The sequence below is a fragment of the Mixophyes fleayi genome, chromosome 6 (genome assembly GCF_038048845.1).
Source record: "Mixophyes fleayi isolate aMixFle1 chromosome 6, aMixFle1.hap1, whole genome shotgun sequence".
Lineage (NCBI taxonomy): Eukaryota > Metazoa > Chordata > Amphibia > Anura > Limnodynastidae > Mixophyes > Mixophyes fleayi.
Window position 1 is genome coordinate 200,373,352 of NC_134407.1, and position 60,638 is coordinate 200,433,989.

Sequence of the window (60,638 nt, forward strand, 5' to 3'; positions counted from 1 at the left end):
GTTTTAAATGTAACACCGACTGTATATAAGCTGAGTTCTGGGACCATCATACAGTCTTCTTGACCGCAGACTTCAGGACTGAATGACTGTATGCTGGATCCAGGGCGCCTGCGCATGTAATCGACTGTACTTATTTTATTGAATTGTTACTCTGTTACATTTTGCTATTAAATCGCATTGTGCGTTGGAACCACACTATTCGAAGTGGACAATTTTCATTGAATAGCGAATAGACGAACATAACAAAACTCATATGAGCTTCAAGGATGGAATGGTTTACAGAATTAGGATTAGACCAAGTCCAAGCAAAGCTGCAAACTGTTGTTCCTGAATTCAGCCATTTATTTTTAAAGCCTGATAGTTTCAATCAGTAACTTATACAGAATGTTGTCTTCTGTAACAGAAGGACCCGAGACATGTTCCAATGACTGGTAAATACCTACAACAAGTTCAGAAATTTGCATGATGTAAATACCCTTCATAGATCAGTGGGTAAATGTATCAAGCTGAGAGTTTTCCGGCGGCTTTGAAAAGTGGAGATGTTGCCTATAACAACCAATCAGAATCTAGCTATCGTTTTGTAGAATGTTCTAAATAAATGACAGCTAGAATCTGATTGGTTTTTCAAACCCGCCGGAAAACTCTCAGCTTGATACATTTACCCCCAGGTGTGGATGCAAGATAAATACCCCAAAAAGATCAGGTGATTGGTGTTTATATAAGTAAATGCCCCTCTCAGATCCAAGGAAGGGTGGGGGTGTACGTGAGGTACATACACAAATCAGCAGGCAAGTGAGGTGGTGGGCTGATGGCACAAATTCCTGGGCTTTGTGGTGCCTTGGGAACCCAGCAGTGGTGGATTATAAGGTGGCAGATAGGACGACGGTACTGAGGGGCCCATGGCCCTGCAGCGGTGTCCAGAGCCAGACTATAGTGTGGGGAGCCAAAGCACAAGGCCCAAATTTCCTATCAACAGCCTGGAGTATGTTTGTGAGGTAAATACCTATAACAGAGCAGGTGACTGGAGTTTATATGTGGTTAGTACCCCTCTTAGATCCAGTGACACAGGGTTGCCACATGAGGGGTGTATGAGGTAAATTGTCCATCAGTAATCAGCTGTCTTGAGTATAACTGAGAGCAATAAACCATGAAGATCAGATGACGGGATCTGTACAATATTGCCAACCACCCGTAAACTAACGGCCGTCAGTAGAAAATCACATGTTCCGGTCAGTAACAATAATGACCAGCTCTGACAGTACTGATCTGCACGTAGCGTTCAATAAACCAGCGCCTGTGGCCATGAATAGGGTTATAAGTCTCTATTTTTAGTCCCTGGACCCTTTCCCTCCCCCCTTCTTTAGCAGCTACTATTTTTACTTTTGATACGTTTCGAATTACATAAATAATGTGGCATGTTTTATAAACTGCATGTTATAAAATGCCCACCGGGGATCGGGTGACATAGGTGTGATAATAAATTAATAAACCAAGTGTCAGGTGCGTATGTCAAATCCGCTTCATACAGCAGGTGACATTACCACACTATTCTCACACTCAAATAACAACAATCAACTCTGTTTCTTCATTCTTATATTTAAGGTTACAGACATTTGTGCTTATACAAAGCCACAATAATTTAAATGCCACCCAATATATACTATCACAAATCACTTCTAAATTCTTGTAACTGAACAACGCGTTTCTCCATTAAAAAACAAACAAAAAAAACAAAACTTTTTTTTTATTTTTTTACATCACTTTATGCATCAATGATGTGTCTGCATTCTGCATTACTCTTGTCATTTACAGAATCATGATCTTTGGAAAAATGTTTATATTGTGCCTTAGGTTTTCAGGGAGTTACTTCCATGAGTGAGACACAGCATAGAAACTATTGACTTTTTAATGGAGCAGGTATGACAGAACAGCCAGACAGAGGTTACGATAAGAACCAGGTCAGTTTTAGTGTCACTTATTTGAAAGTATTTGGCACAAATATGGCAGAATGACACGAAATAGGCAATAGAATTGTCCATCGCTTCTTTTATTAATATGTATGATTGGCACTATATAAATAAACGTTGATGCTGATGATATATTTGTGTTGGATCATGAACAGGAAGCCGTCTGCTAATGAAGATGTTGAAATAGTAGTCATTATATCATGTGATCACCCAGAGCCAATCAGGACTGTGTAGGAAAAATGGCAGCGTATGCTTGAGACTTCATGCAGTTCCATGCTGTCATAAAAGCCTTGTCAGTAGCACAGTGAGCATGTCTGTCTGTACATAGGAGGGGCACACATAGTGACATTTGAAACCTGGAAAAAAGATGGCTCCTGTCATTGAGCCTGTATGCAAGCATGTAAAACATGAATATAGAGGGATCTGTACAGTTTTATTATAAACAGTAAATGTAAACCATATTTATTTATAGACTGTCCATGCAAATATGTTTCCCAGTGTGTAGGTGAGGGTTCCATTTTAAGAATCTTGTGCTTGTTCAGACTGTAAAGGGGGAAGGGGGGATTATTTCATCACTTACAAGGAGATACCCCTGGGGGGAATTTGTCAGGAGAGGCCTGAGGATCAGGTTGTCTAATCTATTTAAAGGTAATGAAATAATCATTTAAATACGACGACTCTGTAACTGTCAGTCTGTGTATATACTGAAACTCTGTAGTGTGAGGGGATTCTAGGGTCGTTGAGAGGTTTACGTGTGAGGGTGAATTGTGCAGTTACATCTGCACAGGTTACACAGTGAATGCTAGTGGTGTCACTGTCTATATAAGCCTCCGTCAGCTATATACAGTACAAAAAAAAATTGCTTCTTCCTCCAAATGAGCAGGATATGGAGATAACATCTTTAACAAAAGCATATGTGAGAAATATGACAAGCTGCAGTCTTTGGTGGTCTTGTAACCATTATCTTTGCATCCAAACCCATCTTAACCCTTCCCCCACCATCTCTCTTCATTGCTTCAGCTGTAATCCAATCTAGGGTCTCTCTAGTTTTCGGGTTCTTCTGCGTCCATACAAGACTCCCACGGGTTCCTGGGCATCCGGGGTAACGAGATGAGCACCAGTGCAATCCCACAGATAAAGAGCAGGACGAAAGCTGAGCACGCACAGGCGAAAGACCAGGAGTAATAGTACTCGATCCAGACTGTCTCCTTGCTGTCAATCATCCGGTGCACAGACTGTCTAATGACCTCAGCAGAGATGATCATACACAGACCTGAAACACACAAGTCACATGTCATGGTTTAGATCAGGATCCACTGTTCTCTAGACAGGCCAGTAAATGAATTATCTGCAGAAATGATCAATGTGTCTCTGAGAGGAAGTGAATGGAACACATATATGTTCTGTACAGAGGTCAGTAGTCTAATAATCTGCAGAATATATACATTTGTATCTGTCAGGGTTTAGAAGGTACAGAGCAGATCTGTAGAGGTCATTAATTAATAATCTACAGAATATATCACTATATATATGTCAGGGGGTTAGAAAGATCTGAGCAATGTTCTGTAGATCTCCTGAGATATCAGTAACATAATAATCTGTAGAATATATCAATAAGTATCTGTCATCATCAACATTTATTTATATAGCGCCAGCAGAGCCAAGAGCTCTATCTGTGCAAGAACTAAGGAGAACTCATATAAACTACTATATAGATGGTATTTGGTCCCCACCCGTCTAAAAGCCATATATCCTGATTCCTCCACTCTATGCAGGTCCTGTGGACAAGAGGGCTCGTTCCATCAAACTTGGTGGTCCTGCCCCAAGATCGTGAGATTCTAGCAGATGGTACATAATACATAATCTAATCTATAGAGTCACCTCATTACAACTCCCCCCCTTCCCCCCGTCCTTTCTATTCTTTCCTACACAGACCGGTACCTGATATTCACAAGTAAACGATAGCGCTTGTGGGCCATATACTTAATGGCGCCAAATGTGCAATAGCAGCCTGAACCCCCAGCGCTACCTGAAGTGATTAATAGAATATGGTAGAATTACCGCTGTGAACATATCACAAGCATCATTAATGACTGCCCCAACAAATTACGAAACATCTGGAACCCCTGGCTTACCTCTTATGGAGCAGACCAACCAAGACCACTTCATTGGAGGGATTTGCTGCACAACCCGCCCACAAGAAAAAAAACCAATACACCAATCACAAAATGGTGACAGAGGGAAAAAAAAAACAAAAAACGATTATGCAGCCTGAGGACTTGGAAAACGTGTCCAAGCCCAAAAAGAAGCTACCCGCGGCAGTGAAAAAAACCTGCAACTTCACAAAAAAAGAAGCCCAAATCCGCTTGTTATAAGCGGAATTGGCAACTATGCAGAGGAGCTTCCTGCTCAGGCAGGAGCTCCTCACTGTCTCCCATCACCCCCTCTGCTATGATCTGATTGGCTGACACAGTCACTCAGCCAATCAGAGCAGACACGCCCCCTGCCCACACTGTCATGGAGGAAGCAACGCAGGAAAGGTGAGATGTGTGTCTGTGTGTATGATAAATGTATTTGTGTGTGTGTATGTGTGTATATATGAGAGAGAATGTGTGTATGAGAAATGTGTGTGTGATAAATGTATTAGTGTGTGTATGAGAGAGAATGTGTGTCAGTGTGTATGATAAATATATTAGTGTGTGTCTGTATGAATGAGAGAGAATGTGTGTATGAGAGAGAATGTGTGTCAGTGTGTATGATAAATTTATTAGTGTGTGTCTGTATGTATGAGAGAGAATGTGTGTATGAGAAATGTGTGTGTGATAAATGTATTAGTGTGTGTATGAGAGAGAATGTGTGTCAGTGTGTATGATAAATATATTAGTGTGTGTCTGTATGTATGAGAGAGAATGTGTGTATGAGAGAGAATGTGTGTCAGTGTGTATGATAAATTTATTAGTGTGTGTGTGTCTGTGTGTATAAGAGAGAATGTGTGTCTGTGTGTATGAAAGAGAATGTGTGTCTGTGTGTATGAGAGAAATTGTGTGTCTGTATGTATGAGAGAGAATGTCTGCCTGTGTGTATGAGAGAGAATGTGTGTATGTGTGCTATGGTAATGTGTGTGTGGGCAATGGGCAATTGTGGCAATATAATGGGGGGTGAGAACAGGGGGGGCTGTTAGAAGTGAAATGGGGGTGAGGGCAGGGGGGGCTTGTGGTAATATAATGTGGGTGGGAAGTAGGTGGTGGCTAATGTGTGCAATTTTATTTGTGGGGTGATGGTGGGACTATTTAATTTAATAGTGGGGCCTATTAATTTAAGATAAGGTGGCGGGACCTTTAATGCTTGGGTGGGTTGGGGCTATTAATTGAATATTGGGTTAAGTTTGGGCAGGAGGGCTATTTATTAAATGTGAATTATGTAATGTCAGGGATGGTTGTGGGAAATGATTATATTTATTAAACTTTAATGCTATTTATTGCTAGGCCTGTTTGGAGGTAGGGAAATAGGTTAATTTATTAAATCTGGATACTATTAATTTAATGTCAGGGCTGGTTGGAGGGAAATAGATCTATTTATCAATAGTGAATACTATTATTTTAATGTTGGGCTGGAGGGAGGCCTAATCATTAAACGTGATTTAACGCTGGGGCTGGTTGGAGTTTTCTAAATGTCATGTACCCATTTTTTTTTCCAGATAGGACTCCCAACATTGCAGGATCCAGACAAGCAGCAACTAAGCTAAAGACACCAGCAGCCACAGGTCAGGAAAGCGACAAAAAAAGGACACACAAACTCAGGTACATACAGTAGGCACACACACATACTGGGCCCAACCTAACATTTATTTGGCTCTGTCTACATGATGCCACTTTCAGGCTTTTTTTCCAGTGCCACTTTAAGTTCCCAATCTGCTCCTGCCCTTTCCTATATAGGTGGGGCCCACCCAATTCCAAAATTTGCAAAGTGCAAGTCACCTGCACTTTTAAGAGTCGCACATGTCATGACGTTGACCCTGCCCAGCCAACCACAGAGAGGAGATTTTATTGTAAATTTTTTTTTTTTTGCTTTTTTTTTTTCAATCTTGACAATGTTACCTTTTTACCTGGGAGGGTAGCCTGTTCTTGGCATAATATGAATTGGGGGCAGTACTCTGTGGCATAATATTGTTCAGGGCACTACTCTGTGGCATAATATGGTTTGGAAACATTATTGTTTGGCATAATATGATTTGTGGCATACATTGAACTGGGGCACTACTGTGTGGCATAATATGATTTGGGGGCAGTACTGTGTGGCATAATATGATTTGGGGGCATTACTGTGTGGCATAATATGATTTGGGGGCATTACTCTGTGGCATAATATGATTTGGGGGCATTACTGTGTGGCATAATATGATTTGTGGCATAAATTGAACAATGTGGCATAAATTGGGGCACTACTGTGTGGCATAATATGAACGTTTTTTGTTGGTTCCATTATTAATATATATATATATATATATATATATATATATATATATATATATATATATATAATATCTCTCTATCTAAATGCACAATTGTCACACCTGGACTTGACTAGATTTTAGCCAACCCCTGATCTGCAGCAAAGGTAATTCCCATGGAGCCATGGTTGGGGGTGGCACTGTATATTCTCACTAAGGGTAGTAATAATATGCGGATACACAGGTTAATTGTAACTATTCTGAGACAAGGTGCCCCTCTGCTTGTATGTGTGTTTTGTGTGTGTTTTCAATTTTTGTCTTTCTTTCAAACATTATTTTTTCATATTTGTCTGTTTGACCATCCTGATGAGTAGCAGATTCAATCCACTGGGAGAGGTCAAGTGAGGAGGTTAGAGAGAGCAGTGTTGAAGCAGCATTGGAACGTGGATTAGAAATAGGGATGTTGAAATCACCCACGATGATGGTGGGGATGTCTGAGGATCAGAAGTGAGGGAGCCATGCAGAGAAGTGTTCAAGAAATTGTTGGTGTGCTCCAGGGGGGCGATAGATGACAGCAACACGCATAGAGAATGGGTTAAAAATCCTAACAGTATGCACTTCAAAAGATGTGAACGTGAGTGATGGGACACTTGGTAGAACTGTGAACGTGCACTGTGGGGAGAGAAGTAGTCCAACCCCACCTCCTTGTCTGCCTCCCGGTCTGGGGGTGTGGGTGAGATGGAGACCACCATGTGAGAGGGCTGCAGGTGAGGCAGTGTCTGATTGCACGAGCCATGTTTCTGTTATTGCCATAAGGTTGAGGTTGCTTGAGAGGAAGAGGTCACGAAACGTCATCATCAGCTATTTATACATGTATGGAGGTAAGTTTGTTACAAACAGAGCGTGCATTCCAAAGGGCCCATTTAAAGGACTGTCAGGAAGTAGAAGGTACAGAGCAGATCCGTAGAGGTCAGTAATTAATAATCTTCACTATACATGTGTCAGGGGAAGATGGAGCAGAGCAATGTTCTGCAGACATCTGTGACTAATAATCTGTCGTAGACAACAATCTGTCAGCGGGTAGATGGAATAGAGCAATATGTGCTCGACAGAGGTCAGGAAACAAATCTCCAAATTAATAGTATAAAACATTCTGAAAAATTTCTATTTTTTTCTTAGGTTGGCGAAATAGTAGATGGGCCTCAATTTGTCATGTTATATATTATATTGCCAAGATACAGAATAATACATTTATTTATGTTGCCATGCAGATCATGTTGGTAATGCTGTAATGATCTGCGAGCAGAAGTTTCATCTGAAACATGCATCATATTACCCTTGTCTAGCTTGTATGTGAGAGCACCTGGGTCCAAATGAGATTAATCTGCACATTTTTAGTATATATAACAGAAAAAGTCACACTGCTGTACTACATTTGTAGGCAGGTGCCTATGAGGTTGGGGTAAATCACTGCACAATGAAAAAGACAACAATCTCTGAGGTACACATCATAGGCAAACCGAGGGGTAGTTTCCTAGTGCCTGGAAACCCCCCTCCAAGCCTCGGGCACAGTATAATTGAGGTGGCTGGACCCTGCTCCCGCTTCACACGGCTATGCTTGAAAAGGGAGAGCTGCGTGCACCTAACAGTAGTGCACGCAGCATTGCCCATGTATATTACAGGGATAGGAAGAGTTGGAGAGCAGCCAAGCACTGTCTAATATTATAGCCACGCCCCCATGCATGCTGGTCACGCCCACTGGTGGCGTGGTGGGGAAACACCCCTCTACAAATCCTGCGTTTGCCCCTGCTCACTGGCCAAAAATGACCTACACATACCAGGCAGATCTGACCGATATTTAATAGTTAAGCTAGTTGCAATGTGCAGGTATTACCAGAGGCCAAAGAAAATACACAGCAGAAATGTTGCCCCTCCTTCTGTGTCTGGTGCCCTCGGACATTTTAACTGATGGTGGAGGCCAGTCTGTGGGCTGAAGAACCTCGCTCATGCTCAATAGATTGCAGGGAGGATGACACAGGTAAGGGGGAAGTCTTACAGCTTGGGCAGATGTCTATTGATGGTTGCTGTTACTAAAAAAAAAGTTCTTAGGGGGCTCAATCATGAATGCTGTACTCTTTATATAAGTTGCAGTATAACAAACACTGGAATACACACTAACATAAAATACAGTTTTACAGTCACTCCTGATTGCAAACACATTATAGCATGCAAACACATGTTATAGCATGCATACGAGAGTGTCGTCACTACTGATCAGTACTTAGACTAGCCCTGTAGCTGGAGCAAGAGATACGGCAGAAAGACAAGTAACTTTGCCATGCCCAGAGCTGGATAGGACGTGGCTGTGTGCGCTTGTTTGACACGCCACTACTGTAACTTGACTATGACCAAGCGCCCCTTCCCTGCCATGTTCATTCCACGAAATTGTAAGTTGTAGTAAGTGTCCAAAATAGGCAGATACGTGCCTTGGTGAATCAGGCCCTGCGTGTCTAACCATACCAGTGATGCTACATTTACCCGCTGCAGGTTGGAGCTTGGTAATACTTTTTGCTCAGAATAAGTTGTAGATAAAGTTGTACTGACCTGCAAACACATAGAAGAGTCCAGCCGGTTTCAGGAGATAGTCCAGTTTTTGCTTGAAGGACAGCAAAGTACATACTGTGCCCATCGTCATGAAGCCAACCCCAATTATGGCAATAGCAGCTGCAGAAATGCTGTACTCTGTCCAGACAAAACATAACTGTGAGCAGGACATCCTCACTGCCTGACCACAAGGGGGCAGTAATTTAAACATTCCTGGCAGCCTGGAGAAGTCTAAAAAGCAGAGCAGCTGCAGTAGATGAGAGGTATGAGAGATATTCTGCTTTCTTCAGGGATGTTACATCCTTGTCTGATTACAATGGGGGAAATCTTGGAGAGTCCACAGCTGCAGAATGTTGGGTGGACTGAGGGAAGTTTAAAAAACAAAAAGTGGCAAAATAAAATCTAGGGTTTATTTAATAACATGGTAACACACGTCAACAGCTGAAATCTAAAGGAATCACATTTAGTTAGGATTTTGCCTATTAACAATACTGAAAGTCTTTTAAATAACGACATAACTCAAATTGAAAAGCCTGTTTTATGGTATGTAAGAAACACAGGGGTATATTTACTAAACTGCGGGTTTGAAAAAGTGGAGATGTTGCCTATAGCAACCAATCAGATTCTAGCTGTCATTTTGTACAATGCACTTAGTAAATGAAAGCCGTAATCTGATTGGTTGCTATAGGCAACATCTCCACTTTTTCAAACCCGCAGTTTAGTAAATATACCCCATAGTGGTGTTTTGCATGTATTGGATAAGGGTGTGAAATAAATTTGTTTATGGACTGCGAAGTAATATCGCTATGGATCTGTGAAAATGTGTCACATTCAAACATAAACCCTTACAAAAAAACAAAAACAAAAACAAATAAAACCCCCCAACATATACACTGTACCTTTTTGAGTGGTGACTTGTAGGATCTCTGCGTTTTCTCCAGAAGTAAAGTGTTTGAAATACGAGCAACTAACATCTGAAAGAGAGAGGGGGCGATAAGTGACCTGGCATGCAGCGAGCGGCCAGCAGTTCTGTCATGGGATTAGGGTCTGTGAGCCTTATTAAAGATGCATTACAGAGCGTTTAGTCATCAACCTGATCGCTACATTGGGATCTAGAGTAAAAGTGATGCCCACATGATGTAAGGAGGTCCTACATACTAGAAACTGCGTTTAGTAGATAACATTCTTACTTGTTGAATCAGTGTCAGGCAGGTACTGTGCATAGTTGATTTTGTCCATACAATATTATTGCTTTAAAAGACACACACACACACACACACACACACACACACACACACACACACACACACACACATATATTGTGAAAGTCAAATAATTGTATGAAGTAAATCAAATTGATTGATATTGTTTTACTGTGCGATTGCGATCACTACGCCACGTGTTATGACGCAATTGCACGGATATATAACACACACATAATAATACAATAATGTTAAAACTACTTTGTTAATATCTAAGGTTCAGGATATAGGAAACATATCATGTTTAGTGTCATTCTAACCCACTTCACCATCAGACATCCGCTACTATCGGCTAAACGGTCGCATCTTACGTGTGCAAGTTATGGAGGATAGAGGAATAATGATCAGAATGATATTACGTGTATAATGCAAATAGACCAGTTAAACCAGTTTTTCAAAGGGAAGACATGTATGCAGCTGTTGGAGAGTTGACCCCCACCTATGGAGGGCATTGTTTGAACCGACCTATGACCTGCATTACACAGGACTATCCTGAATCTATGGAAACATGCCGTGACATCACTACTGTTTTTTTATGTATCACTAACTGTATATAAACCAGGCTCTGGGACCACTATATGGTCTATTTGACCACAGACTTCAGGAATGAATGACTGTATGCTGGATCCAGCCTGAATATGTGTCGGCTGTACTTTATTTATTGAATTGTTATTTGTTGTATCTTGCTATCAAATCTCTTTGTGCATTGGTACCACACAAATCGCAGTGGACAATTTTAATTGATAGCGATTAGACGAACATAACAATATATATATATATATATATATATATATATATATATATATACCTTTTCATTTATGGGTAGACATTAAGATATTTATTTAAAACATATACTATCTTAGTGACCTTGCGTAACGGCACACTAATGATTGTTGTATGGCCACAGTTAGTTTAATAGGCAGTTAGAAATACACGTTTTGCCTCTGCACTGCCTGGATAGATTAACACCATTTGTTTGACATAGAAAGTGTTTCAGCCAAATCTATAGATTACTACAACTAACATATCAAGTGGCCAGAGAAATTATATACTGCCAATTGGCCATATATATTATTGCTATTTGATATATATATAGCTTTAATGATAATGCTATATTAAGATATAGGAGGACTAAATAGGATTATCTTTTATTTATCTTTTATTTTTAGACTAGTAATTTATAAATTTAGTCTAAATAATATTCTAGATCATTAATATTGACAGAAAAAATCCCTATAGCACAAATGAAGGTGTCCATGTGAAAGGAGATTCGTGGGATAACAAAGCCATTGCAGCTGATTCTGCATTTAATCACTACACACAGCTAATCACTATATGTTTCCCTTTTGTTTTTATTTCGCAACTTTTTATAAAACCATAACAAATAATATTTTTAATATATACCAATAAAATAGATGTTTTTAATATGAAATAACATCCCGAAGTTCCTCAATATATACTTCTTTGTTTTTTTCCTTTGTAGCATATTTAAGTATTTGGGTGCACACTTCAGAGATATATTAATGACAGAATTCTGGATTAAACTGTATAACCAGTAAATTAAGGGATGATGTTTTATGATTGAATATTAATCAAATAACTTGGTGTGGTTAACTCCTTTACTTATACAACCGACAATGAGCCTTTCCCTAGTGTTCCATCATAATATACTGAGCATTAAGTACATTGTTCATAGGACATTATGCTGCAGGGAGGCTTTGAGAACATGGTTTAAACCCTCTGCTAAAGCAAAGAGTAAGATTTTGTTTGTGCACTACGTAACGCACTGAAAGCAGCCTTGTCAACGTCTCAGGATCAGTCCTGAGCTGAGTGGCTGAGAAGTTGCTCGCCCACAAAGCCACCTCTCCCCTGCTATTGGTCTATACATCAGAGCCAATTAGAAAGGTTATAGCGGGACTTAGGAGGTATTCTGCTGGCAAGTGCAGAACTTCAGCCAAGTTAAATGTTGGTGATTATTTTAATACTTTGCTATTACAGTTTTTAAGTCCCATCTTTTTGTCTCCAATTGTAGGTGTCTATTTATCAAACAAATGTTTTTGTTTTTTCCTTTAGAAAGAAGTGAAGTTGTTAGAGGACAAGTCATTTAGGTTGTTGCAATTTATCTACGTTTCCATAGTGATGTCTATGAAACAAATATATATATATATATATATATATATATATATATATAATCCAAAATATTTTGCAGTAAATTATAAGAAAAACTCTTTGGCAGATGAAGCATTTGATCTGCATTGGGGAGATGTCATTTGAATACACTGCAACATGTTTCATGCTGTTTTTCTTTACAATATTCTGAGCTATTTGCAGTTTGCAAGCATTCTCTGCTTTTATATAAAATATATATTTCTATTCTCCTATGCAACTAACATGATAAAAAATAGTCTTTTATATTATTACACTTTTAAGGTTTAAACAGGGGCGAGCCACGGATTGTGACACTCGCAGCTCCCATAGCTTTCAGCAGCTGTCTGATCCGAACAGTTTTCCTGCAGGTTTCATGCTTCATTACTGCGATTCCCAGACTATAAGCAACAGAAAAAACCGACCTGTCCTTTCACATCATGTCACTGTTTCCTGCTTTCTTCCACTGACTTATTATTTTTTTTCTTCACAATATTTTTAGCTTTTCAAAAAAAAGCACACTGGCCAAGTGAGACATACTGTGACTTCACTTTGAAATGTTTGTAGGTTAAGGGCACCAAGAAGGAGTGAGTGTGTGTGTGTGTGTGTGTATGTATGTGTGTGTGCGCGCGCTTGTGTGTCTGTCAGCTAAGGGAAAGTTCACAAGTCCGTGAGACAGAGGAATTGTCTCCTAGGTCTTCCGTGCAGGGGTGCGCACAGGGGGGGTTTCTGGTTCTCCTCCGCGAAGAACAGTGTCCCTACATAGCGGCACTGTACTATTCAGCAGCCGCGGTGCTGTCAAAGAAGCGTCTGCGGCGGTGCTGTATTGTAGTACAGTACAGCACCGCCGTGGACACTTCTTGGACAGCGCTGCGGCTGCTGTTCAGTGCAGTGCCGCCGAAATGGAGCTGCTGCGCGGCCGCATGCGCAGCAGCTCTCTCTATATGTTTTTTTGGGGGGGGAACTCCGCTTAAAAATCCTGCGTGCGCCCCTGCCGTGTAAAAACCAACACTCAGTGTGCACCTTATTAGGTACACCTTTCTAGCACTGGGTAGTTCCCCATGCCTTGCCCCCAATAAATGCCTGAATTCTTTGCGGCACAAATTCAACAAGGTGCTGGAAGCATTCCTTAGAGATTGTGGCCCATGTTGACAACGTGTGCTTTGTGACGTGGTACGTTATCCTGCTGGAAGTAGCCATTAGAAAATGGGTAGACTGTGGCCATACAGGGATGCACATGGTCAGCGACAACACTAAGGTAGGATGTGGCATTTAAATGATGCTCCTTTGGTATTATGGGGTCTAATGTGTGCCAAAAAAACATTCCACACACCATTACACCACCAGCCTGCCCCATTGACATAAGGCATGAGGAATCTATGGTTCAGGTTGTTTAGGTCAAATTCTGACCCTATGATCTGTAAGTCGCAGCAGAAATCGAGATTCGTCAGACCAGGTGATGTTTCTCCAATATTCGGCTGTACAATTTTAGTGAGCCTGTGCCCACTGTAGTCTCTGTTTCCTGTTCTTTGCCAACAGGTGCGGAACCCGTTGTGGTCTTCTGTTGCTGTAGCCCATCCGGTTCCTCAGATACTCAAACCCCATGTCTGACACCAGCAATCATTCCTCGGTCATAGTCACTTAGATTACATATATCCCCCATTCTGGTGTATGGTCTGAACAACAACTGGATATTTTGCCTTTCTTTTTAAATATTACTTTTTTATTAATGTAGTTTGCAGTAATCTTGATGCACAAAATGTTTTACTTCCAATGTGTCATATAGATATTATTGTTACAGACTTAAACAAGCAAAACATATTTCTATTATAATCCCATTTTGGGGGGTTATTTACTAACAAACTGAAAGTGCAAATTTGTAGCAGCCAATCAAACATTGTCTTCTATTAGTTTCTTATACAAAAGTGCTGATTTAAAAGTAACTCATTCAATCATAAATTAGCTTTGATTATTCTCATGCAAGTCTGGGAATAAAAGCAAATGTCTCACTGGTTGCTGTGGGTTTCTGCACAATTCCATGAAATAAAAAAATTGAGAGATAGGTGGGAAAAAACCTCTCTTTCTAGATATTTTTGGTTTTGTAGACAAAGGGGCAGATTCAATTAGTTTGAGGTGCCACCAAAGAGGGCTCTGTAGGGCTGTGAGGGAAAATGACCAGAGATTTTAGTAAAATCTCCGCTGAGATGTGTCTTCGTGGACTGTTCCTGAGACATATCACAGCATCTTGCGCCGCATTGAATCTGTTCCGTGGTGACAGGTTTGTTTTTAAGACTTGATAATAATGTTCTTACATTATACATATATAACATTATACTGTATAACATTACACTACACAGAAATGTACATATCCAGGGAAACTGATATGTCTTTGGCTATCAGATGTGATCTATAGCAATACATGTGATATCATTGGGGGCAGTGGTGGAGGTTGAAATTTAGAAGAGTCTGTATGGAATGTGTAAGTGAATGGAATGTGATAGTTTTACAATCAAAGCAGTAGTAGAAATGACGGTGTGGCATATCACCATATATATACCCGCACTTTGACCATTGATAGGGGTGTGACTTTAAGATATGACACATCTATGTGATTATATTGGGGGTGTAGATATGAGATATGACACATCTATGTGATTATATTGGGGTGTGGATATGAGATGTGACACATCTATGTGATTATATTGGGGGTGTGGACATGAGATATGAAACATCTATGTGATTATATTGGGCTGTGGATATGAGATATGATATGACACATCTATGTGATTATATTGGGGTGTGTATATCGAGATATAACACATCTATGTGATTATATTGGGCTGTGGATATGAGCTATGACACATCTATGTGATTATATTGTGGTGTGGATATGAGCTATGACACATCTATGTGATTATATTGGGGTGTGGATATGAGATATGACACATCTATGTGATTATATTGGGGTGTGGATATGAGATATGACACATCTATGTGATTATATTGGGCTGTGGATATGAGATATAACACATCTATATGATTATATTGGGGGTGTGGATATGAGATATGACACATCTATGTGATTATATTGGGGGTGTGAATATGAAATATGACACATCTATGTGATTATATGCAATGTTATATGTTGATGTGATATATTTTGGGGTTTGGCTGTGAGATGTTATACATCTTTTATATTACCAGAGCTGTGGCTATAAGATATAATATATTTATTTCATTCTTGTTTGTGCAACAATGAGATGAGACTCGTTTATGGTAATAATTAGTGTATCACCATAGAACACGCAAAGTGTGTTAGTTTCTTCCAGTAGAGAGAAACTGCTGTATACATTAGTTGCACAGTAAAAGCTGAGAGATCTTTATATAAACACACAGCACAGATTTATAACTATCCAACACTGAAATTGGATAATTCCTGTCTTACTTTACTACTAAATCCCCATAATTAACTGCTTGTGACTTTAATGTCTCCCCTGTCAGTAAACGCTGTTGATAAAATGCAGATTGTAGCTATTTGTCATCACATCAAAAGGGCATAACAATAAGGTGATAACATACACAGCTGTTCATCAATGCAACTTGTGGATGTCTGTGGGCTAAAAACACAGCGTAATATTCAGTTATTTCTATTTCACTAAAGCAGAAATGACTTTTATAAGAGCAGAGTACCTGTGGTGCACAGTATACAATGTTTCCTACTTGTCCTGAGGTCACGCTGCAAAACTGCATTCAGAATCGGGTTCTCGTGTTTATAAAACATTGTCAATATAACTATAATCTATCAGATTGTCCATTACATGAATAGAAAGCTCTAAATCGGGGACCTCCAGCTGCTCACTTCTGCTGAGAGGTTATACAGAGAAATGTCCATGTTTTACACAAATACCATTAAGTTATCAACAAATAGCCAATGTCCATTAGCAGAATATTAGATTACACTCGCCTGCTATCCCTGGCATTCCATATTGGGACACCAGCTGTTGGTTGGGCCAATTTGCTACCTTCTTCAGATTAACCCTTGTGAAACCTGAGTGGCCAGTGGCCTAACAACTTAATTATAGGGACTAATATAGACTTCCATAAAGCAAAAAATGTATCCTACTATTCTGCATTCTCTTTGTATAAATGTAATAATTTTATTCCCCCTCCCCCCTCTTCTCTCTGTGGGTGTTACTCTATGGCTTAGTCGGCAATGGGACAGCGCCACCCAGTGGTCAAATAATGATAAAAAGTTCCTTTTGAATGAAGCAGATTCTTTACTGAATAAATTAATCTGATATTTTATTTTACCAGCCAAGGTAGAAACTGTGAATAATGTAAATCGCAGGCTTAAGACGTGACCATGTAAAAAGTAGGGTTTGGGCTCTTACCATTCTGGGTTCAAAATATGAGTTTAGACTGTACATCAAACCATTCACACATATTTTGCACATATTTATAAAGTCTGAGTTTAAGCTAAAGCTTGATGCACCTGCAAAAAGGAAATATCGTGGGGGTGGAGCTGGAGGAATTTTAATGGTTAATCCATTTCTGCTGGCACTGTGGATCCCCCCTTCCCCCCCCACACAATCTACCATTTACATGTGAGTGTTATAAAGTTATGCCGATAAAAGAGGACCTGTCTATTATATCTATACTGGTATTGGAATCATTCAGAGGTTAACCATTTCAATGCCCAGAGATGTTGAATTTGTAGGACGCGCTACCATTTTTTGCATTTTTGATAGGAAAATTGTGTTTTTCTTCTCTACCCAGGTGAATTTTATATTGGTTTCTTTTAGGATATATAGAACAGTGGCGAAGATACCATTGGTGCTGCAGGTGCCGTGCAGCAGGGCCCATGGACATAATGAGGCCCCGCTGCATGGCAGAAGCCGAGGGCCCCGGTCCCTGCCCCAGGGCTCACAGTCTCTAGGTCCACCTCTGATATAGAACTTTCTTTGAATTTCATACCAAGCACCTAGCTTTTACACATTAGGCCCTAGATGAGGGAAAACATGAAACATGTTTTTAAACAAGTACTTTTGTAGTTATTTCTTTTGTTTTTCTTAGAAATTAAAGGAACCAACAAAATTTACCAGTTTTATCTGCAAACAGACCATAACTGTTATTATTAACTTTTATTTATATGTCTTGTTTTTTTTTTCCACTTTTGACTTTGTACACCACGAGTTAATTGCTACACTATAGGCTTGTATTTTATTGACATCCAAGCTCGTGCTGGAGCAGGTAAACACGTGCGCTGTGGGAGAGATGATCTGGGTCGTAACTAGACTCAAAGCCTCTCTCTCTTGCAATAAACGCTGGTGGTCACGTCAACAGGGTCTGCTGTCCTCCCAGGTGGCAGTAATTCTGCACGGGGCACAGAGATCTCTATGTGATCGCTGTCCCTATGTCTCCGTCGCTCATAGTCAACATGGGTACCAAGGCCCCAGCTAAGAACACTGTGTGATTGGATGCCTGCTGCCATGAGAATTATAAGACGGCCATCACCATAAATCCTATCGTAGTGGTCCTCCAATGGTCAAAAGTATATGAAATAAGTTGATAAAAATCAATTAAAAAAATAATTATATGAAAAGAAATGACATGGGGCACTTCTAATATCGCCCTAGTATATGGGCATAGGAGAGGGGCAGGTGGCTCACATGGCAGAGAAGAAAATGCCAAAATCTTCCTACTTCTAACATAACAGGACTGCTCCGTTCCTCGTTCACTGATTTTAGTTTCTTCCCAGATCTGCCTTCCCATGAAGATGAGCTTTTAAAACCCCTCAAACATCCTGCAAGGTCCCCCATCCCACAGCCCCATTGAGGATAATCTATTTATAACGGTCAGCAGACAAATGGCCAAATCAAACAGTCCAAATAAAACCGTATACGTTTGCAGCACGTTTGGGTATGGGCCGCTCGTAAACATTCAGCTGTCCCTGCATTGCTAGGGCCGAGGTCACTCCAATTCACTAGCAAGTCGTACGTGAGTGACAGCGGCAGGCGTGCAGGACTCAGCGTGCAAGGATCTGAGTGACAGCTCCGTGTTACAGCCTGCATCTCATGAGTGTCCTACAGATAATGAGGTGTCCCCATCCCAAAGCCGGAGGGGGCCTCTGATATCCCACGCAGGCATTAAACACCATGTTTATATGGTATACGACAGATATAGACTCGGTCCTGCAGCGTTGTGTTTATAAATACACTTTTACAGGAGACATCTAACATGTTTTACATTCATTCCAAGTCATAACTCTTACAGTGCTACAAAGAGGATCGTTCAAGACATTATGATCAGCACAGGCAGGTGCTGAGCCCCTCTGCTAAATTTCCTATAAAGAATATGGGACTACTTTTCATACCGGTTGCCCTGGAGATGTGGTAGCAAGATATGAAAGGAGATGTGGGCATGACTTGCATCATCAACTGGGAGGAGCAACATGTATGATGTCACTACCTGCGTCAACATGTGTTCACTGAAGTGGGTGTGACCTGAAGGCATATGGTTTGCGTCATCACTGAATGCCCTGCCCACCTTTCAGGCAGGCATGAGTCATTGCGGGAGCATTGCCTGCTCTCTTGGGAGCCTTCGAGGTCTCCCTCTAATTTAGGAGAGAAGGCAGTTATGCTGTAAGCGTAACCTTGCATCTAAACCGTATTTCGTACTGACACTTGTGTAGGCTATACACATATGTGTGTTCTTGTTTCTATTCAAATTGATATATAAAAAAACAATACAAAAAATAAAATAAAACAATGGGATGTATTTTAATTTTAAAGGATAGTGCCACCAAAAATGAAAAATACAACGATGATAAAATAAAAAACCGACAGTGTTACTTATCATCCAGGCTCTGTTAGTTACACTTGGCCCGCAATACTGAAGCCGAGCTGTTATCGGTGCCCCTGCCTGGATCCTGCCATTCACCTAAATAGGAAGTACATGGAGGAGGTGCATCAACACCATGTTGGTTTATTTTAAACAGGCCAAGCAGGAAGAGGAGGCGGGAGTGCAGCTTGAGACTGATAGACACAGAGGGAAACCTTTCCATTCCACTGAGCATGAAAGATTTGCTCTAAATTTTATCTCCTCAAGCTCCTCCCAAAATTAAAATTTGTAGTTTTTGATAATGTTAAAAATGATTTATTTGATACAAATACTTAAAATATTGTATCCAAATTTGGCATCTCTAGGCATCAAAATGGTTAAAACTTTAAATGATTCCAATACCTGTGTAGATATAAATAGACAGGTCCTTTTTTTTTTATCAGTGCAGAAGTGGAAGTTGCTCAATCAACTTATAGGTTCATAGAAGGTGCTTGAAAGGGTGGGGTCATCCATTGAGAACAGATGCAGAGAAACATTCCCCAGCACACTGCTTGAACCAGTAATAGAGCTGCTGTTATGATTATTATTATCGTAGATCTGTAAGGCGTCACAGTGCTCCGCATCGCGGTACAGTTGAGAAATCAGAACATTCACAAAACAGGGACATACAAGGTAGACAGTATAAATGCAGACATGGTATGAAGGACCCTGCTCATTAGAGAGCTTACATTCTAAGTGGAAGAGGGCACAGCTGAAACAAGAGGAACAAGTGTGGCTCTGCTATTTCTACTTGTACATAAAAATGCAGGATTCTTATTTGCACATATTTGCAAATCCCTGCCATGAACCTATACATTGATTGAGCAACTTCCACTTCTGTATTGTTTGTCTGAGAGGCATGCTATGGTGTCAGTAGCTGTTGTGGAGTGCTGGCACCATATTGCCATTTGGAGGAGTTTGGGGTACCTCTTGGTAAGTTAGCTCTCAATTTAAAAGCACATATATGTATGACCCAAAAATAGGGACTCTCATTGTTTAGAGTTACCCTGTTAGCAGAAGCGCCATGACTTGGCAGGGGGCTTACCATATATTTGCGAATGTGTGTAACTGAGATTTCTGCATTTTTTTCCAAACATGGAAAATACATGTTTTTATACACATGTGAAAGGGTTCTTCAATTTTTGCATAGATCAGTGTGTGCCAAATCCAGCCCTCAGGGAGCCCTAATAGTGCAGGTTTTCCAGGTATCACAGTATCACAAATGAATGAATTATTACCACCTGTGTCAGTGAGTAACTAATATACCGGTTGCTTCAACAAGGAGATGTGGAAAACATGCACTGTTAGGGCTCTCTGAGGACTGGATTTGGGAAACACTGATGTAGAGTTTGCATCCTCTCTGGGTATGCGGGTGCCGTTCAAGCTATGCCCGTTGTCACATTGAATAAAACAAAACCTAAAGGAATGATCTTAGTTGTGTTGTTGTGTTGTATCATCCTTGCATGTCAGTCACAACAGCTCTGCTTACATGTTTTACAATGTGGAGCTGGAAATTGATTTGAAACCAGTAATGTCTGTTCTAAACCACTGACTATAAAATGAGAATATTAATTTATCTGTTATCATCCACAGGTGGAGATATTATGTTCTCACATGTGTCCTGGCCCTGCTCCCCCCACCAAATTCATCATATTTGGAGCTGCTTCTACTGCTACACACATACATGGTATAAAGTTAGAAGTGATACAAATAAAAGAGGGAATTTCCCGTTTATGATAGCTGAACTGGTTAAGGCACACAACTGCATAGTTATAATATATAAGTATATGAAACTAGATACTATGGTGGAACTCTAGTACAGGACTAACAACCTGCCGTAATATAATTGTGTATTCATTTTCCAAGTACTCTAATCTAGTTACTAGAATTTCTAAATCAAGCGAATTCTGGCGATGTTTAAATTTTTGCTGATAAATATAGGTATTTACTCTCTAAATATTGGTGCTTCCCATATTTCAATAGTCGGTTTGTGCAGTACATGTAGAAACCCCATTGAAATGAATAGGCCATTGGAATGGGTGTTTAACTGTTTCTGTCAACCGCAGCAACAGAAATTTAAACGTTGGTCCATGCAGATACTAAGCGTGCTATTTTGTAGGATTTTGGCCCATTATTGCCATGTAAATGTCTGCAGCTGTATAAATGTCAATCTCCTACTACTTACCATCACTGTAGAACCCCCCATTTAATGACACTGTGACACCGTAAAATCCTACTCATCTGAGGCTCTTCAATTTTATATTACATTTTAATATTGATTTACATATACTTAATCCCCATTTAAATTGTGCATAGATGGAGCATAAAAGCATAAAATCCCATTCAAAGCAATTACTAAGTTCCAATTACTTCCACATTAGAAGTGGTGTAAAATTCAGTTTTTTCCCCCACTAAAAGGGAAAGCCCCTGGATTGTGTGCTTTCTACCCCTTGAAGATCAATACAATATATCATACAGTGAGTACAATCAATCTCTATAGAATGCCCCCGATCCATCCATGTTTAAAGCTTCTATAAATTAAATGTGGAGGTGTTGCCCATCGCAACCAATCAGATTCTAGCTATTTTCTAGAATGTACTAAATAAATGATAGCTAGAATTTGATTGGTTCCTATGGGCAACACCTCTACTTTTCCATTGTTGTCATACTGAAAAATTATATATCCTTTTTCATGCTGTGATAAGTATATTTTTGTTTTTACATTTTTAATATAAGAGACATACACGTGTTCTGAGGTAATAGCAGTTCTGTGGCACACATATATATATCTAAATTTCAATAAAAAATATAACAGTTCTTAAAAGAAAAGAAAAGGAAAACATTATTCCAGCGTACAGAGTATGTAGAACCAACCGCATCTTACACTTATCTCTCCATACGCTTAGAGACGAGGAACGGAGGAGGGAAGTGGCGAGCTCGCCAGGTACAGAAAAGACGTGTTCACGACTGCTGTCAGAGGTGGAAGCAGCCGCGGATACATCTGTCAGGATGTGCACCTGTTGTGGGTTCTCAACCCCTGGTGCAAAATCTGTGCTGCTGCTGCTAATCAGCATAACCCCTTCCCCCCTCTAAAGCTCTCCCAGCACCAGGCTCATAGCTGGTTGCAGCAAAATAGGACACAACCAACGCTAGGCTAGGGCAACAGGCCGGGCTGGTCACACATTTTATTTATGCAGTATTACTGGACCCAGCATTATAGCAGTGGGACCACACACTGCTGGTTTCCCTGTTATAGTATGATTATCACAGCCATACCCTAATTCAGCTTTTGCCCCCCCTGAAATTGCTGCAAGCAGCCCAGGCTATGAGCGCTGGTGCTTTGGTGACTTTGGGTGGAAGGAGGAGGCGTGGCCGTATTACAAAAAAAAATAAAAAATATTTACATCTTTTTTTTGTGTTCTCTATTTTTAAGCCAGTCATCATCATCATCATCATCCAATTGATGATGACTGGTGTCTCTACCTTATGATGATGTACGTAAATGTATCTTCATGCAGCAGACACATTTATCATACGATGCTTAGTGTACCTTGAGATGCATGCAGCTCATCATACACACTTGCGTCATTTTTACAGACGCGTTTTACATCTGCTGTGCTTGCGTAAAATGCGTCCAACTCTTATGCGGCCAATAATATGCCCGCATGTTCTCACCTGACTATGTAACCCATGGTGTCTGGGACATATGTACGGTTTTATTAGCTCTCTATGCTGGAATTAATTATCTGTTTTCTTCACTTGCTTTGAGAACTGTTATATTTTGTAATTTCTTGCCAGGAAAAGTAAAGCATATTATTACAGTGTAATCCCTGTGACTAACCAAGCAACAAGTCACACATCTAATGTGATAGAACAGCACAAACAAGAGACTTGCGGAAGAAATATATACGTGACGTGCACAGAATGGAAAGCAATAATATTCTTGCATCTACGGTGCCACCTGGCCGGTAAACATGACATAACCATGATCGTAAGACGTTATTACCACCCCACCTTGCTTATACCGGCTCTTCTAAATTTCCACTACCACCACGGACTAGTATACCAAATTCGATGTACTTCTGACTATGTCGCATTTTGCCCCTGGTCTACTGAATCTGACTTTAGGTCGGTACAGGTGGAAGGGGAGTCTACGCATTTTGTACAGGTAATAACTCTTAGAACCTTTTGAGATATATTCTCTTTAGCATGAAATAATCAGCCAAAAAATAGGTTTTCCTGACGCAACTTTAAACCGTTAATTTCTTCGTACTCATCACTTACTGAGTCTGGTTTTGGTGTTGTCAGTACCACCGATAATAAAACATTTCCATATTAAAATTATTATTTATATGGGGTCGTCCATGATTTAATATGTACCTTATCAAATACACAATACATGCTGTGCTGGCTGTACAATTATTTAAAGTAATTTTTATTTAAAAGTGGACGGTTGCTCTGATTGCTTCAGGGGGGAAGCGAAACGCGTGGGTTTAGAACAGTCTATAAAAGATTAGATACATGTGTTCCAGTAAAGCCACTTAATCACTATTATTAAAAAAGCGAGAGACTGACAGGTCTATATTCAAAGTGTGACCAATGTACGATGATGAACATTTATCTACCAGTCATTCTGTAGCATTGCACAGAGCTTGGGAGCATCTTATATTACAGGGTTAATGAGGACAGAATACCAAGGCACATATGGAGCTGAAACACAGTGAGAGGTATTTTCATGGCATGGTACAAAGTATATCTCAACTTATATTTCAGCTAACCTCACTGGCCTAAGTGCTTAGTGGGATTTACCACTTGGCTTCTACATATCCCTTTAAGAAAAGCTCTAGCCCCTAAGGTATCACTTATCTTTCCATAACTAGTAAGGAAGAGGACATCTCTGTACCAAACATGAGAGCCAACTAATTCCTTCCTGTTCAATATCCAAAAAGACACAACTTTCGATTTCAGAAAACCCAATCTGCTGATTCCAGGGGGTAAATGTGTCAAGCTCAGAGTTTCTGGCGGCTTTGCAAAGTGAAGATGTTGCCTACAGCAACCAATCAGATTCTAGTTATAAATTATTTAATACATTGGTTGCTATAGGCAACATCTTCACTTTTCAAACCCGCCAGAAATTCTCACCTTGATATACTTCCCCACAGGTCTCCAGGAATTGTACCTCGGCCCCAACAGCTGTGTGTCACAGAGGCTATAACATTTGATGATAGCTCTTCTGCCAAGTCTGATCATTGTTCCACCAGACTGTAACATCCTTGCGGAATTGATCATGATACATTTATATTGTAAGGTTCTTTGGACGGTACCTGACTGTTTATTTCACTGATTTGTAATCGACTTTGCACAGGGTCTGATTGTTACATCACTACATTGGCCTCAACACAAGGTCTGGTTATTATACCGATGGATATGTAGTTCCTTTTCACAGCGTCTTCATTTTAGCATTAGATTGTAAGCTTCTTGAGACCATTTTTGTTCATTGCACCAGTAGATTGCAAGCTCCTTGGAGTATGTGTAAATCTAAAACCACAGTGATCTATCGGCAATTAGCTTTTATCGGTGTCGTGCAAATTAGATAATGAAAGCGAACGTTCAGACTTGCACCTTTGGGCAATCTGCTGCTTCCTGAGGACTGCGCACACAATGGGGTTAAAGATACAAAAGATTATTTGTGTGTTCTAGAGACGTTTAATGCTCTACCTCGCAGTCATTATAAATTAACGTGTTGGATGCACTGAGCAGAGTGAGAATATGTGAGAATTGTAGTGTGAAGAGGGTTTTGAATAAGGTATAATTAATAATTCTCAACATTCAAATACAATTTGGGGAGATACGTTTGTATACATAATATATAGTGCTACGTCCAACATATAAAATACATATTACTGTGCAGTTGTCCTTACATATAGAGTAACAACGTATACTGAGAATTAATTTCAGCCAATAACTGTAATTCATGTCATTTGGTTAAGTTTTTTGTTTTGGTTTTAGTCTATGAACCAATGAGGATCAATGAGTAATTTATCTTGTCTTTAGAACTGGTGTTCTTTGTTCTTCATAGTTTATAATGTTATATCATAATTTTCCAGCTTCAAACTTTACTTATGCTAATGAGAATAAACTGGGTGTGGCTTAGATAATGCCACAATAAGATGTCACTTTTATATTATATACGGTATGTATAATAGGACATTTTCAGAAGAATTTTTTTTTTTTTTAAGTGTGTATAAATGTTTTTTTTAATGGAGTTAAAAATGTGGACATTCTAAGTAAAGTCTTTTTTAATAGAATATGGTGTAAAATTGAATAGTCGTTCCATCAAACATTTCCAGATTCCTCCACTTTTCTATAAACACCCTACTCAGAATGTGTGCTGTCACTCCCTGTCTCATGCTATGTTCTGGCATAAGAAAGGAGCAGGGCCATCGTAACAACATTATGGGCCCCCGGGCAAAGCAGTGCACCGATGCCCCTACGTATATAGATATATATAGAGATAGATGTATAGAGATACAGATATAGATATAGATATATAGAGATAGAGATAGATAGATGTACTTGCTCAGTGACCCTTGGAGGTTTTTTTGCAGGTTTTTTCTTTTGCAGGATTATTTATTCTAATTAAGAGCCCTGCATATGGGGCCCCCTTGCCCGTGGGGCCCCCGGGCACCTGCCCATCGTGCCCAATGGAAAAGATGGCCCTGCAAAGGAGTTGATAACAGGTGTACAGAACAATGTGCCTATAATGTACCAGACTTCAGAAGATGCTGTGTCAGGAACCGGGTTGTGGAGTGATTAGAACGTAGGGAATTAATGACTAAAATGCAAATTGTCCTCTTTAAAAAGTCTAAATGACTGGCTTCTTCCTTGTTTGTACATCTGATAATGATTAAAACGACAGTGTCTTGTTTATAGTGGTTTGTGTGCGGGGCAAGGAGGAGACGTAACGGACAGTAGAATGACTGGTCTCTCCCAAACCTGTCATAAAAGTTGTATCAGTCGGTTGTTAAATTGACAAGATTATCTTTATGTGCAACAAGTTCTAAAAATCACAACTCATCCCAGCCTCTACATATGTAGAGATGTTCCTTAATATATTTCACAGGGGATATATATCTCCACATGTCCTAAATGTGGGATGGGAGGGGCGGACTTGTTTCATTGTTTCTGGGGATGTCCAGTTATTAGAGAGTTCTGGATGCGCGTATGGAGGTTCGCTGCTACTGATCTGGTAAATTATCTCCCTTTCACACCAGACTGGGTTATATTGGGAATTCTCCCACCAAATACCCGTACATCCAGGGGTGGTAGTCGTCTGCTGCTGATTATTTCGGCAGTGGCAAGAAAATGCATCCTCCACATGTGGATCCAGAGCACATCCCCCACACTGGACCTCTTTAAAAAAAAATTGTTCTTTGCCATGAAAACGGACTGGTTGAAAGCCGCCCTCCAAAAAACAAAATACACAGGGAGATTTTATGACACTTGGGAGAGCTTTGTTGGCACTTTGTCAGTCCCGCTGAGAGAACAAATGCAAAAATGTTTTCAACACACTCTGTAACTAGAATATTAATGCAGACCCACCTATCTTTCTGAACTAGCGGAGTGCTTGTGTTGCCCCGGTCTCTCCAGGCTTTTGTATCTTATGTGTGATATCATATATTTATAGTTCGCTTCAGAAACTCACAGATGACGGCTTTCCTCATACTATGTGTCGTGGTTTGTGATTATTATAATATATATAATATAAATAATTAAGGAGAGAAGAAAAGTATTTAGAAATGACAGGGAGTATTGCTGGGTATTTCCACAATTGCCATTTTTCTTTCAGTGCTTAGCAATGTGGTAACTCCACGTGTCAGTACAGAGGTTATCTGTCTGTGGATAGGGTGAACGCACTAACAGCCCCCCCCCCACCCTCTGAGAGAGCACAGATGCCAGTCGACTTGGAATGTCATGAGTGTTGCCGACATTCTTGTGGCACATGGGTAAAATTCACACTGATATTTTAGCAGTTGATATTTGAGTTGCGTTTGAGCACCAAAGAGCTTAGTTTTTGTGGGACATGCTTGAGCAAACATGGATACATGGCCTAAAAACAGACTGTGCTATTGGTGGCAATCACATCTGTTAAGTATCAAACATATGCTCTCGTCGGGTCCTCAGCTTTGGCTGTCGTTTGTCACAGACCTGCCAGATTTGGGGAATATCCCTTAATGAATATGCCACCAGCCAGGGCACAAAATGCCTTAAGCTAAACTTGTTTGTGGGGCTAGCACTAACCTTAAAGGACAGGTGCTGGTGAGTGTGCTGTAGAAATGATACAGAATTATAATGCAGTCGCCCTTGGCTGTGGAATTGGTGGCCCCTGGTTAGCTGTGGCCCTCACAGGCTTGTCTGCAGCTTTGTTGAGAGGCTTTATGGTGTGGCACATTTTTTTTTCACTATGGTCTATCCTGTGAGCATTATCTGTATCCAAGAAATCCCCCAGGAAAATGATAATGGGCAGCATGGTGGCTTAGTGGTTAGCACTTCTGCCTCACAGCACTGGGGTCATGAGTTCGATTCCCGACCATGGCCTTATCTGTGTGGAGTTTGTATGTTCTCCCCATGTCTGCGTGGGTTTCCTCCGGGTGCTCCGGTTTCCTCCCACACTCCAAAAATGTACTAGTAGGTGAATTGGCAGCTACCAAATCGATCCTAGTCTGTGTGGGTGTGTGTGCTACAAAATTTAGACTGTAAGCTCCAATGGGGCAGGGCCTGATGTGAGTGTGTTCTCTGCACAGCGCAGCGGAATTAGTGGCGCTATATAAGTAAATGATGATGATGATGATAATGGCAGTGTAGTAAAGCGCAACGAAATACAGTCATTGTAAGGATTGCAAAGTGCTAAGTGTCTACAGAAATACCCATCATTCGCACTGTTTATAAGAGAATCTCTGACAATTTGAAGTGTCACTTGAACATTCTAAGAATTATAATTACAGAACCTTAATACCAAAATACAGTTAAAGTTCAGCCCCAGTGTACGCCTCTTACCTGTTGTCACTGTTGTCACTTACAGTTAGAAACAGGGGCTGACCGGGCCAGTCCCATAGTGGGCTACCTTGGGCTGGTTCACTGAGCTACCTGCATTTTAAATGCTCCTAATAGGCTGCTGAGCCGAGTCCCCCCATTACATTTGCCAGCCCCTGGTTATAAATCACTGATCTATAGATCTATACATAAAGGAACAAGATCACCTACCTCCAGGAAGACTGAGCGGACCACACAACGTGCTGATCACATCGTTCCCCTCCACAACTATTTTCTTGGTGCACAATCTCCACAGCCCAAAATGTGCCACTTCACAGGGTTGGGTGAAATCGTCCACTTTAGGGCTCATGACAGCCCAGTGGTCACTCATAACGGCAGCCAGCATCAGAGACACCCCTATCAAGATGATGCAGAAGGTGACCCGAATCTTAAGAGCTTTCAGTTCCATCATGGTGACGGTTAGAACGGTGGGGTTTTGGCTAATTACTTGGAAGTTTGCTCTGTGGCCTCCTGAGCTCTGGCAAGTGTGTGTGTGAGAGAGAGAGAGGGAGCCTGGACTGAGATTGGAGAAGTAGCAGGGATGGGCCAGTGTCCCACAGCTGTTGGGATCTGTCAGTGTATATTACAAAATAGACCCGTTGCCATTGGGGGAAGTAAGGAGACATAAGACGCTGTTCTGTCTCCTTCGCCTCGTTCTTGCTTTCTAATTTACTGGTATTAACTGTTTGGCTCTTTTGCGTAAATAATTACATTGTTGCATCCTGTTCATGTTTGTTTGTAAGTACAAGTAATTGGGGAAAATTTATTCTAGAAAGAAAAAAAAGTTTTCCTGTTTAAAAAAAATAAAAATAGATTAAAGCCAATTATTTGTTTGAAGTAACAGGCATTACTTACAGGATACTACAGAAAGATAAACTTTACAATCAGCTTTGCCAGCCCTTAAAAAACTTTAACTAATAATTTTAAGAAAATTTACTTATACCCACAACTTTTTATTGACATATTATTTAGTTAAAGTGAACACACACACACACACATATATATATATATAATATGTAAAAATTACATTAACATGGGTTTATTAAATTGCATAATTTGTCACGTATTTGAAAAAGTAATGTATTTGCTGGTATTGGTGTCTTAGGGGGAGATTCAAATAGCCGCAAATTGTCTCCGGAATGTCCAGAGACACTTCTGGGCAGAGATTTGACAGAAATCTTCGCTCATTTTTCCTTGCATAGTGGTGCGAGGGGAAATGAGCAGAGATTTCTATAGTACTTGCCAGCAATGTGCGAGTCGCCATATCCGTGTGCCACATCGCTAGCATTTGAATCTCCCCCTAATCTGGATACCACGTCTCATTATCGCATTCAAGATTCCTCCCGTGCTCTCTATCTTCTCTGAAGCTTTCTCCCTCAGTCGGCCCCTTCCCTTTAGATTGTAAGCTCCCACGAGCAGGGGCCTCTAATCCTCGTGTCGTCCTCCTCCTGTTACCTCAGCCCCAGCCTCACTTTTGCACCTCTACACCAGGCCCCTGTCCTTTGTTCTCCTCTTCCCCCCTCAGTCAGCCCACACTGCTGGGCACAGGCTCAGCTTTAGCTCACTCCCCACCTCTCCTCTGTCCCTATCCTAGTAGTGTTCTAGAACTCTCATATACCTCTCTGCCCCATGCACCGTTCTCAGCTCAGTTGGTTTTATTGCACTTTGCTTTGTACTGTTCTATATGTCATCTTTGTTTTATCCATGTTCTATGTAGGGCACTGTGCGGACCCTTTGTGGCGCCATATAAATAAAAGATAATAATAATAATAATAATAATTACAATAGAGGCCCTTAAAAAGTAATGTGAAGTATGTAGAAAAATTTGTAGTGGTAAATTTGAAAAGTATTCAGTGCAAGATGTGACTCGGGATAGGTGGCAGAAAGTTGTCCCTGTGGAAAGATCTGGCTTGGGTATGCTTTGCTTTTGTGAAAATCTGGGCACATATGAATTACATACGCTGTGTGACTTTATTGCAATGAATGTACATGTAAATACATGCCACCAGTTCTTAGCTAGACTGAAGTGTTATTGTAATGATTTTCTAACTAAAGTCTCTGCTATGTATAGTAATATAATGTGTGAGGGAAGGGAGGGGGTTATATTAATATAATGTGTGAGGGAAGGGATGGGGGTATAGTAAGATAATGTGTAAAGGAAGGGACGGGCGGTATATTAATATAATGTGCGAGGGAAGGGAGGGGGTATAATAATATAATATGTGAGGGAAAGGACGGGGGGTATATTAATATAATGTGTGAGGGAAGGGAGGAGGTATAATAATATAATGTGTAAAGGGAAAGGACGGGGGGTATATTAATATAATGTGTAAGGGAAGGGGGGTATATTAATATAATGTGTGAGGGAAGGGAGGGGGTATAATAATATAATGTGTAAAGGGAAAGGACGGGGGGTATATTAATATAATGTGTAAGGGAGGGGGGTATATTAATATAATGTGTGAGGGAAGGGAGGGGGTATAATAATATAATGTGTTAGGGAAAGGATGAGGGGTATATTAATATAATGTGTGAGGGAAGGGGGGTATATTAATATAATGTGTGAGGGAAGGGGGGTATATTAATATAATGTGTAAGGGAAGTGGGGGTATGTTAATCTATTGTGTGAGGGAAGGGACGGGGGGTATAGTAATATAATGTGTGAGGGAAGGGAGGGGGATATATTAATATAATGTGTGAGGGAAGGGATGGGGGTATATTAATATAATGTGTGAGGGAAGGGACAGGGGGTATATTAATATAATGTGTGAGGGAAGGGGCGGGGTGTATAGTAATATAATGTGTAAGAGAAGGGATGGGGGTATAGTAATATAATGTGTGAGGGAAGGGAGGGGGTATAGTAATATAATGTGAGAGGGAAGGGATGGGGGTATAGTAATATAATGTGTGAGGGAAGGGACGGGGGTATAGTAATATAATGTGTGAGGAAAGGGACAATGGGTTTAGTAATATAATGTGTGGGAAGGGAGGGGGGTATATTAATATAATGTGTGAGGGGAGGGGGGGTATATTAATATAATGTGTGAGGGAAGGGACGGGGTGTATAGTAATATAATGTGTGAGGGAAGGGACGGGGGGTTTAGTAATATAATGTGTAAGAGAAGGGATGGGGGTATAGTAATATAATGTGTGAGGGAAGGGAGGGGGTATAGTAATATAATGTGAGAGGGAAGGGATGGGGGTATAGTAATATAATGTGTGAGGGAAGGGACGGGGGTATAGTAATATAATGTGTGAGGAAAGGGACAATGGGTTTAGTAATATAATGTGTGGGAAGGGAGGGGGGTATATTAATATAATGTGTGAGGGGAGGGGGGGTATATTAATATAATGTGTGAGGGAAGGGACGGGGTGTATAGTAATATAATGTGTGAGGGAAGGGACGGGGGGTTTAGTAATATAATGTGTGGGAAGGGAGGGGGGTATATTAATATAATGTGTGAGGGAAGGGGGGTATATTAATATAATGTGTGAGGGAAGGGACGGGGTGTATAGTAATATAATGTGTGAGGGAAGGAAGGGTGGTATATTAATATAATGTGTGAGGGATGGGAGGGGGGTATATTAATATAATGTGTGAGAGAAGGGAGGGGGGTATATTAATATAATGTGTGAGGGAAAGGACGGGGGGTATATTAATATAATATGTGAGGGAAGGGGGGTATATTAATATAATGTGTGAGGGAAGGGAGGGGATACGTTAATCTAATGTGTGAGGGAAGAGAGGGGGGGTCTTAATATAATGTGTGATGAAAGTAAATGGGGGGTCTCAATATAATGTGGGTTGGAAGTAGGCTATTAATTTAATGGTGGAGTGTAGGTGGAGGCTAATTTTTTAATGGACACAATTTTATTTGTAGGGTGATGGTGGGGCAATTTAATTTATTGTTGGAGCTATTTAATTTAATAGTGGGGCCTATTAATTTAAGATAGTGTGATGGGACCTTTAATTTAATGCTAGGGTGGCTTGTGTGCTATTATTTGAATGTAGGGCTGTTTGGGGAAAATGTGGTCTATTTATTAAATGTGAATATGAATTATTTAATGGCAATGATGGTTGTGGGAAATAGGTATATTTATTAAACTCCAACAAATATTAATTTATTGCCAGGGTGGGGTGGGGGGGGGTCTCTACTGTAATTTGGGTGGGAGGTAGGCTAATAGTTTAATGGTGGACTGTGGGTTGGAGTTAATTATTTAATGATGGGTGTCATTAATTTATTTGTGGGGTGATGGTGGGACTATTACATTTAATAGTGGGGCCTATTAGTTTAAAGTGGAGTGTAGGGACCTTTAATTTAATGCTGGGTTGATTTGGGGTGATTAATTGAACGTGGGGCTCAGTTTGGGAGGTCTATTTATTAAATGTGAATGCAAATCATTTAATACTGGGGATGGTTGTGGGAAATGGTAATATTTATTAAACGTAAATGCTATTCATTTATTGCTGTGACTGTTTGGAGAGAGGGAAATAGGTTTATTTATTAAATGGGAATAATATTAAGTTAATGTCAGGGCTGGTTGGTCAGTTGTGAATACTATTATTTTAATGTTGGGGACTGAAGGGAGACCTAAATATTAAACGTGGGTGCTATTGATATAACACCGGGGCTGGTTGGAGTTTTCTAATTTTCATGTACTCGTTTTTTTTCCCACATAGAGCTGAGCTAAAGACACCAGCAGCCGCAGGTGGTGAAAGTGACAACAACAGGTAGGAGAGAGCAAGACAGTCTGTCAACTGTCCTAAATCTGGTGGGGCAGTCCCGAATTTGGGGGAATATCTCACTTAGTCAGGATTTTGTCTGACTGCAAGGAAAGTTGGGAGGTATGTCCCGCTTCACAGGGTGCTGCTCAAGAAGGCAGAACTGCGTGCACCCAGTATTGCCTGTGTATTTGTCCAAAATTTGCCCAAAATGATAACCATATTACATCATAGAGGTCCCTTCTTTTTTATGTGCCCCGGAGCCCCCAGAGAGAAAATATATGTTTTATCGTGAGTGCTTGGTGTGTGAGTAATACAACGGGCCGATTGACCTCCACCCCCACCCCCTCTTCCAGTGCCCCCTACCCACTGGCTCTCTCACCCCTCTCCCAGCACCCCCTGGCTCTCTCACCCCCTCTCCCAGCACCCTCTACCCCCTGGCTCTCTTACCCCCTCTCCCAGCACTCCCTACCCCCTGGCTCTCTCACCCTCTCCCAGTACCCCCTTCCCCTTGCTCTCTCACCCCTCTCCTAGCACCCCCTTCCCCTTTGGCTCACTCACCCACTCTCCCAGCACCCCCTTCCCCCATGGTCTCTCACCCCCTCTCCCAGCAGCCCCTACCCCCTGGCTCTCTCACCCCTCTCCCAGCATCCCTGGCTCTCTCACCCCCTCTCCCAGCACCCTCTACCCCCTGGCTCTCTTACCCCCTCTCCCAGCACTCCCTACCCCCTGGCTCTCTCACCCTCTCCCAGTACCCCCTTCCCCCTTGCTCTCTCACCCCTCTCCTAGCACCCCCTTCCCCTTTGGCTCACTCACCCACTCTCCCAGCACCCCCTTCCCCCATGGTCTCTCACCCCCTCTCCCAGCAGCCCCTACCCCCTGGCTCTCTCACCCCCTCTCCCAGCACCCCCTTACCCTTTGGCTCTCTCACCCCCTCTCCCAGCACCCCCTTCCCCTTTGGCTCTCTCACCCACTCTCCCAGCACCCCCTACCCCCTGGCTCTCTCACCCCTCTCCCAGCACCACCTGGCTCTCTCACTCCCTCTCCCAGCACTCTCTACCCCCTGGCACTCTCACCCCCTCTCCCAGCACCCTATTCCCCTTTGGCTCTCTCTCACCCCCTCTCCCAGCACCCCCTTCCCCTTTGACTCTCTCACCCCCTCTTCCAGCACACACTTCCCCCCTGGCTCTCTCACCCCCTCTCCCAGCAGCCCCTAACCCCTGGCTCTCTCACCCCTCTCCCAGCACCCCCTTCCCATTTGGCTCTCAACCCCTCTCCCAGCATCCCCTTCCTTCCCCTTTGTCTCTCTCACCCACTCTCCCAGCACCCCCTTCCCCCCTGGGTCTCTCACCCCCTCTCCCAGCAGCCCCTACCTTACTGGCTCTCTCACACTCATGATCCCCGCAACTCGCGGCACCCACGCGACAATCAGGGGGGGGGCGTTCGCGGGGGTGCCGCAATTTTCGCAGGGTTGCCGCGAGTTGCGGGGATCATGAGTGTGAGAGAGCCAGTGGAGTAGGGGCTGCTGGGAGAGGGGGTGAGAGACAGTGCACAGCATAACGGGGGAGGGAGCTGAAGAGCGCGCAACAGAGGTGGCTGGTTCCCGGGGAGGAACCAGCCACCAGGAAGACAGGAGGAGTCGGGCCGGCCCATATAGCCATCGCCCCTTCTGGCATTTGCCAGAAGTGCCAGATGGCCAGTCCGGCCCTGAGTGAATGTGACACTACCATAAATCATTAGCATTCTCAATAGTAGTTCCCATACCTACAAATAATGTACATACTATATACCCCAATGGACTCTCATAGAACAACACCTCCTGCGGGCAAATTATAATAAATTATTTATTTAGTCATTACCAAGAAAACTTTTGTAAACTGATGTCATTAAAAATATTCTGGTTTATGGATGGGGCATTGATTGTGTAGAGACATATGTTGGCAGCATGGTGGCTCAGTGGTTAGCACTTCTAAGTCACAGCACTGGGGTCATGAGTTCAATTCCCGACCATAGCTTTATCTGTGTGGAGTTTGTATGTTCTCCCCGTGTTTGCGTGGGTTTCCTCCCACACTCCAAAAACTTACTTGTAGGTTAATTGACTGCTGTTAAATTGACCTTAGTCTTTCTCGGTCTGTGTGTGTGTATGTTAGGGAATTTAGACTGTAAGCTCCAATGGGGCAGGGACTGATGTGAGTGAGTTCTCTGTACAGCGGAATTAGTGGTGCTATATAAGTAGCTGATGATGATATACTCTCTATTTACATTTAGCAATTTGAGTGAGAATATTTGTGGGAAGTAACGTTTACCAATCATGGTGCAATTGGTCATTCATTTAGGAAATTTTGATTGAAAAATTTCTACTTTATTTGCAAAAAATATATGAAAACATTACATTCAAGTGTACTGCATCGCAGAGTAGCCCTAACACAATACAAGACAATATGACATATTATATGACATCCTACATTATACATCAAGTAATGCACTATTCATTCATTACTTAAACAAGACAACTGTTTCAGCAAAGAGAAATAGGTGGGAGGGTCAGGGGTGAAGAGGATTAGGGAAAGTAATCACAGGTCCAAAGCTTTACTGATAGACTGACACACAAGGGAAAGGTGCATACATAGGACAAGACATTCTACAAAGTTCGAATGGTGTGATGGGGGATGGAAAAGAGGATAAGAGAGGGGGAATCACAGGCCCAGGGCTTTATTAAAAACAGATAGAAGGGAGGAGAGGGGGTTTGTCCACTTTTTCTCAGGTCTGTCAATGAATAGTCTTTAAGCAGGCGGTGGATCTGCCTACGACCGTCCTAAATAGATATCTTCTCCCTTTACAATATGAGGCAATTCCCAGCAAGCCATAAAGCATCCTTGGAACAGTTCATAAGGCATCAGATGTCTCCAGGATTGCTCCATAAGTGTAAGTGCCAGGAAATAGTTTATGTTCTAGGGCATTCAAATGTGCCTGAACAGAAGCACAATCCCAAAACAGGTGCTTGTTTCCTCATTGCTGAGGCTCCAAGCACAATGTCTGCACAGGTTTCGGGAGTACATGAAGGTCCTGAAGAGCAGACTCCCCTGGATGGACATCCATACCAAGTCTTTGCATCTGTTAGTGAGCCCCATGGAGGCCACATTCTCCCAGACAAACTTTGCTGTAGCAGCAGGGAGTCCTGGAACAGACTCCATCGCGTCCTTCACTCTAATGAGCTTGTGGATTGCCTTTTGGTTTCCACATGTCTGGCTTAACTTCCTCCAGATGGTGCTCCCTCACAAATTGGACACATCCAGGTATATTACAGGGAGTGTTCCAGTTGTAAGGCAAGGACCTGTCCCACTTGTCCCAGCCAGCAGAAAAAAGTGAGACATGGAGTTGCCCGCAGAGTCTTTGTTCTTTTCACAAATAATCCTGCGGATACAGTTACAAACTTAAAAGGCTCACAGCATGGTGGGGATATCAGGTATCCCTTTCCCACCTTTGAGGGACTCCTTGTACATAACTGCCTGCCTGTCCATTTTGGAGCCCCAGATGAAGTGAAGCATTTTCCTTGTTATGGCCTTAGAATCTGCGACCAAAGGTGGCCATGCCTGGGCCATGTACTGCAGAACGGGGAAGGATCTCGTTGGGCAGCACCAATGTTTTCCTTTCAATGGTAAGTTTTCTGAGGCTCTAAAGTCAAATTTTTGTCTCGCTGTTACCAGTCTCTCCTCCCAACATGTCAGGGCTGCTCTCTTTCCACCGATCCAGACTCCCAAAATGATGATGTCTGGATAATGAAGAGCAATGCAGCGGATGTTGACAGATGCCACTGCCCGAAGAGCAGTCCCTCATCCCTCTAGTCTCTGGATTCTGTTTCATGCACACAGTAAAGAGCTCTATATAACAAGAGGTGAAGGAGGGCAGCCTTGTCTGACCCCAGACAGAACAGAAAAGTGGTCAGTCTTCTAGTAATGTCAAGGTATATCAGGTTAATATACTAACAAATAAATAATCTCTGACAATACCTAACAATAACCAGACCATCATCATATCCAGCAAATGGTCATCATTATCATACAGAGCGAGCCACACCACCATCAGCCTTCATAGCGAGCCACACCACCATCATCATATCCAGCAAATGGTCGTTATCATCATACATAGTGAGCCACACCACCATCATCATTCATAGCGAGCCCCACCACCATCATCATATCCAGCAAATGGTCGTTATCATCATATATAGCAAGCCACACAACCATCATCATTCATAGTGAGCCACACCACCATCATCATATCCAGCAAATGATCGTTATCATCATACATAGCGAGCCACACCACCATCATCATATCCAGCAAATGGTCGTTATCATCATACATAGTGAGCCACACCACCATCATCATTCATAGCGAGCCCCACCACCATCATCATATCCAGCAAATGGTCGTTATCATCATATATAGCAAGCCACACAACCATCATCATTCATAGTGAGCCACACCACCATCATCATATCCAGCAAATGGTCATTATCATCATACATAGCGAGCCACACCACCATCAGCCTTCATAGTGAGCCACACCACCATCATCATATCCAGCAAATGGTCGTTATCATCATACATAGCGAGCCCCACCACCATCATCATATCCAGCAAATGGTCGTTATCATACATAGTGAGCCACACCACCATCAGCCTTCATAGCGAGCCCCACCACCATCATCATATCCAGCAAATGATCGTTATCATCATACTTAGCGAGCGACACCACCATCATCATATCCAGCAAGTCTTACTCTCTGTACACATTAATGGATGATAGCATTCTCCATACCCCACAAATTTTCCTGCCCAGCATATTATCTTACATAACCAGTCACTTCCAGTAAATTTGGAAGCACCTCTGCACTCACACTACCAGGCACTTGTGTTCTCTCTTCATTTAACTTTATTCCACCTGGTCTCTGTGGTTTAACATGTCACTACATCCGACCACCAATAAAATAAGGACCATTCAGTCCAGAAACAGAATCAGAATATACAAAATACAACATCCAATATCGCCTGTTCTCTGATAATAACATAATTTTATTCTTTTATGTAATGTTCTATTTTGTGTTATGTCTGTTATAAACCCTTTTATTTGTTATCTTTTTGATGTTATTGTTGTATTTTTTTCCCCCCGTTAACTAATGGGAGCAGATTTTATTTGTACCTCAGCAAATGGTTCTTCTGTTCAAATGCAAAATGTTTCGGCGTTCCCTCTGTACAATTAATGAAGTTTCACATGGTTTGTGTGCAAAGCCTCTGGCCATATAACATCATTAGATACACATAAATAGCTTACTGAATTGGTTGCATGTGTAGCTTTAATTGTACATGGAACAGAAGCATATGGGGTGCCTGGCACGAATGGGTTCATAAAAGCCTGGGAGGGTTCCATCTTGTTAGATAACACTACATCATCAATCATCATCAGCTATTTATATAGCGCCACTACTTCTGCAGCGCTGTACAGAGAACTCACTGACATCAGTCCCTGCCTCATTAGAGCAGTCTAAATTCCCTGACACACACACACACACACACACACACACACACACAGACCAAGAAAGACGAAGGTCAATTTAATAGCAGCCATTTAACCTACTAGTGCATTTTTGGAGTGTGGGAGAAAACCGGAGCACCCGGAGGAAACCCACTCAAACACGGGGAGAACATACAAACTCCTCACAGATAAGGACATTGTCAGGAATCAAACTCATGACCCCAGTGCTGTGAAGAATTATATTATAATGTAACATAACATTTTTATTCAACCATAAAATTAGCACAAAGTAAAAAGAGTGGACATTATTTTTCTTTATAATACCTAGCTTTTCATTAGAAGTTATAACGATAATTATAATTTCCAATTTGAAATAGTTTTAACAGGTGATCAGAATGATGACTGTCACTATGAAATTGCTTTATATAAATGTAGCAGCTGCAAATACTCGCTGATAATGATGACTTGTCTGAAACCAGGCGCGTATACTGCCTATATCCTGCTGGTGCAAAGGTGGACGCATCTTCAGGTGGTTATGGTTGGAAATGCGCTTGTTGTCCACTCATTTTTTTAAAGAGTATGTTACTCTGTTTTGTGTCCAACTTGGCATCAGCCACTGTACACTGTACATAACAGACATTTTTACACTTGCTCCTGAGTGCAGACACATGCAATCGATACTGATATCACTAGGAGTCAGGACTTAGACTAGCCCTATAGCTGGTGCAAGTGAGGCGGCAGAGAAACAAGTGACTTTGAGATGGCCAGCGCCTGATTTGGACGCGGCTGCGTGCTCTCGAGCTTGGCACGCCCTCACCTTAAATTGACTACAGTCAAATGCCCCTTCCCCGCAACGTTCGCTACCCAAAATTGTAGGCTGTAGTAAGTGTACTTTACGTCCGCATACACAGCAGATTTGGCTTCATTGGCGGATGTATGTCCCAGTTATGCGCATGCGCAGATGGAGTTTGTGTATGATATCGTTCAAAACAGCCAGATACATGCCTTAATGACTCAGGCCCTTACGACTTTATGGGGTATATTTACTCCGGGTTGGAAAAAGTGGAGATGTTGCCTATAGCAACCAATCAGATTCTAGCTTTCATTTATTTAGTGCATTCTACAAAATGACAGCTAGAATCTGATTGGTTGCTATAGGCAACATCTCCACTTTATCAAACCCACAGTTTAGTAAATAAACCCCTATGTGTTTGAAATGGCAACCATCATTGTCTGCCGTTTTCATGAAATAAACTTGCTCATTTGTATTTTTTAACATAAACCTTTACAAATGTGGCTTTATTTATGACATTGCAAAAAAAATAATCTATTTGAACATGACCTGCCAATGATACATTTTGAACTATGAACACGATATTTTATTTTTATTTTTATTTTTTATTAAAAAAAGGTGATTTTTTTTGGAAGAAAAGATATTTTACCATTAAAAACTTATTATTGTGAACATCTGTTTTAAAGAAAACCTGTAGCCAAAATGATATTTTCCTGTATTTGTGGACGAGTAAATCAAGTGCCAGGATAAATTTTAAAAAAACAATTAGAAAACATTTTTCCCTCTACCACACTAAGAAATATGGATATAGGTTCCAGTATTTTGGTTCCATTGCTGTCTGGGGAGTGCAGCTGGTCACACCTCCCCTATGTTTTGTGTATAGTGAACATAGAATTTTTTTACCTTATTAAACTCTCACCTTGTGTAAATTTTATTATTGATTTAAGATTGAGAACATCCATATATCTAAAAGTAGGTATCAATTTATAGACAGTTTTGTCCACTTCCACCTCTCTTGGGGAGATACAGTCCTCAAAAATTACTAGGATCAGATGCAGATCATGTAGTTCTTCAAATTTTCTTTGGTTGCAGGAACTAACCTCCTCTACTTTTTTAAACCCTTGAAATCCAATAAAAGTGACCTCAATCCTAGTACAGGGTAGACAGTCTGCACTAATGATGTTTTGGGAGGCTGATGTTGTTGCTTGTTTCATAAATATTATCTGCATAAAGACCACATTGAGCTTTTTTTAGTTTCCTACATTGGGGTCTATTTATTAAGCGGTGAAAAGCCAAAATGCCTACATAAACGCAGATAAAGGGCTCTTTCACTGCGTTTTTCTTTTAAGAAAGGGTTAATACACTTACACATGGAAGTATGATTCATTAGAAGGAATGGTCTATTGCAATATATTGTAAATAGCAACATGGATTTGTAGCTACTGTATGTCAGCAAAGGAGCATGAGAACTGTCTTTATTTCAAATTCTATGGGGCATATTCAATTAGCTTTCTGGTTCGCGGTAACGCGCGTTACCGCGAATCCTGCGCAGTATTGCCGTTAATACGGTACCGCATTAACGCAGATTTTCGTACGCAACCCTATGGGCTGCGAATGAAAATCCACGTTATTGCGGTACCGTGGATTGATTTTCTGGGCCGTTCTGGCGCGATCCCGCGAACCGGAAAGCTAATTGAATATGCCTCTATATGTCTTATTGTTTCAATTGTCAGAGACAATAGCATATTTGTACCTTATGGAAGGCTCGTTCTACTAGGCAGAGCCAACAGTTCTCCCCTGAAAGTGTCTGATGACATATATTCTGAGGATGTATTAAAACCAATGCCTTCTGCACAGTGAAGAATTGTTCGACACAGGAACTTAACTTTGTCCAATATCCTCTGATCTAAAATCTTTTTTAAAAAATATATCTTTAAAGTTTAAGCACTTAAAGGGACAGTAACCTTAAAACGTTTATTTCTTTACTTGTACATGGAGCAGGAAAATTAGTGGTTTTCTATTATTTTCTTCTATATGTACACAAACACTTTTATTTTCATTTGTACATATACTTTTTTTGCAGCTTGGAGCCCATATGATTGTTTTGCAGATTTGTGTATTTGTTTTCATTCCAATATTCTTTGCAGAGAAACATCCAGGAACAGGGAGCGGTGAGTACTTACCTGTCCAGCAGTGGTCAACGGCTCGTCTGTAGGTGGTGGACAATGAATCTCAGTGTGCAGCGGAGGAGGAAAGTTGGCCATAAGAGGCCTGATCCATGTTGGTGACACCCGTTGGAGGATCCAGGAGTGGCAGAGGCCCTGGCTGCTGCCTGTCAAGCGCGCAGAACAGGTAGGATCTTTGTATGCTGCAGCCGATTACGTTCTATCCTTCCTACACCTAGGTCTACCATGAGCCTCCAGTTCTTTTCTGGCACCAGGCCTTTGCCATCCTCTTCCCATGGGCCTTCTGCCAGTGTTGTGTCACTCCCTTTGGCCGGTGCAGTTTTAGGGTTTAGATACTTCAGGAATAGTGTAGGTTGTAGCTATTCGGTGGATAGTATGGATATGTTTCAAGGGAACACAGGTAAAGACAGCAGGGGCGTGGAATCATTTCCTTGGCCAGAGAACCAGCATGGTGAGTATTGTTGTATAGGGACATGTACCCTCAGGTGGTCTACACTGGATAGAGAGGGAAGGGCACCTGGGTGGTGCCTGACTTCAGCCACTTGGTCTTTCCAGATGGCTGATAACAATTTGACACTTGTACCACGGATGATCCCATCCCCTTCTCATATGTGTATCATCTAACATGTGTTTCCTAAGCTCCTGAAGATCTTGTGCAGCAATTTCAAGGCGAGAGTCAACGTTCCTGTGGTGTTAGTCGGTAACTCTGGTGTCGTAACATTGTCACCAACAATGTGTGGTGCCCTGCTTGAGAAAAGATTAATTCCTCACCTTAAACTATGAAATAAGTTCATATAACATTGATTAGTATTCATGTGGTAAGAGGTATTAGTGGAGACAGAGTATGTGAGAGCTGGCACAGCCCTGTATATTTGTAATATTATTATGTCTTCATGTCTCCGTTTTGTGAATATTTGAAAGTTATATCCAGGAGCTCATAGATAAATGTCAAGTAACTTAGTAACTTTACCCTGAGTCTTCCTTGGAGCAGCTGCGTCTTCAGGTCCCAGTGGGCGGATGTGTCAGGTCATTGAGTAGAAAATGACGCCTCTGCTCCATGTTACTGTCCTGTCACAGGGTGTCTTAGTGCAGCATTGTCACAAGTATACTGTGCCGGGATCAGACACTGATTTAACTGCCAACATAATCATGTATCGGTGACTCAGCGACCACAGACAAGGTCTGACAGGCTCTGGGGTGATGTGGCTGCTGTGGGCGTATTATAGTGAATGTAACAAATGTACTCCTATCTGGCTGAAGTCAGGCAGGCTTTCTATGATTTATCCAGTATTGTAACCGGGCTAGGGGAAGATGGTTGTGTACAGCAGCAGAAAAGTCATACAAGTCAAAGGTTTTGGCACAACTAGTAATTTATATTAAATAAAAATATAAAGATACTTTAAAAATAAACCTGTCCAGAACTAACTAAACAAACAGGAACACCCTATCTCCTGTGAAGGACATTGTGTCCCACACACATACAAAATATACAAATTACTGGTCACCATTTGTAGTATCTGTCAGGAGGCATCCAACCTTCTCCCCAGGTCTGAGAGAGAGAGAGAGGAAACTGCCTAGCAGATTTTTTGTCACCACCTCGCAGGTGCAACTCCTGATTACTAGCAAATGGCAAGCTTGTTGGAAAACCAGAAATTGGCCTCATGAATGGAGCCCGTCCTTCTTTCCCCATTCATACCCCAGGGACCCTTATACTGGTTCTTCCTATAACCAAACACACTCTTTAGGAAGTTTTTTTCCCCACACACAGGCAATCTCCCTGGGGTTTAAAAACACATAAGACAGACAGCCCATATACCACTGTCATTCACCACTTACCCATTGCTTCTGTCAGTGACTGAATGTGTCACCAGGTACTAGGACCCAGAGGAGACACATCAGGAATGGTTGCTTAGCTGGTAGTAGCGGAAGACAACCTGTGTGGTGAAAGAGTGACAGCCAGGGACCCAGGATGGAGCTGAGAGGGTCCCAGGATCCTCTGGCAAATTTGGGTGCTGGGAGAATATAAGTGAACTGGGACAGATTTAAAGGAGAAATTACCTCAGAGTGCGGCTGCATATAAAGAGGGGACGGAGACCCCATGTTCAGAGAGCCACAAGAAGGGGTCCCCAAAATAATGAAGAAAAGCCCCTGAGAGAAAAAAGGAGGAACTCCAATAAAGAAGGGGATCACTGCCGCGGCAGCGTTGCTGCGGTGAGTGAGAGTCCCCATGTCTAAAGAGGGGAGAGCATGTAAATAGACCCTATGGAAAGGGTTGCTGCAAGACGCAGTGTAGCTGTTACTAATATGACCAAGAGGGCAGAGAGGACACCAGAGAGGGTGTTATAGTCAAGGGGTGAGTGAAGAGGCTGCAGAGGAGGGGTGAGTAACTGTGCTGGAAAAGGAGTTGTACATATTTCTGTTAGCATTAGTTATTTGCAACTCAAATATCGTGCTGGAGTGAAGGGGAATATAAATAAGGAGTTTATTTTTGTAGAGATGATCTGGCACCCAAATCATTGAGACATCTGTTTGCACTGCACCCTAAGTGACCACTCCTGTGCCCCAGCACTTTAAAGAGACAAAGCTGAAAACCTGCATGTGCGGGTACCCTCTGGGCAATTTTTCCCATGCCAGAGACAGGGCCGGTGCTAGCATGTTGGGCATACCCCTGCAAAAAATAATTTTGCACCTTCCTCTTTTAAAAATTATTTGTTCATTCAATAAGGCTTTTTCTTTTAATACAAATCATATAATACACTTTACTAAAGAGAGTAATACAGATAAATACATTAAACAGCAAACATGAATTACTATATGAATACTATAAATAAGGAATATGTATTCTTTGTAATAAGATTTTACATTTTTGGCAAATCCTTTATCACACTGTGCACCCTCTTCATTACACTGTGCCCCCTTTTGATCCCACTACTGCCTCCTCCTCATCCACATCGCTGACCCTCTCCTTCACCAACATTATTGTCCTCCTCCTTTATCCACATACTATCCCCCTCCTTCTTGAACATTACTGTCCCCGTCCTTTCTCTCCACATTACTATTCCCCTACTTTTTGGACATTACTGTCCCCGTCCTTTCTCCCCACATTACTATCCCCCTCCTTCTTGGACATTACTGCCCCCCTCCTTCTTCCACATTGCTGTCCCCCTCCTTCTTCCACTTTGCTGTCCCCCTCCTTCTTGAACATTACTGTCCCCCTCCTTCTTCCACATTGCTGTCCCCTCCTTCTTCCACATTGCTGTCCCCCTCCTTCTTGAACATTACTGTCCCCCTCCTTCTTGAACATTACTGTCCCCTCCTTTTTCCCCACATTACTATCCTACTCATTTTGGAACATTGCTGTCCCCTTCCTTTTTCCACATTGCTGTCCCCCATCCTTGTTGAACATTACTGTCCGGTTCCTTTTCCCCTACATTACTATCCCCCTCATTCTTAAACATTACTGTCCCCCTCCTTTTTCCACATTACTGTCCCCCTCCTTTTTCCACATTACTGTCCTCCACCTTCTTGAACATTACTGTTCCCCCTCCTTTCTCCCCACATTACTATCCCTCTCCTTCTTGAAGATTACTGTCTCTCCTTCTTGAACATTACTGTCTCTCCTTCTTGAACATTACTGTCTCTTTTCTTCTTGAACAGTACTATCCTCCTCCTTCTTGAACATTACTGTCCCCTCCTTCTTGAACATTACTGTCCCCTCCAGTATTTTAATTACCTTTCTATGACCTTTTATCCTTCTCTTCTCTTCTTCAGTCTTTTCTCCTTCTCTTCGAGCTGTCTCTGTGTGCGGGTTCTCTCTGCGCCGCTCCTCACTGACAGTGTCAGGACGTGATGACGCCCGACACTGTCAGTGAGCAGGGAACAGAGGGGAGGGGGGGACGGCTTCAGGTGCCGCCAGGTTTATGTTCTAATATTTTTTTTCCTTTTTTTAATGTACCGGCAGATAAGCGGGGACGGCAGATAGTGGGGAGCGCCCCTCAGTCTTGGCGCCCCCCCTCGCCTTGCTTACCCCGCTTACCGCGTCCCGCCGACCCTGGCCAGAGAGCCAGCTTAGTTCTCTCATGCATAACATAGAATTTCCCTTTGAAACGTGTGCGTGTCTGTATATTTAATATTTTTGTACAGTGCTGTAACTAATCCCACCTGTAAAACTGAATCTTTTATGGTTAACCACGGTGCAGCAAATATCAAGCCGCTAATTGCAGTGTGACATTTGAATACATTTGCTACTTGTATTCCAAAAGTACAAATTGCCACATATTGATTTAGCTGGAACACTGTTATGTCTATACCCGATGGGAAACAGAGTCCCAGGATTCTACTCAGCAAATGTCCTGTCACTTAGTGACCACCCAACCAGAGGCTGGCTGGCATATTTCAGCCCATGGGGAAGAGACACCAGTTCTGCAACCTATTAGGAACATTTTAAAGGAAAAAAAATGCAGGTAGCCCAATGACCCAGCCCAGGGAAGCCCATTATGGTACTGGCGCTGAACGGCAGATGCCCTCTGCCCCCAGCCCAGATAGCCCCTGCATTCAACCAAGGCAAACCTCTAATGAGGGAATACAGAGCAGAGATCTTGGATACCTCTAAGAAAATGTAAATAAATAAGTGTCCATTCAGACAGTAATCTGAACCAGAACCAACTAACAAGATATACACTCTGCACTTAAACCTGACCTGTAGCTGGTGCAAGTGATACAACTGAAATCACATACTTTACAGATGACCAAAGCTTGAATTGGACGTGTGCCTGAGCTTAGCACACCATTACTGTGTATTGACTATGTACGTATGTCCATTCCCCTCCCTGTTCTGCCCATGAAATCAAAGGCTATAGTGCGGGAACTTTGTCCTCAAAGAGGAATTGGATGTTTCTGTGTTCATTGGCGTGTGGTCCGGTTCTGGGCCTGAGCAGAGTGATTTTACACAAAATAAGGTATCTGCATTTACATTCCTTAATGAATCAGCCCCCATGGGGTATATTTACTAAACTGTGGGTTTGAAAAATGGAGATGTTGCCTATAGCAACCAAGCAGATTCTAGTTGTCATTTTATAGAATGTACTAAATAAATACTAACTAGAATCTGAGGGTATATTACCCCCATATGTTTTTTAATTGTTTACTGTTATTTAAATTATTGGAACTGAAAGCCTAAATCTAGACTTCCAGTTCTACAGCACATGTGCAAGCTTTCAAATTGTATCACAGGTGCACACAACCGCAGACACGTGCCCCATGAAGCTGTAAATTAACTCAGCTCAGCTCCCTCAGTAACAAAATATGTTATGTAACTTCTGGTGAAAAGCGATTTTTGTTTTATTGGCTCCAGGTATGAAAGTGCACTTTAATCTTGGCACCCATGTTTGGCTATGCACATTAATCTTGACACTAGATATGGTTCTGCACATTAGTCATGGCACTAGATATGGCTCTGCACATTAACCCTGACACTATGGGCAGTGTCGGACTGGGGCATGATGGGCCCACAGGGGGAATACAATGGTAGAGGCCCACCAGAGGAGGTGTGGCCAGCCACTAGAGAGGTGTAACCAATCTACTAGAGTAGGTGTGGTAAGCCCGCGAAGGACAGCTAGCACCATAGTGTAGTATATAAAGAATGCAGTGTATATGAAGAGTACACAGTCTTCACCTGCCCCTTAGATTTGACAGAACAGTCACCAAAAATCGGGATTGTCCCACTAAAATCAGAAAATTTGACAGACTATCCTGCTCTCTCCTACCTGTTCTTGTCACTTTCACCACCTGTGGCTGCTGTCCCCCGGTGGGCCCTTCATTCCCCAGTCCGACACTGGGTATAACTGTGCACATTACTTGTGGTACCAGGTTTTGCTCTGTCTGTATATTAGTCTTGGCACAGATTTGGCTCTGTACATTAGTCTTACCACCAGATATGTCTCTGAAGATTAGTTTTGGCACCAGGTATGTCTATGCACATTAATTTTGGCACAGATATTGTTATGCATATTAGTGTTGGCACCAGATATTACTGTGCACTTTTACCTTTTTACCAGACAGGTCTCTGTACATTAGTCCTGGCACCAGATTTGTGGCTAAATATTAGATTTATCACTATTTATGTCTGTGCACATTAGTCTTGGCACCAGGTTTGGCTCAGTACATTAGTCCCTGGTTACTTATCTACATACCACAAACTAACTTGGCCAGGTGCAAACTAAAATAGCTCTGGGGGTAAATGTATCAATCTGCGGGTTCTTCAACACCCGCGTGTTCAGCCTCTTCCGCGATTAAATTTCAAGCGGCGCTGCATTGTAAAGGGAAGTTAACCCTTTACAATGCAGCGCCGCTTGAAATTTAATCGCGGAAGAGGCTGAACACGCGGGTGTTGAAGAACCCGCAGATTGATACATTTACCCCCTGGTCTCTAATTTATGGTTTGTACTTGCAGGGCAAATCTACCTTTAGTTTCCTCTGAAAGAGAGACCTCATGAGTCCCTCCTATGTGCCCCAGTGGGCACTTTATTTGGTACACCTGTACATCTGCTTGTTGATGCAAATCAGGAAATTATGTGTCAGTAACGCAATACATAAAAGCATGCAGACATGGTGAAGAGGTTCAGTTGTTCTTCAGACCAAACACCAGAATCGGGGAGAAATGTGATCTAAGTGACTATGACTGTGGAATGATTGCTGGTAATTCATTTACATTTTTTATAATGTATGTAAAAGGCGTATGTCTTCTTTTTAGTCATCATCTTGGTCAGAAGAATGTTAGATGGGTTTATCCCTGGTGGAGACTTATTGGTCAGTAATTTCAGTTCATTTGCTTATCTGAGCTGTCTTTCATGGATGTTGGTTTCTGCTGACCTGGGGCCTGATTCATCAAGAAAGACAAAACGTACGTATTGTGCGTTTATGTTTAAAACGCACATATATTGGGCATACTCACGTCTGGCTTCAAAAAGGAGCAGATTTTAAGCTACATCTGTTGGTGAACACAGGTCTAGGTCCGCTCTGCTCTAACAGACAAGACACAGCAGGGTACGTCCAATACATATGTGGAATATAAAGTCACAAAAGAATGCACAGAAAAATTAATTAAAAACTATTCAAGTAATGTCAGCTCTTAATAATATAGTCATACGTTTATTAGGATGCAATTAATGTTTACTGTAGGCACATAAAACACATTTTTACAGTTGCTCCTGATTGGAAACACATGTCCTAGCATGCACACTCTGCCATCAGCACTAGTAATCGGCACTTAGACTAGACCTGTAGCTGGTGCAAGTGATGCAACTGAAAAATACGCTTCTTTGAGATGCCCAAAGCTTTATTCAGACGCTGCTGTGTGCGCTCGATCTCAGCACACCCTTACGGTACACTGACTTCATGCATACGCCAATTCCCCTCCCCATTCCTTCCCAGAAATTAGGCTGTTTTAAGGGGTCCTGTGCATTCAAAGATAAATTGGACATTGCTGCGATCATTGGTTTATGGTTTGTTTCTGGGCATGCGCAGAGCGATTTTATGCAAAATACAGCACCTTGGCATTTACGTGCCTTAATAAATCAGGCCCCTGGTGTGTGCACAGAAATGTACAGGATCCATAGGAGTTATCAGTACAGCTCAGACATCTTTCGCATTTTAGAGACCCGTAATCTGATAATCTCTCTCAGTGGGCGCAGCGTCTGAGTCATTTCCACCATTCCCCTGGTCTAATTGTGACTCACCCTGGGTAGATGGAGAAAACAGCTGTGAGGTTTTAATGTTTTTATTGCTACGAATGGTTGTACCCTCGTGTCACCCGGGCAGCTCCCGGCAGCTTGCTGAGCAGCAACGACGACAAGAATGGACCTAGCTCTGACAAACAAATAAACATATTTTACAACATGCAAAGAAACACGCAAATCTTTGTTTTTACTTTAAGAATTTTTTTTTGTTCGTTTGTTTGTGGACCTCAAATACATCAAGCGAAATCTTTAGTTCAGCACACTGCCAGTTGGACACCCCAATCGAAAATGCCATGTCTTCTCAGGTTTGGGGAGAAGCTCCTGTGAGGAGGCACGCCAAAAGGGTGCGGCTCTTAGGGTGCCCAGGACGATTCCACAGGGCCCGTGTATGGGTACACTGTTAGGCAGTCCACCTGCTAAAGCAAATGTGTGTAAACCAAAATGTAAAATATTATTGTATTATAGCAGTACAACAACGAAGTGCTCACAAGACTGATACAAATGTGTGTGTTTCTAAACTTTAGAAATATTTGGAAATATATTTGCTTTATATATATTACATTTTGAGTCAGTGGCTAGGAGCAGGGTTACCAATGTCAGTAAATTTGAAGACAGTCAGTAAATGCTCATACACATGGGCGTAACAATATGGTGAGTGGGGGTGAGGGGTTGGCTCTATTGAGAGCCAGGTGTCTAGGGAGGAAGAATGACATTGCTGTGTCCCTACCCTATTTTTTTTTTGAGGGGGGTGGGGGGGGGGGGGGGATGGGAGGGGGGTGAGTGATTCCAGGTTGGTCTCCCGGGAGTGTATGGCAGTCTCCCGCATCTGCCCACTTCCTAGTGAAGTGGGCAGAATTCGGTCCAAAATGCCATGATTCTCCGGGAATTGCTGCATTTGGTCCAGCCCCCCGCTTTAAAATGACATGTTTGCATCATTACGTCACGGGATGGGTCCAAAATGACGCGATTTTTGGGTCCATGGCCCCCCCTGCACGCCCACCTCCCCCCAGCAGCTCACGGACACCGACTAGATGAAGTTGGCAAGTATGCTAACACTTTCTGAAAACTGCTATACTGTATACAGAGCCAATGATTTTGAAACACTGTCAGAAAGCTATGTTGTCTGTCAGTACATTTTAATAATTGATAATACTGTAAATAAAGAAATATTTACACAGGTTGGCAACCCTGGATAGGCACCAGATCATAGGCAAACCGAGGGGGGATTCTCTAATGCCTGGAAACCCCCTCCAAGCCTGGGGCACTGTATAATTGAGGTGACTGGACCCTGCTCCCGCTTCACACGGCTCTGCTTGAAAAGGGAGTTAACAGTAGCGCACACAGCATTGCACATGTATATTATGGGGATAGAAAGAGTTGAAAAGCAGCCAAGCACTGTCTAGAATTATAGCCACGCCCGCATGCTTACTGGCCACGCCCACTGGTGGCGTGGTGTGGAAACCCCCCTCTACAAATTCTGCGTTTGCCCCTGGAGATGTAATACTAACGACACGCTGTAATAAATTCACTAATATATCCGCCACTGAGGAGTTCTGATTGAATGCAGCGCTTTCTAAACAGCTGGAGGCCGCTTGAACCCCACTAATATGTAAAGTAACTGACATTTTGGTTCTAGAACTTACATCCAGCCTTGTCTGATGATGGCACTGAATCTGCTGTGAAACTACAAGTGTCAGAAAGTCCTGGCAATTTATACAGTGTATGATAAACAGTACAAAGATATTAAGCTGCACCCACAACGGAGGCAGCCATTGTGGAGACTATTCAGTAGGAACCACTGACATTATGTGGAAAGCTAAATTTTCATGAATATTGATTCAGCCCACAAAATGTCTGCCTCCACTGTTCATAGGTGATCAGTTTACCTCACAATAATCCCCGTTTTGGCGGAAGTGCCTCTATTATCAGATCCCTAAAATGGGGGATCTCACAGGAAAGCGGGACATGGGGGTATATTTACTAAGCTGCAGGTTTGAAAAAGTGGAGATGTTGCCCAAAGCAACCAATCAGATTCTAGTTGTCATTTTGTAGACTGTACTAAATAAATGAATGTTAGAATCTGATTGGTTGCTATGGGCAACATCTCCATTTTTTTCAAACCCGCAGTTTAGTAAATCTAGCCCTTGGTGTGGTCGGAATGTGTAAGTGGTTGGGCATTTAGAGGATGGGCCATATTTTCATTTTAAAATTTAAAATGTATGTTTTTTTTTAAATAGCCACATTTGTACCCTTGATAGCCAGCTGCATGCAAATGGTTGAGCTTTGTAGTGCTCCCTATGCTTGGCTATCACAATCTATGAGTACAAGTCATACTGCTGTAGCTCTATATGGAATTTGCATTGTTACTTGCTGCAGCACTTTCTGTCTAGGTGCAGTCAGTTTTGTGTAGACTATAAGTGACATTTACAGTGCCCCGGGACTTACAGAACCACTGGATGAGTCCACCCTACAGGTTTCACTAGTTGGCACATTTTTAAGCCACCCCTGCAATGGAGCAAACCAATCATTCTGTAAGAAAATGTATCACAGGTAAAGATGTAAAGTCATTGCTTCCATCCTAAAATGAATTTAATTTTTGGAGACATTTAATTCTCCTTTTTACCACCTGATTGTTCGTCCAAGACGCTGATATTATAGATTAATGACCCCCTATTTCTGTGCTACAACCTGATTTGGGGGCTTTTGCCAATGTAAGGGTTAATCCATGGCTGGATGTGTTACGTAATCTAGGCCACAGCTGAAAAGTTTCTGCACCACTGAGCACCTAGTATGATAATGCAGAGCGATATCTCTCAGAAAACAGGGAGATTTCTGGAAATGTGAAGCTTTGTCTGCAGGAGAAGACTGAGGCTTTGCCGGAGGGTGGAGGGGGGGGGGTGTGGTTGTGAGGGGCTTATCCAGGCCTTAGCTTTTATTCCTATAAAAAACAATTATATTCAAAGCAGTTTCATGTGAGCTAAGGGTTCTGGATATATGAGCTCCTCTATCCTAGAACCACTTAATCTTCAGGTATTGGGAGAAACGATGAGAGGGCTCACTAGACAGTAGGTCCCTCTAGGTAACATTTGTTTGGTGTGTATGACGGCTGTTTGACTCATCACGAACACTGGAAATAGCATTGAGCAAATACGGAGAAAGAAAATCTCTCAGTGAGTAGGATTGGAATGACACATCAATTGGGCTGTGTGTTCTGATGCAGATTGTAAAGTGAACGCTTTTGGGTTTATATCAGGGTGTATTCAGTGCCGGGGATACCATTAGGCAAAACTAGTGCACCAATGGTTAGGGGGCACCTAAAACACTGAATGAGTGACATATGATGTCACTACCAAGGACCACACTCCCACTTTGAGCAGCGGAGGATGCCGTCCCCACCTCCTACCTGCTAATATAAGACACATCAGAGGTGGGGGCACAATGCCCAAGGTGTGTGTGTGTGTTGTTTTCTAATTATTAACAGCTTTGTACATGCAGAAAGCAAAAGTGGACATCAAGGAATCGTTGCTGGAACTTTGCCAAATGGTCTATTCCGCTCCAAAACTCTATTTGCGCCACATTTTGCCACAATTTAGCTGATCACTTGGTGATTAGCAGGGACAAGCAGTGGCAGAACTTCTTTTTTGCTCTCAAATTTTGCTATGGGGCCTGGTAAGGCCATGTACCGCCCCAGGGTACAAGGCATACTGTCAGGTCAAATTGGGGTTTAGAAGTGAAAGGAAGATTGATTTGGGATGTAATAGTGAAAAACAGTGTTATTGGGGGCAGGTTATGATTTTATTATTATTATTATTATCAACTGGTATATCTTCCGTTATGCTGCTAAATTTTTAAAGGATAATTACAAAAACTGATGCAAAAGGGTTAAGAAAACCCTGCTTCTGAGAGGAACCAGTGAGACACAAAGTGTGGGCTATGTGGGTACACATGGATTGAAACAGGTGAATGAAAAGTTTAAAAGGAGGAGATTGTGGAGTCAGGCTAAACTTGTATTATTATAAAACTATAGTAATATATATTATTTCTGAGGGAGTGTGTTGATGTATCTGCCGATTTTGAGCGTATCGTATGCAAAATCACACTGCGCAGGCCATGAACAGAGAGATACGGGAGATTTTGGGGAGTGAACTGGGCGTGGATGGGGCGTGTCAAACTCCAGCGCACAAAACCACGTCCAAATCCGGCTCTGAGCGTCTCAGAGTTACTTGGTTCTTTTGCAGTAAATAAATCTTTGTTCCAGCCTCTGGTGTGTAGCCTCATTCGGAGATATGTTTCATTGGAGATTGTTGACCCATATACTGTACTTTATCTTCCATCCATGACCTCTGTAGCTTGTTCAATGTTGGCCTTAGAGCAGCTTCACTGGTAATTGACTCTATTATATGGCAGCTGAGGCTAGAAAGGTGGGTCGGCCTGATCTAGCAAGTTTCGTAAGTCTTCCACTCAGGAGAGCGCCACAGATTAAAAATTTCTTTAAAACTGTCCGGCGACCGCTGACCATACCTTTGACGGCCGCCGCACAGCTTCAGATACATCCACAGGGAGGAGGGTCTATTGCTCACCACCACCGCCGCCTCTCTGCTCCGTCTGCTCCCCTCCAGTCACTGACTGTTGGGCGTGACATCATCATGACAGCCCGACAGTGTCAGTGAGTGGAGGGGAGCAGACGGAGCAGAGAGGAGGCAAGTTAGAAGCAGGTAAGAAAAGATGCACATTTTCAAAATCGGCGCCCCCACCCTGTACACTTACACACTATTTTGTAAGTGTGCAGGGTGGGGGCACCGATTTTGAAAATGTGCCGGGGGTGCGGGGCGCCGATTTTGAAAATGTGCCTAGGGCGCCACGGACCCTAGCACTGGCCCTGCTTCCACTTCTGTACAACGGCCTGCACTCAACTCAGAGAGAGGTTCATTGACTTTATAATGGCCTTGTAGCCTTCCCCCGATTTGTGCCTCTCTCTAATCATATCTATGGAAAGCTTTTATACATTCTGAATTTTTTAGTAATAGTATTTTTATTTCAAGGCACTACAACTAAGAAGGTGCCCAGCATGTATATTTGTAAATAGCATGCAAAATAAAGAAGAGTGGAAACAGATATGTATTGCTTCTATATCATCTCTTTTAATTTTTTTTAAAGTCTCTACCATGTTGTTGGGCTTAATGGCCAAATTGTTTGACTTTTGAGGTTACATTTTGCATCTGAGTAAATTGGAGGTTGTAGTTACAGGGGGGTATGAATACTTCCAAATGATATGCTATTTTATTTTATTTTTAATTATTTTATGGAAAGGATTTGGGATATTTATATTGATTTGATATAATTATTCAAAATCGTACTTCAATATAATTACAATTCAGGATCAAATTTCTGAAGGGGGGGGGGGGGTTGAATACTTTTTCCAGGTACTGTAAACTTTAAATTTTAATAATCCTAAACACAAGCTATGGATGTCCAATGTTATGTAATGGTTCACGAATAATTGTGTTTGTGTTGGTATTGTATATATATATCAAGATAAAAAATAGATGTTTTTAGTACATATATGGAATAACAGTCATTGTATTGCTACATTTTCCTTATCCCTCCTTACTAGGCTTTTTCCAGTCACTGCCACCTTATTTTGTGAAAATCTAGATATAAATATAAGTAGAAGCTCTTATGTGAGAGATTCATCTAGACAATTTGTGAAACGTGAGACGTGATCATTATAGATGTGGCACATGGGGACAGCGTGAGGTAATCCTGTAATCTAACGCTTCAGGAACCGGTGAGCGGCCCGTCTACAAGCGTCTGGCATCACACTAAGCACACGGACTTCTTATGGGGTTATGCACCAAGAATGAATTGCTGTATAGCTGAAGTAATTACTTCTCCTCTGCCGGAGCAGCGCAGCTTTTTACGCAGAAAATGGATTCATTCCACATCTATAAATACAGATTGCAGCGGCCTCACTTTCTTTATCTACACTTTGGTTCATTGCTTAATAGTCCCATACAATATGATTGGAGACCTGCCCCTACTGGGCACGTTGCAAGATGGGGGTCAGGCCAGGTTAATTTAACAATGAGGTTTTAAGGATGTGTGTTTCTATGTGAGATGCAGAATGATGTTTTTTTCAGTTTAGTGTCTGGTAACTTGGATTTACACTCCAGTCACGTTCTTTGTTTTTGTTTTGTTTTTTTCATTTGTTTTGTATTCATACGATCAGGAAAAGCAAAACAAAGTCATTACTAGGATTTTTCTTACATTTTTATTAATTCAAAAGAGTTTGCAATTAACAGCAGGATAATCTCCCCAAACTGGTTGCAGTAGCCCCTAACCCAGTGATGGCTAACCTGTGACACTCCAGGTGTTGTGAAACTACAAGTCCCAGCATGCTTTGCCAGTAGATAACTAGCTGATAGCTGACAGAGTATCCTGGGACTTGTAGTTTCACAACACCTGGAGTGTCACAGGTTAGCCAACACTGCCCTAACCCCATTGTCATGCTTGATTAGGTTATACTTGCAGCACTGAGAATGAATGAGAAAGGTCTGGGTCAAAATACCCCCCACCCACCCGTATTATATTTAAAGTATGTAGCTCCCCATACGTCTGTGGTGTGTAGTAGATGTATGCACACAGACATCTATCTCTGAGGATTGTTATACTTGTCAACCAATCCAAGCTGGGAGTGAGGCGCCCGGCTATGATGTCATAACCCAGCACCACCCTCCCGATGCCAGGATACCACTTCCTAGATAACAAAATGAATGAGCATCAGGTCAACTTTTCATGATGAAACAAGAGCATCGATCATTATTTACAGATTCTCTCCAGCACAGTCCTTAGTTCCAATTAATCAAATAAACAGTGTAAATCTTAATTTGCAGTTAGTTTAAGGAACAAAATCCATCTCCTCACTTCTCCAGCATCGGTCTTGGGATCTTATTGATCAAGAGAGCCCAGATCGTGGCAATTCTTTTTATTGCCAAAAAGCTGCTCTTGGAGATACTGGGCTGGAGCTGTAAAAATATAATTTACTACCTCGCCTAAGTTCCAATGATCCCAATTTTTGGACTGAAAGGGGTGCGGTCTATGAGAACGTGGGTGTGGCTCCACAGGAGTGTTCAGGTGGATCTGAGTAAAGTTGGGGCAGATCAGGAGTGTGGATTGAACAAATCGAGGGCAAGGCTTGATTTCTCTATTTTTTTTTGGCAGAACCACATACGAAAAAATAAGAATGCAGTCATTTTAGCTACTGTGACATCACTACACCCACACTTCCCATTTTATGAACCCTCCAAACCACACATTACATTTTTGTAATGCAAGCCTGCCAAGTTGTTAGTCACTCTATGTCTCCTATTTTAGAGAAACACTTCCCTTCCAGCATGCAACCTATTTCAGAGGAGAGAAAGAGAGCAGGCTGGACATAGTTAGGCATAAACACTCCAGTTATATATAATGTATATTATTCATCTCAGTAATACAGAGTGATATATATATATATATATATATATATATATATATATATATAATATAATCAATCTAATAATGCAGGATTGTTGCAGATTGAGGTGGTTTCCGTTACAATAGTAAAAAGTTTGGACCCGTGCATCTTGTCATATTACAACATATGTGAATCATTATAAATGCACTACGCAAAAGAGGTGAATTACATCATAAAACAATTCCTTTGTAAATGACCCTTTCTATCTGTTAGGGTTGTCAGAATAGCTCTGAGCGCTCATGAGATAACTTGGTTGTCTCCGACTACCTTTTTTGCAAGCGGATGCTGCCATGGATGTAAGAAGATTTGGTGAGGGGTCTAAGACCCATGTGGAGTTAGTATTATACAGTACCATACTGTAGTCTGTCTGATTAGCAACTCAGTGCATGAAATTATTTTACAGCCTCCATTATAAATGTATAATGAGGTAACTAAACAAATCAAAGAGTTCCATTGTCATGGAAACAGCTTAGTTCTGCAGGTATGAACTAACACTTCCACTGAGATTCCACAGAGATTCTCATGGTGTTCCAATGGAGGCATTGGCATGTTATACCGCTCTATTCCCTATATTAACTATATTAAACAGCAAGAAATTAGGACATTCACACATTTACCTTTTTTTACAAAATTTTTTATTTTTATTTCAACAGAATTAGGTGTCAGGACAATATCATTGGTGACTGCATTGTAAACATTTAGTGAAGTAATTGCACAGGGGATGACAACGTGTTGAGGTTCTGGATATCCAGCCACCCTCCACATGTTAGAAGTTGATTATTAAACCAGGACAGAGTTTCTAGGTGTTCACAGTATTCAACAAAGTGGAGGAAACTAGCACAGGCGTTGTAGTGAGATTAATCCAGTAATTAAATTGCCTTGCAACATAAGTAGAAAATGATACTGAATGATAATGAGTCTAGATCATACAGTTGTGAATATAAAAGAAGTGAACGTACTGGTCAGTGAGTAATATTGCTCTACTGCTAACAAACATTGGCCATGGGGTTCTGCACTGAAATTGTGTAGGGGTTTTCAAAATTGGTTCAACTCTCTCTCTCTCTCTCGATCCCCAACAGTATATCACTTTGGAAAAGGTCCCACCTTACTGGATCCAGACTGCGTTGGGAGTGAGAGTAGAAGGGAGGCGTTTCCTGAATTTGGCACAGGAGCTCCTGTCATCCAATCAGGTATTGCTTTCATTACACGCCTCCAGAAAAGCCTGTCCAAGCAATGGATGGACTGAAGTAATACACTTGGGGTAGTTTGTACAGACAAGTGGTTGTCACAGCTCCATTAAACGATACACAGTAGGTACTTATTCTATAAAAAAAATTATATAGGAAAAACAGAATGGAAATGAAAGGATTATGTTGGTTAAGAATGACATCTTATTGTATAAAAAGTTGTTAATAGTGATAATTCTGTATGTTAGATTTTCTTATTTTTAGTAGTTAGATAGCATCTCTGCCATGGATGTTAAATTCTATAAAAGTAATGTTCAGATGACTCACATACAGAAGTTGTGTAAAAATGTGCTTTTTTTTTTTATAATAATAACGGTTTTTTTTTTTTGAAGTGTTTTCCTGCCGAAAAAAACATTTAATAAAATACACATTTTGGCGGCTACATTTCATACTACAAAAAAGAATAAAAAATTTAAAAAACACTTTCTACTTATACTAATCAAATGTGCAAATAGAGTTTTGAAATAAGAAATGTATGTGTTTAATACCACTTTAATGCAATGTACAGTTCATATCTTCAAACTATGTACTGTATGGATAATGTAATAACAAAACAGCACAATGTTAGCATTATTAGAACTAATTTGGATTGCAGCAATAATAAATACAGCGATCTTAGGGCAATATCCTGATACCCATAATCTTTACTATATTGGAAATCATCTCTGTGTTCATGTAGAATAATATAGTATTAACTGAATAATGCTATAATTATTTGCAGTTCTCCATACAGTATAAAACTACACCGTTTTCTTTATATAAATTTAGTATATGCTGCAATACAAATGATAAAATTCCGTTGTAACAAACAACTGATGTTAATATAATAATAAAACTCTGTAAATTATATCTGTATAAGTGACCAGTTGTACTGCCATCCCTTGTATTATAGATAATACTGTGTGCTTTAGTTTACATTACAAGGATATTAGTAGTAATATTAGCGGTCCATACAGTGCATATTATTGGGACCTATTTATTAAGATATTAACCATGCAGAAACAGCTTTCTCCATATGCGTTTGGCATTTTAAAATGACACCTGTATCTAACACAAGACTAAGGGCTAAGTTTTGCATTTAACCACAGTCCCCAAAATTTTCAATGGGGACTGTGGTCTGGGCCAATTTAACAATCTACAAAAAGCCAAGCTATTCGGAGCTTGACCCCGATGGCTAATGACATCTGAAGATGGCTTTTACCATTGTACACTATAGGGAGAGCATGCGCAGTAAAGACTCTGGGTCAGAACCCAGAGTTGTGTAATATCATCACCGGGTCAGCAGCCTATCGGAAGCACTGTCTCGGAATGATTTGTTTTTAGTAAATGGCCGTAAAATTTCATCACTTAACAGGGAGGGGCCGGGGATAGGTCCCATTATGTTCTCGATGTTCTGCAATACGGCAATTACAATATGTTTTATTAAATTGCCAGTGGTTCTCAAAATGGGTGCAGTGAGGGGCGTTGAGTAATTGTTCTTATTGGGGAGGGAAAATATATGGTAAAAACGTGTCCTATATGGCATATATTCTTCATAGAATTGGAGCAGACACCTGCCCACTGCCCTACGCTCTCTGACCAATATAACCCCCTACATGAGTACATGAGTATCTTTAAGCTCAGCTGATATGGGGGAGCACAGTGGCTTAGTGGTTAGCACTTCCGCCTCACAGAACTGGGGTCATGAGTTCGATTCCCGACTTTGGCCTTATCTGTATGGAGTTTGTATGTTCTCCCTGTTTTTTTTACTCTAGTCTGTCTGTGTGTATGTTAGGGAATTTAGACTGTAAGCCCCAATGGGACAGGGACTAATGTGAGTGAGTTCTCTGTACAGCGCTGCGGAATTAGTGGCGCTATATAAATAAATTAATATGATGATTTATTGTGTATATCAGTATATATTTGAGTAAAAATAGAGATTCTAGAAACTGTAAGCTCAGTGTAGATGAGTAATAGGATAGAAACTACAACCTTTTATGTTTGGTGTATATTAATATTATTATATGTAAAAAAGTATGCAAACCTGTAAGATTGGTATATATGGATGTATGGATGTATATATGGATGTAAAAAGAGAGATTCCAGCACAGCTGGCACCACCATTAATGATTCCAATCCCCCAGCAGCGCCCCCACATGGACTGCCGGTCGCTGAGATAAAGGAGAAACAGCCAGCAGCTTACTACATGTGAAGATGTGGTAGAGAGTTCAGGACTGTCTGCGTGGATGGTGTGGTGTCTTAGTGTGGTGCTGCCTACGGAGTAGGAGGAGGTAGCAGGTCCTATTCCTTCACCACGGGACACCTAACAATGTGAAGCTGAAAGTGTGGGGCTTGGCAATGATGTCACACTCCGTCCTGAGATCCCAAGGATCACCCATCTGCCACGGTAAGGAGCTGCGTGGTGGAGGCACTACATCCGAATATGTCTGAGTGGCTGCTGCGAGACTTTCCAATGTAGAGCACCTTCCCCCAATAAATGTGGTAAATAATCATTCAGAGAGTTG

The 60,638-nt window shown here is 41.6% G+C and overlaps 1 protein-coding gene across 1 annotated transcript; it reads right to left on the reverse strand.

Moving 5' to 3' along the window:
* Positions 1–321: 321 nt before the first annotated feature.
* Positions 322–28,923, reverse strand: CACNG1 (calcium voltage-gated channel auxiliary subunit gamma 1). The gene is made up of 4 exons (XM_075178031.1): positions 28,572–28,923; positions 9,921–9,995; positions 9,022–9,159; positions 322–3,240 (listed from the first exon to the last, which is right to left on the reverse strand). Exons 1-4 carry the CDS (start codon positions 28,810–28,812, stop codon positions 3,011–3,013), a joined length of 684 nt encoding a protein of 227 aa, XP_075034132.1. The 5' UTR covers positions 28,813–28,923; the 3' UTR covers positions 322–3,010.
* Positions 28,924–60,638: the final 31,715 nt, after the last annotated feature.

Bases quoted from the DNA above. Each gene is read 5' to 3' on its own strand.
- CACNG1 (XM_075178031.1), bottom strand. From the start codon at position 28,812: ATGATGGAACTGAAAGCTCTTAAGATTCGGGTCACCTTCTGCATCATC. The intron at 9,160-9,920 runs GTACAGTGTATA...TTGTCTGGACAG, and splicing joins ACAAGTCACCACTCAAAAAG to AGTACAGCATTTCTGCAGCT. The intron at 3,241-9,021 runs GTCAGTACAACT...TGTGTGTTTCAG, and splicing joins ACTCTTCTATGTGTTTGCAG to GTCTGTGTATGATCATCTCT.